This window comes from Hibiscus syriacus, unplaced genomic scaffold (genome assembly GCF_006381635.1).
Source record: "Hibiscus syriacus cultivar Baekdansim isolate YM2019G1 unplaced genomic scaffold, ASM638163v2 tig00111792_pilon, whole genome shotgun sequence".
In the NCBI taxonomy this organism is placed as follows: Eukaryota; Viridiplantae; Streptophyta; class Magnoliopsida; order Malvales; family Malvaceae; genus Hibiscus; species Hibiscus syriacus.
In genome coordinates this window covers 742,941-815,029 of record NW_024063179.1, presented here as the reverse complement: position 1 = coordinate 815,029, position 72,089 = coordinate 742,941, and the positions used below count along the sequence as shown (strand labels likewise).

At 34.5% G+C, this 72,089-nt stretch overlaps 1 protein-coding gene and 2 pseudogenes across 1 annotated transcript; 1 reads left to right on the top strand and 2 right to left on the bottom strand.

Annotated features, from left to right (window-relative positions):
- Positions 1-35,198: 35,198 nt before the first annotated feature.
- On the bottom strand, positions 35,199-36,368 carry LOC120170764. The gene is made up of 2 exons (XM_039178635.1): positions 36,019-36,368; positions 35,199-35,493 (listed from the first exon to the last, which is right to left on the bottom strand). Exons 1-2 carry the CDS (start codon positions 36,366-36,368, stop codon positions 35,199-35,201), a joined length of 645 nt encoding a protein of 214 aa, XP_039034566.1.
- Positions 36,369-38,505: 2,137 nt separating this feature from the next.
- On the top strand, positions 38,506-41,919 carry LOC120170763 (annotated as a pseudogene).
- A 20,019-nt stretch (positions 41,920-61,938) lies between these two features.
- LOC120170748 lies at positions 61,939-63,125 on the bottom strand (annotated as a pseudogene).
- Between the last annotated feature and the right edge of the window lie 8,964 nt (positions 63,126-72,089).

The following is a 72,089-nucleotide window of genomic DNA, read 5'->3' as shown; positions in this document are numbered from 1 at the left end:
TAACTCATTCCCACTTCCACTCAGGAATGGATATCGGTTGTAGTAATCCAAAAGGCACTTGGTGTTCATCTTTCATTTGCTGACATGACAAACATTTTGCAACAAATTCTCTGATACAACTATCTTCATACCAGGCCTCCAATAACGACTCTTTAAATCCTGATACATCTTATTCCTGCCTGGATGCATCTTCAAAGGACTATAGTGTGCCTCATAAAGAATATCTCTCTTCAATTCATCATTATTGGGAATGCGAAGTCTTCCACGATAATATAGACATCCATCGACCCTCATTTCGTAGTATTTGGCCTCTTCTTTTACGACTTGTGCCATTCTCGCCAAAAATTTATCACATCAACCCTGCAGCTCTTTTACCTGATCTAAGATCATCAGCTTTAAATTAAGTTTAGCAATCAAGGCACCATCTTCCTTTAAAGACATACGTGCATCTAAAGCCCCTAAAGCTATAAAAGTCTTTCCAGTTAGTGCATCAGCTACCACATTATCCTTTCATGGATGATAATCAATAATCAAATCATAATTTTTTATTAGTTCAATCCATCTTCTATGTCTCAAATTCAACTCTTTTTGAGTCAGCAAGTACTTTAAACTCTTGTGATCCGTGTAAACATGGCAACGCTCACCATACAGATAATGGTGCCAATTTTTCAAAGCAAACACTACTGCATCCAATTCTAAGTCATACGCCAGGTAATTTCTCTCATGATTCTTCAGCTTTCTTGAGGCATAAGCCACCACTTTACCTTCTTTCATCAGCACACATCTTAACCCATTATGGGTTGTGTGTATCACTTAAAACAACATAATCTTTACCTGACTCAGGTTGCACAAGCACTGGGGCCTCGGTAACTACTTTCTTTAGCATTTCAAAACTTTATTGGCATTTTCCAGTCCAAACCAAAAGGCACATCCTTTCGTAACAACTTAGTTAGCGGCAGAGCTAACATTGATAAATTCTTCACGAACTGCCTATATTAACCAGCAAGCCCTAAGAAACTCTGAACTTCCATAACATTCTTTGGGGTACTCTTATGCCATCCTCAGAGACTATATGACTAAGGAAAGAAATCTCAGCTAACCGAAATTCACATTTGGGTAGTTTCACATACAACTTCTTTTCACGAAGTATCTGAAGAACTACTCGAAGATTAGCATCATGTTCCTTTCTTGACTTGGAGTACACTAATATAATATCTATAAATACGACCAAAAATTGATCCAAGTAAGGTTGGAATACTCTGTTCATCAAGTCCATGAATGCTGTAGGAGCATTAGTCAATCCAAATGACATTACCACAAATTCATAGTGTCCGTACCGAGTCCGAAAACTTGTCTTGGAAATATCCTCATTTTTTGATCAAACACTACTATAGCTTTCAATTGATCAAACAAGTCATCAATTCTCGGAAGATGATACTTGTTCTTTATCATTACTTTATTTAACTAACGATAGTTAATACATAACTGCATAGACCCATCATTCTTTTTCACAAATAGAATCGGTGCTCCCCAAGGAGAAACACTAGGTCTGATAAATCCTTTATCAAGTAGCTCTTGCAACTATGCTTTTAATTCCCTTAACTCTATTGGTGCCATTCGATAAGGAGCCAAAGAAATAGGTTCGTACTAGGGTAAATCTTAATCCTAAATTCTTCTTCACGATCTGGAGGTAACCCGATAATTCTTCTGGAAAAACTCTGGAAACTCCTTAACTGTGGGAATATCATTTAATCTCACTTCCGACACTCGAGTGTCTATCACATTAACTAGAAAAGCTATGCATCATTTTGACATCATTTTCTTTGCAGTTATAGCCGATATCACATTGGGTGGTGATTTCACCTTATCACCTATCACTACAATTTTTGAGCCTTCTACATCCTTTAAGAATAATCGCTTCCGGTGAAAATCTACCTATCAATGATGTGGAGACAACTAATCCATACCCAAAATGATTTCAAACTCATCAAAGGGAAACTTCATCAAGTTTACCGAGAACACAACCCCTCGAATCTTAATTGGACATTTTATACACACCCGAGCTACCCTTGCAGTATGACCCATAGGGTTTATCTCTATCATTTCACTAGAAATTGGTTCTAAAGGAATTTCTCTAGTTCTAACCAACTTTTTACTAATATAAGAGTGCGTAGAACCAGGGTCAACTAGAACAAAAATAGGCTCATCAAAAAAATGGAATGTACCTGTTATGATCGCTGGATCATCCCGATCCTCACTGCCTTTATATTATAAATTCAGGCTACTCCCCGAGTCTCTTGTTGCTGGCTAACCTCAGATTGACCGCCTGATCTTCCTCTTCCTCTACTTGTACTTGATACGGCTACTGATCTCTCAGTTTGTGTTGATCTATCTCTAGACTTCTTTGGACAATTTTGTTCATAGTGACCAGATTCACCACAATAAAAAAAATGCCGAAGAGCAATCTACATGCTCCTCGGTGTGGCCTACCGCATGTCTGACATAAAGGTCTCTCTCTAAAAGCTCTACCCGAGCTAGTAGCAAAAGAATGAGACTGCTTAGTTTTCTGTGAAGCTGAAATATAATAAACTCTGTCAGTATATCGGGAACCTGAGTCCTTGCATCTCTTAGCATAATGTGTAGATGAAGAAATCCCAATCATTTTTCTCGTCTGCATACTCTGCTCTGCTGCTAGAGTCTCCTCTTGAGCTCTTTCAATAGCCTTAGCTCTGTTTATAACTTCTTGCATGCTAGACAATTTTAAGGCCAACATCATCTCTTTCAACTTAGGCCTCAAACCCTCAATAAACCAATCCCATCAAACTTTTTCATTAGAAACTACCTCGGTATCATAACGGCTAAGTTTATTATATTCAACCTCATACTCATGCACTGCTCAATCACCTTGCTTTAGGTTAAGAAATTTCAACAACATTGACCTCATAAACTGCTCCCTGATATACTTGTTCTTGAACTCATCTTGAAAGAATTGCAGTTCACTTGTTTAGGTGATGCATAAATCGTCGTATTTGACTACCATACTGAGGTGATCCTCAGAGTAACGATACAACTCCGCCTAGCTTTTCCTGATCTGAGCACTGTAGACTCTCCAGAATCACCATAATATCGTTCAACCATAAATCAACGTCCATCGAACCTTCACTTTCTTCTTATTGAGTTAATCGATTGACGGAATTGGCCAAGAGGGGGGTGAATTGGCAATTTAAAATTTTGGTGGAAGCTTTTGCAGAAAATTGAAAGTAATTGCACAACGATTTAGAGTGGTTCGACTTTCTCAATCAAAGTCTACGTCCACTACCTTAGCTATCCACACTAAGGATTTTCCAATAAATTCACTAATTTGTTCTTTCTTTTGAGGCCAAAGAGATAACCTTACAACACCCTCAAGAATATACCCCAATTCTTGAGAACACTATTTTCCAAGAGAAGATTACAAATTTGCAAACTTACAAGGAAAACCTCACAAGGTAAGATTTGCACAATTCTAGAACAAGAAAAGAACACTCAAAGATAATTACAAATGAGCAAAATGGTGTTCTTGAAAGCAAAATGAATATTGAAAGGAAAATTGGCTTGATTTGCACAAACTTGGTGTTTGATGCTTTCTCTCTTGTTTCTTTTTGATTTCTTGTTGATCAAGGTCTTCAGAACTTGTTTAAATACACATTGAATCACTTCTGAACGTTGGGGATGATTAGTGAAGATCATATAGCCGTTTTAGTGTGAAAACAATTAATAAAACAGCTTGGAGCATGGGGGAATCGGTTCCTTAAGTGTAAAATTCAAATATTTTGACCGTTGAATAGGGGGAATCAGTACCCCCTATGGGGGATCGGTTCCCTCCGAGCATTATGGAAATCTCGAGCCAAACCGTTCAGGGGGAATCGGTACCCCTTGGGGGGGAATCGGTTCCCTCTGAGCAATCTGGAATTTTTGGAAATGGTTCGAAATACTTTGAAAGATTATTTTGAAATTGATTTAAGATTAAAACTTAATTTTACACTTAATTAAGGATTAAAAATGATTTTTGAATATTTGGAGTAATGTTTTGATATTCGATAATTATATCAAATACTTAGAAAATCATTTGGAAAATCTTAAAATCCATTTAACTTTAATTTGATATATCGAAATATCAAAATTTTTCAACAATCTCCCCCTTTTGATATAACAAAATATTTTAGTAATTTTAAGATTTTGAAATCAAGTTTTGAAATTACTCCCCCTTACTTTAACACTTCCCCATTTATCATTTAAAAATTTTAAAAACACACTCTTCTCCCCTTTTTTGTTAAATCAAAAAGATTCAAGAAACGTGAAAATCATTTAGCCAATTGATTAGGTATATGTATGCATAAGCTTCTAAGATCACAATCAAGAGAAACGTTAGCCATTAGTTCCATAATCAATATTCATAAGCAATGTGATATGGAAAAATTGGTCATATTGCTAATAATGATGTAAATGATGCAATAATGAATAAATCACACCAAACATATAAGTTCACATCATCCATAAATTCAAACAAATTCACAATCCACAAATTCAAACATTCCAAAATATCAAATGTTAAACAATAAGTTTGGTGTTCAAAGCAAAATATAGAATCAATCATCCGTGTGATGATCGGGAGGAGGAAAACGAGCTCGCATAGCGGCCATCTCGTGTGAGAGTGCATCAATACGTTCATTCATTGAAGCTTTGTTTGTTCGCATCTCTCGAGAATTTCTAATTGTTGAGCTCCCATTGTGGATAAATGGGACTCTATAGAAGTAAACGCGAATCCATGGTCGCATATCGAAATCAAATGTCTCCATAAAGGATTGAAATATGGAGGCATTTGAGTCGATTGTTGTCCGTGCTCCTCGGTTGCTCAGGCTCATCTTCGGCTTCATCGATATCCCTCATTAATTGTTCAAACTCTGGATCTTCGTCAGCTTCAAGTGAGCTTGAGAAGAACTAGCTCCAAGAGTAGTTGCAGAAGATCGAACCTATTCACCGGTTCTTATTTTTGACCCATCCCGCTCTTGTTAAAGAAAGAAGATTGATTTGTTTCTTAAGAGGAAAGGAGGCATCTAGACCAACTCGAAGCTCAGGCTTTAGAAAAGAGATTACTAAGGATACAACCGTAAACTAGTGAAGAACAGAGTTTCTTATTGGCACTAGGTTAACGGTTTCAACATCTCAGCAAAGATAATCTCGGAAAGGTTTATTTTTATATTGTGTTCAAAATAATGCAACCACCAAAGATCTAAGCTCTGAGAGTAGAATAACGACCCCTGGATGGTCGAAACCACCAAGTGATCATGAGATAAGAAAACACTCATGAAGATCTAGAACACTGCACTATCATTTCGTTTATATCGTGAGCCTAAAACTTGTTTTTCATTTGATAAAACTTCATTATCCAAGCCTAAGGCATTGGCTATGTAAGCCGGATCAAGATGGAAATATTGACTAGGAGGTAGGAACGTACTCCTATGGTTTTGGTTTTGTCATGATTTTTGATACAAACGGTATTACAATAGAATACGAACAAGTTGATGATAGACAACGGGTTCAAGTTCGAAAAGTTTATCAAATTTCCATTCGTGCAAGATAGGAAGACATTTAAAGTTAATAGCAACCATAGCTTGAAGAGATGGGATACGTTCTTCCTTTTGGAGGTGGATTTGTTTGACGACTAGGACGACTAGATGAAGACCTAGCACGTTTAGGATTGGACATGGTAAAGGAAATCGAAATAGATTGGATAACCTGCAATTTTAAAAACAAATGTATGCAATTCAATTAATCCCAAAACTCAATTGAGTCCTCAATAATTCAAGGTTCGCTAAATCAATCCTATTGGGCAAAGTTTTTGAAAAACTTTTGACAAATATGGTTTTGAGAAACAATATATATATATAGTTTTTATAACAACATAATTTAATCAAAACACAATAATTTGAAAATTAATATTTTTTTTAATTTCGAAAATTTAAAAATTTTTGGAAAATTCTTGTGTTTTTGATGAAATTAGTTGTAACATCTAGTTTCTAATCACTAAACAATCAATGCCCGATCACTATTTCAACCTAGAACTAATTAAAACTAATCCTATGTTCAAAATCAATGAAATAGAGAGTTTAAAAAATTTTCCTTGAAAGATGAAGATTGAGGGGATTTAGATGTTGTTTGCACGATTTTAATGATGATTGCAAGTTTAGGAGATGATATTTGAAGTGAATTCCGATTAAAATCAATGATTTGAGGCAAGAATGGAGATTTGAGTGTTTGAGGGTGAGAAACGACTTGAATATAGAAGAAGGGTTTTGGGAATTTTGGGGTGTTCTGCCCGATTTTAACAGAACCCCAGGGAGGTATCGATTCCCCTGTGGGGGGAATCGGTTCCCCTTCAAAGGGGGAATCGGTTCCCTCATGGGGGGGATCGATTCCCTCTGCACCAAAATGCTAAAATCCGACTTTTAAGCACACAAAATGCTAAATTAATCTTCTCTAGTGGTACAGGCAACTCATATATTGAAAAATAATTATGTGCAAACAATTAAATTAATATTTAATTAATATTTGAACATAAAATTAATTTTTCATCAAGAATCATAAACTCCCCCTAACTAATAGCAATGAATGCAATCAAAAATTACTATTATGAGCATTTTTCAGTATTTATTAAAAGTGCTGAATTATTTTAAACACTAAGTGAAGATAGGTCAGTTAAACCTAATTCTCTCCTAAGTGTCCAAAATCTTTCCTTATCTAAGGGTTTTGTAAAAATATCCGCTAATTGATGCAAAGTATCAACAAATTCTAGAACTACATCTTCCTTAGTGACATGGTCTCTAATGAAGTGATGTCTAATTTCAATGTGTTTAGTTCTAGAGTGTTGGATGGGATTTTTAGTGAGACAAATAGCACTAGTATTGTCACACTTGATAAGAATAGTACCTACTTCAATTCCATAATCAAAAAGTTGTTGTTTCATCCATAAAACTTGTGCACAACAACAACTGGATGAAATATATTCCGCTTTAGTGGTAGATAATGCAACACAATTTTGTTTCTTTGAAAACCAAGAAATCATCATATTTCCAAGGAATTGGCAAGTACCGGAGGTGCTTTTCCTAATTTACATCATCCATAATCCGCATCAGAAAAAGCATGCAAGCTAAATCTAGAGTCTTTAGGATACCAAAGTCCTAAACTAGGAGTGTCCTTAAGGTATCTAAAGATTCTCTTAACAGCTAGTAAATGTGATTCCTTAGGACATGATTGAAATCTAGCACATAAGCAAACACTAAACATAATGTCCGGTCTACTTGCAGTTAGATAAAGCAAAGAGCCAATCATTGACCTATATAATTTAACATCTACACATTTACCTCCTTCATCTAAGTCAAGCTTTGTTGAAGAGCTCATTGGAGTGTCATGAGGTTTTCCCATTTTCCAGTCCAAACTTCTTGAGCATATATTGACGTACTTAGCTTGATTAATGAAGATGCCATCTTTTCTTTGATTTGGAGTCCCAAGAAAAATGAGAGCTCCCCCATCATGCTCATCTCAAACTCACTTTGCATTAGCTTAGAAATTCTTGGCAAAGAACATCATTAGTAGAACCAAATATTATATCATCAACAAAATTTGAACTACTAATAAATCTTACCTTTATTCTTTAAAAACAATGTAGTGTCAACCTTTCTTTTTGAAAAACCTTTTTCAATTAAAAAATTTGACAATCTTTCATACCAAGCTCTAGGAGCTTGTTTTAAACCATAAGAGCTTTTGTCAATTTAAGAACATGATCTGGAAATTTTGAATCTTCAAAACATGAAGGTTGTTCCACATACACTTCTTCTTTTATAAAACCATTTAAAAATGAACTTTTAACATCCATTTGATATAATTTAAATTCATGAAAACATGCAAATGCTAATAACATTCTAATTGCTTCCATCCTAGCTACGGGAGCGTATGTTTCATCATAGTCTATGCCTCTTCTTGAGTATACCCTTGAGCAACAAGTCTAGCCTTGTTTCTCACTATATTACCACTCTCATCAAGCTTATTCCTAAATACCCATTTAGTACCTACAGTAGATTATTACTAGGCCTTTCAACTAATGTTCATACTTTACTTCTCTCAAATTGATTTAATTCTTCTTGCATAGCCATAATCCAATGTTCATCATTTAATGCTTCTTAATATTCTTAGGCTCTATGCATGAAATAAAGCAACATAATTACAAATATTTCTAAGAGAAGATCGAGTTGTTACCCCTTTGGATGGATCACCTATAATCTCACCACCCTTGACATAGTTGTACTCTCTTGGATAAGATACTTCCCTTTCTTCAATGGTTGGATTCTCAAGAGGATCATGAGTTTCCTCATTTTTCGTTCGTTTGATGTTGGTTCTCCAACTTCATGTCTAACATCATTTGTATTTATAACACCTACATCATCATTCACAGAATCCTCCTTGGAAGGGGATTATCATCGAAAACAACATGTATAGACTTCTACAACTAAAGTTCTTTTATTAAATACTCGATAAGCTTTAGAATTTAAGGAGTAACCCAGAAAAATTCCGTCATCACTTTTAGCATCAAATTTGCCAAGGTTTTCTTTACGTTGTTTAAAACAAAACACTTACATCCAAAAGGATGAAAATAGCTAATGTTAGGCTTTTATTTCTGAAAATTTCATATGGAGTTTTATTTAAAATTGGCCTAATCATTACGATTAAACAATAACAAGCAGTATTTGTGGCTTCCGCCCAAAATATTTTGGCAAATTATTTTCACAAAGCATGGTTCTAGCCATTTCTTCTAAAGTTCGATTTTTCCTTTCAACAACTCCATTTTGTTGAGGGGTTCTAGGTGCTGAAAAATTATGACTAATACCATTAGAATTACAAAATTTAATAAATCCAAGATTTTCAAATTCAGTGCCATGATCACTCCTAACACTAGTTATAGTAACCCTTTTCATTTTGGATTATTTTTGAAAATGTGATGAATGTTCTAATGCTGCTTCATCTTTAGTACTTAAAAATAAAACCCAAGTATATCTAGAATAGTCATCTACCAAGACAAATGCATATTGTTTTCCACCCAAGCTAGTAGTCTAGTTGGCCCAAAAAGATGTACATGGATCAATTGTATACTCTACTAGTTGATACGCCATTAATGGATTTAAAAGAAACACGCTTTTTTTTTCCTTTAGCACAAGCATCACAGATTTTATCATTATCAAATTTAAGCTTAGGCAACCCTCGAACTAAATCACCTTGAATTAGCCATTGTAAAACACTCATACTAGCATGTCCTAGTCTCCTATGCCATAACCAACTATCATGTTCATCTTTAGCAACTAGGCATAAATTAGTCATATCAAAGAATTTAATGCACCATGTAAATGTTCCCTATTCTATGACCAACAAGCATAATCCGATTAGATGCAATGTCAATGACTTTACAACCATTAATTTCAAATAAGACATTGAATCCTTTATCGCATAATTGACTAATACTCAATAGATTATGCTTTAATCCATTCACATATAAAACATTCTTAATTTGTATGGAAGAGGTATTACCTATTGTACAAATACCTTCAATGTGACCTTTTGAATTGTCTCCAAAAGTCACTTCTCTTCCATTTTTGGCGTTAAGCTCAATGAACCGGCTTTTGTCTCCGGTCATGTGTCTTGAGCATCCACTATCAAGGTACCATGAATTTGAATTTATTCCCGTGCCTTGTAGCAATGCTCCTTTCCCTACAAACATAGATTAATTTTTGATTTTGGTACCCAAATTCTTTTGGGTCCATATTCATTAGTTTCCAAAATCCTAGTCCCCTTAGGTATCCATTTGTGTAGGATATTTTTATCTTTAGTTGTAATGAGTTCTTTAGGAACCCACATACTTCTAACGATTTTTCCATTAGAGGTTCTTTGGGGACCTCTATGATTGTAGTTTCTAAAACTTTTTCTAACAAAGTTGGATTTTGAATTTCCACCTTTTTCAAAATGTTTTGTTCCAACTTTATCAAAAGAAGTTTTAAGATCATCAATTTTCTTTTGATGATCATCATTGATCTTTGAAAGTAAATTTTACAAATCTAAATTTTTCTTTTCAAACTCTTCTAGCTTGATTTGTAAATCTTTGATTTTACTTTCAAGATCGTTGTTGGTTTTGGATATGAGTTTGTTTTCATTTTTCAATTTTGAAACATCGTTTTTATATTTTAAAAATAATTTCTCATAATCCGAAGCCAACCCATTATATTCCTCTAATAACTCATCATAAGATAAATCATCAAAATCGAATGAGTTAGAGGTTACCTTAGAATCTTCCCCAAATGCCATCAAGCACAAGTTAGCTACTTCTTGTTCCTTCATCGAAACTTTCTTCATCGCTCCATGTAGCCACATGAGCCTTGTGCTTATTCTTGATTGACCCTTTTTCTTCAATTGTGGGCAATCATATTTAACATGCCCTGGCTTTTTGCATTTGTAGCAAATGATTGGGTCCTTCTCTTTCGGTTCATTTTTGAGGCCTTCATTTCGTTTGAATTTTTTTCCTCGATAAGTCTCATCATTTTCTGAACCGTTTGGCAAACAAGCCATTTCCTCGTCATCGTTATTCGAATCACTCTCATCTTTTGTGGATTTGAGAGCAAATCCAATTTTTCTTCTTCTCCTTCCTTCTCCTTTGTTGTCTCGTCAATTTTTCGAGGTCCACCTCATCTTCGAGCATCATTTCATGAGTGAGCAGTGACCCAATTAGCTCTTCAAGAGTTAAGGACGTTAAATCCTTAGACTCGATGATTGCCGTCTTCTTTGATTGCCACGATTTTGGGAGGGAGTAGACTAACTTCCTCACAAGCTTTTCACTTGAAATGATCTCTCCATATGATTTGAGACCATTGACAATCGTTGAAAATCTATCCGTCATAGCTTTGATATCTTCATTTGGTTTCATCCTGAAATTTTCATAGTTATGCGTTAGAATACTAATTTTAGATTTCTTTACCTCATCGGTACCTTTATGAGTGACTTGAAGTTTGTCCCATATTTCTTTGGCGGTTGTACACGATGAAACTCTTCCGTATTCATCTGGTCCAAGAGCACAAAAAAATGATATGGATGGCTTTGGAGTTGAGTTGGAACATTCTTGTCTCTCCTTCACTCCACAACCTTGGATGAGTGAGAGGTTTGATGTATCCTTCTTCTACAGCATTACATGCTCCCATGTCACTTGCTTGAATGAAGTACATCATTCTATTCTTCCAATAGGCTAGTTAGCTCCATTGAAGAAAGGAGGCTTGTTGACGGGCATCGAGTCTAGACCGGAGTCGAAGTTTGAAGCGGAGGCCATTGATGACTTTGATTATCGATATAACTATTCCTGAATCGACTCAAGAGGTGATTAAACCTTCAAATGAGTTAGGCTCTGATGCCAATTGTTGAGTTAATCGATTGACGGAATTGGCCAAGAGGGAGGGTGAATTGGCAATTTAAAAATTTGGTGGAAGCCTTTGCAGAAAATTGAAAGTAATTGCACAGCGATTTAGAGTGGTTCGACTTTCTCAATCAAAGTCTACGTCCACTACCTTAGCTATCCACACTAAGGATTTTCCAACAAATTCACTAATTTGTTCTTCTTTGAGGCCAAAGAGATAACCTTACAACACCCTCAAGAATATACCCCAATTCTTGAGAACACTCTTTTCCAAAGAGAAGATTACAAATTTGCAAACTTACAAGGAAAACCTCACAAGGTAAGATTTTGCACAATTCTAGAACAAGAAAAGAACACTCAAAGATAATTACAATGAGCACAAATGGTGTTCTTGAAAGCAAAATGAATTGAAAGGAAAATTGGCTTGATTTGCACAAACTTGGTGTTTGATGCTTTCTCTCTTGTTTCTTTATGATTTCTTGTTGATCAAGGGCTTCAGACTTGTTTAAATACACCTTGAATCACTTCTGAACGTTGGGGATGATTAGTGAAGATCATATAGCCGTTTTAGTGTGAAAACATTAATAAAACAGCTTGGAGTGTGGGGGGAATCGGTTCCCCCTCATAGGGAATTGGTTCCTTAAGTGTAAATATTTCAACGTAATCGTACCCCCTATGGGGGAATTGGTTCCCTCCGAGCATTCTGGAAATCTCGGAGCCAAACCGTTCAGGGGGAACCGAGGAATCGGTACCCCTTTGGGGGGAATCGATTCCCTCTGAGCAATCTGGAATTTTTGGTTTTGAAATGGTTCAAAATACTTTGAAAGATTATTTTGAAATTGATTTAAGATTAAAACTTAATTTTACACTTAATTAAGGATTAAAATGATTTTTGAATATTTGGAGTAATGTTTTGATAATTCAATAATATATTCGAAAATCATTTTAAAAATTTTGATAAACACACTCTCCTGAAACTCAGGAGCACCCAAAATTCTTAACTCCTTAGGGATTAACATTCGCGGTACTGGAGGAGTAGGGATAGGCGGAAGGGGTTAGAACTTTGTCAAAATATCATCGAGAGCTTGCATAAAAGCTCCAAACTCTGTCATGGGCATACCCTGATGTGTCGGTACGCTGTCATTCTCAGACGGAATTGGATGTTCACTATTTTCTTCATAACTTTCACTACCTAATCCATCTCTATTCTCTCATTCAATCGCTCTTCTCAAATTTGTAGAATCTGACATCTAGTATAACATACAAAAAGATAATACTTAAGTTATTAAGGAGAGACATATGTCATATTCTTCCTATACCCTATCAGTAACATTGACATCTTAGTGGCATGTAAACCTTTTTTACATTAAAATACACTCGATTTCGGCCGAGAATCGGCTAAACCTATAGCTCTTATACAAATAAATGTAACACCCATCTCCCGTATACCCTTCTGTACACGAGATATATATGTCACATCACTTTTAAAATAGTTCCACATTTGAAAACCCATAAAATTTTATTCCTTTTTATAAAACATTTTAATTTAATAATAATAAAACATGCATTAAACTTATGTAGATAAACAAAAGAAATGTTCAAACATTTCATCATTTTACATCATGGTAATTCAAATACTTTTCAGAGCGTTTTTACTAAATCTATTACATGCTAACTAAATACATCAAAAGTAGACATGGATGTCGTATTGTTACTGACGAGGTGACACTTGCTTTGATGTTCGATGGTCTCCATACTCTGTTTGTATTAACACATACGCGTGAAATTAACACACGCTAAGAAATTTATTAGTGAGGCATAAATAATCATAAGCAAAATTTTAAACACAAGTATATCATGCCAATTCTAATGTCCATTAATTTGTTCAATTCATTAAACACTCTATAGTGCCCATACCGTCCTTTTCCAAACATTACTATAATTTACATGGGTTACACACACTACCAATACAGAAATTCATATACTTATTATGAACTTCTTACTTCTTAGTTTTTGCACACAAAGTGCCCATACGGGAATTCATAAACTCATTACGAATTTCTTAGTTTTTGCACACAAAGTGCAATTCATAAACTCATTATGAATTTCTTAGTTTTTGCACACAAAGTGCCCATACAGAAATTCATAAACTCATTATGAATTTCTTAGTTTGCACAAAGTGCCTGTATAGAAATTCATAAACTCGTTATGAATTTCTTAGTTTTTGCACACATATGTGTCATTCAGTAATCACCATACATACATTAAGCAACATACATCTATGACTATCACAACATATAAATACATAATCAATGCACTCACATGGCTTGCCTCGCTATTATATCCAAAACACAACTCTGATTACTCGGCTATTTTGCCTTTGTCTTTTGTTTTGCTTGACTCGGGAGTTTGATTATGATCTACACACACATTTATTAAAGAAATCTACCATACTAAATGTTAGTATATTCCTTAACATTTATACTTTGATAATGTTCATTAGTACTATTATTTACATTTCTATAACAATTTCAGCCCATCTTACAATTTCTGGCTCAATAGTATCGATACCCCTACCATGGTATCGATACTACTGTACTATGGTACTGATACTTTATTACGGTATCGATACCATTTATGTATTCTATTATCAATGGTATCGATGCCTTCCTCATAGAATCGATACCACTCATAGAATCGATACCCCCTATCATTACTACTTCCATAAGTATCGATACTTCACGGCTGATTCTTTTAATTTTAAGCCTATTATATCGGTACTATTCTATCAGTACCAATACCCTAACCTAGATTTTCCATTTTTCTGCCCGATTCTTTCCCAAATTTGGTCAAATTTCCTTATGTTTACACCCAACACTCTATAAAACTCTTCTTTACTTATTCATACTAACTTTCCTTCATTTAGCTTCTTAAAACATCTAACATCTCCCAATAACAGTTTAATATAAGAATCACACCACTTTTTCTAACTTGTTTTTAAACTCATCCAATGTTTCTAATATCTCATTTACCTCTTTGACAAGTCAAATATACTAGTAAACATCAAGAAACACTCATATCTTAACATATCATTTCAAAACCCATTTTCTTAAATCTTACTATTTCCTCCATCTCATAGTTTTAATCTTATATAACCTTTCCCTTAACTTACATATCACTTAAGGTTACAAGAACCAACCATAATTGAAAGGAAACACTAGTTAGATGAAGCTTACCTTAAGCTATGGAGGAGAACACTCAACCACGGGAAGAAGAAGAAGAGGAGTAAAATAACTTAGTATAGTTTTTAACTTTCCCATTTTTCTTAAATCCCTAATTTTAAATGGGTTTTTACTTTATTTCACTTTAAAAAACCAAAATGCCCTTTCATTATTCCATTTCTTACTAATTGGTCTTACTAAAATCATTTCTTATATTTTACCATTTATTCAATTTAGTCTCTTAAATTTTAATTTCTTTTAAAATAGTCATTGACCTACTATTTGGGGTATTTCAAAAGGTAAGATAGTTATCGATACTCTCTAGGTAGTATCGATACTACTAGCTTATTCAAATTCCAGAATGCAAAATAAGTACTGATACCCAAAGGGGTACCGATGCTACTTTACATAGTAGTATCGATACCATGGTCACAGTATCGATACAGTTAGGCCCAACAGATAGTAACGACTAGTTCTATTTAAATTAATAAAGGAAGTACCCATACTCATTAAATGAGTACCGATACTCCCTGTCATGGGCAAATTATTTTTGTAGAAAAAACATCCCCAAACGACTAGAAACAACCACAACCTTATTCCAACTTATAAATACAAGTTAAGACACTTGAAGAAGGTTGGAACACCTATCCAAGCATTGATCATCAAGAAAAAAGCTTTTCACTCTTATTTTTCTCTTTCTTTTAAATAATGTGTTTATTTAAGCTTTAATTTTTTAAACACCCTACCTTGTAGAGGTTTCTTTGTTTACTTTCTCTTTTCCTTTGTAAAGGGATTTTGGTTCTATCTTAGCCAATTAAAAAGATAGGGAGTTTGTAAAAGTTATCTCTTTGACCTTGAAAAAGAAAGAACAAATTAGTGAATTTGTTGGAAAATCCTAACTGAGGAGTTTAGGTAGTGGATGTAGACTTTGGTTGAGAAAGTTGAACCACTATAAATCAGTGTGCAACAATTTTCTATCTCTTTTTACTCCTTACTCCCTAAAATTATCTAAACCTTGGCAATATTTTCAGTTATTCAATCGAGCTTCTTAAATCCCAACAAAATACAATTTCACCTTTTTCCGTCGAGCAAAATAGCGAAGGGTTGATCTTTTTCATGGGAATCAATCTTTTTAAAAAGGGATCGATTCTTTTCAAAACATAAACTTTGGGATCAATCATTTCCCTAAGGGATTGATCATTTTTCTGAAAAACTACAGATTTATCAAGAACATACATATTTCGTTAACTAATCACCTACATGAAAGTAATCATGGAATAGGATCATGCTTGAAAACTATTCAACCACTTCAAAAATGTCAAAAAAATATGTGCTTTGTAACACAAGTCAACACATTAATCAAGAATTTGACACCAGAAGTCAATAATTGGATAAAAGTTCATTTCAACCATAAGTCACCTACTCATTTTTGGCATTAAGGTCGTTTCATGCAACCTAAGAGTCTATCATGTTTAGTTTACCAAGTTACGGATGTGATCACAACCACACAAATGGATCCTTAAGTCATTCCTAAAGGACCTATCACTAGTGCAAGGGCAAAATAATTCAGGGAAGTACTTTCTCATAAGTGCATTCATGCTTTTAAATATTTTAATGAGAAAGAACCGTTAGACAATAGGTTGTTTAATATGTTACATATTGATTATTAAATAACCTATATTACACATCTTTATCATATTCATATATATATATAGTTCATATACTTAACTTATTCTTTATGTTATGTGTGTAGGTACATTCGACTACGACTTGGGAGCTATCTTGGAGCTAAATCGAGAAAGCAAAGGCAAGGAAACTTATATGGGGACGTTTAGGAGAGCATATGGAACATTTGGTGAAAAGCCGGAGACCCCTGAGCTCATAGCTGGATTGAGCTGAAGATTTGAGCTACAAGATGACTTCAATTCAGCTGGAGAGTTGCACCATCATCATCACCACTTAGGATACTTCAAATATATCCAAAGTCAAATTTTGTGAAATCGTACCTTTTCGCGAATAGTTGCCACCTCAAGAAGTACCTTTTTCACAAGGAGCTTTCATAATGTTCATCATGCTACAACTCACCTATGGTCAACTCACCTCCAGCTAATTCACCCTAGACGAGCTCAGGACATGAAAGGTTACCTTCCAATAATTGTGACCTTTTATGAATGATGCTGCCCATGAAGATGTTCTTTCATCAGGGGATGTTGGTGAAGAGATTACACCCATTAGAGGCCTAAATCACCATGAGACATGAGACAAAGCTCCTTGCCTATTCGACCACACCCACATGCCTTGCACATGAGAGATTTGGCACCAATTTGAGGAGACACAACACCATTCGGTCAAAGGAGATTTTTTTGGCACTAAGATGAACAAGCATGACACCAATCAGCCAAGGGAGATGTATCCTCATCCTAACTGAACCAACATGTCTCCTTTGAAGAGGTAGTCGAACCATCACCAAGCCAAGGGAATCATCCTTTCATCTCAAGCATTATGTACTTTCAATAGAGACAAGTATCTAGCCGAAACCTTATGTGACTATTCGGCCAAGCCCTCTCATTTCCTATAAATTGAGAGGCTTGCCATCATTTTTAAACATCTCATTCATATTATAAACAAATCTTTGTAAGTTAATTCCCTCTTCAAAGTTCTTTATGAACTTTATCGATTAAGCAAGTATATTTCTTATACTTGTGGCGTCATTCCTTTCACCTTGATTCTAAAATTCCTAGATTTCTATCTAGTGGATTGAAGACACTATCACCACCCCTCAAGCAAGTTTGTGAAGATCGGGATTGTGCTTTCTAGCATAGTTTTTTTTGGCATGTAAAAGATACAACATCACTACCATCTTCCATTTCAACATCAACACCATTAACCATCTTCCATCAAGGCCACCAACATCTTCATTCCGTAACCATCTCTTTCTTATTTTATTCCATTAATTATTTACTTATCAATATCTATTCCATTTATAATTCCATGTCTTTCTTATCTTTGTTGCAACCATACTTATAACTCAAGGACATCAGTACTTGTTATTCCTAGATCTGGACAACAATAAGGCTATCTACTCACTTCCATTGAAGAGTGTAGATCCAACCTACATCAAGCAGTATTTAGAGCATAGTTGGATTGACAACAAAAGTGTCATTGGTGTGCAACAACAAAAGCAAAAGAAAAGAAGTTAAAAAAAAAAGAAATCAAAAGCTCCTACAACAATAAAAGGAGTTCAAAAACAAAAAGAAAAGAAGAAAAAGAATTTCAATCAAAAAGAAAAGCAAAAGCCAAAGAAAAGTGTTCTACCATTACAAGTACATCAAGGGGGCATATATACACTAGAGAAGATAACCTTATTGTTTCTTGTGAAAATGTGAAGTAAGTGTTGTTTCTTGGGTTGTAAGTCATCTCTTCCTTTTTAGACTTTTTTTCCTTGTCTTCAACATTTTCCTTCTTTTCATTACATTTTGAATCCTTTCTTGTACCTTTCCATTTCTTTTTTCTTTCCTACCTTAACCTATTTTGCAGCCGATACACACAAGAAGAAAAGTAACTTGTTCTAATCTTGAGTAAGTTCTTCAAAGGACTTAGCAAGAGAGATCAAGTGGAAAAAGGCTTATTGAGTGAGTAAGATCAGAAAGGGAATTGTTAAAATCCAAATCAATTCCCGAGAGTAAACAAGAGTGTTGAGTGGAGTGATCTTATCTTTTCTTTGGAGTGAAGCTTGTGAGACTTTGTGAGTGTGTTAGTAAGGTTTACTTTTGTTTTATTTGTTTACTAACAATGTATCAAGTTACAGGACAAGTTTTGGTAGTGAAAAGAGCTTTGAATATTTAATCCATGGAAGATAATCAAAGAGATAACATTTTTCACACTCGTTGTCATGTAAACAACAAAGTTTGTTTCATGATTATCGACGGAGGAAGTTGTACAAATGTTGCAAGCACTTTAATGATGGCTAAACTCGGACTAAAGATGATTAAACACCCACCACCATACAAGTTACAATGGTTAAACGATGGAGGAGAAGTTAAGGTCACCAAACAAGTCAACATTTCCTTTCGAAATACCAAGACCAAGTTCTTTGTGAAGTTGTTCCAATGAATGTGTGCCATATACTCCTAGGGAGACCTTGGCAATTTGATAAGAAGGTTATCCATGATGGTTCCACTAACTGATATTATTTCTATCATAATGAAAAGAAATTTATCTCGACTCCACTTTCACCAAACCAAGTATATGAAGATCAAGAAGCTTTGAAAAAGAGCATTGAAACTTCAAATCCATTAAAGAGGAGGAACTGCCAAATGAACATATACTGGAGGGAAAGACACTAGGAAACATTTGTTATCCTACAAAGCTCTAATTGTACTTAGGTACAAGAAAAGCTTTCTTTTGACTAACATTCCAGAAGGCTTGCCTTCTTCTATTTCATCTTTATTGTAGGAATTCGAAGACTTATTCCAAGAAGACATTCCTAGAGGATTACCACCACTTAGAGGAATAAAGCATCAAATTGACTTCATACCCAGTACATCCATTCCAAACCGACAAGCATATAAAAGTAATCCTGAAGAGACTAAAGAACTTCAAAGACAAGTTGAATAATTGATGGACAAGGGATACATACGAGAATGTTTAAGTCCATGTGCTATTCCGATGTTATTTGTACCCAAAAAGGATGGTTCATGGAGAATGTGTGTAGGCTGTCGTGCTATCAATTAAATTACCATAATGTATCGACATCCTATACCAAGACTTGATGATATGTTGGATGAATTGAGTGGAGCCACTATGTTCTCCAAAATTGATCTAAAAAGTGGATATCATCAAATCAGAATGCGAGAAGGAGATGAATAGAAGACCACATTCAAGGCAAAGCAAGGCTTGTATGAATGGATGGTGATGTCTTTCGGTTTAACCAATGCTCCAAGCACCTTCATGAGGTTAATGAATCATGTACTCCGACCATTCATCGGTAAGTTTTGTGTGGTTTATTTTGATGATATTCTGATTTATAGCCATGACTTGGAAACACATTTGCAACAATTGAGGTATGTTCTTGAAACCCTTCAAAGGGAAAAACTCTATGCTAATATGATGAAATGTGTCTTTTGCACTAACATTTTATCCTTCTTAGGCTTTATTATAAGTTCACAGGGACTTGAAGTTGACCCTAAAAAGATTAAAGCCTTTCAAGAGGGGCCAACGCCCACTTCAATTAGTAAAGTCATAAGTTTTCATGGTCTTGTAAGTTTTTATAGAAGGTTTGTGCCTAATTTTAGTTCTATTGTCGCCCCTTTAACAGGGACCATTTAAAAGAATTCTATCTTTTCATGGAGTAAAGAATAAGAAGATGCCTTCAATGAAATGAAGGGATGTTTAACAAAGGCACTTTTACTTGCACTACCTAACTTTGATAAGACTTTTAAAGTGGAATGTGAAGCTTCTGGAATCAGAATTGGGGCTGTTTTGACTCAAGAAGGACGACCCATTGTATACTTTAGTGAAAAATTGAATGGTTCTTTGCTAAACAAACTATCCAACTTATGACAAAGAGATGTATTCTCTCATAAGGGAGCTTGAAGTTTGGCAGTATTATCTCTTACCAAAGGAATTCGTCATATATACCGACCATGAAGCCTTAAGCATATCAAAGGCCAACACAAGTTGAACAAGCGTCATGCCAAATGGGTAGAGTTTTTGGAGTCATTTCTTTATGTAATTCATTACAAGAAAGGTAAAGACAACATTGTAGCCGATGCTCTCTCCAGAAAGTATGTACTCCTTAACACTCTTTATTCAAAGTTAATTGGTTTTTCATATAATAAAGATTGCTATGCTACTGACCATGACTTTGAAGAAAAGTATAAGGCTTGTGAAAAAGGTGCACAAGATAAGTTTTATAGGCAGGAAGGATATATATTCAAAGAAGGGCACCTATGAATTCCTCAAGGGTCCCTTCGAGAAGTACTTGTTCGATAAGCACATGAAGGAGGTTTCATGGGTCATTTTGGAGTAAGCAAAACCTTGGAACTTTTGAAGCAACACCTCTATTGGCCTAAAATGAAGAGGGACGTTGAAAGAGTGTGTCACTTGTAAAAAAAGGCTAAATCAAAAGTTATGCCTCATGGTCTTTACATGCCTTTACCTATTCCAAAAGAGCCATGGGTTGACATATCAATGGACTTCGTAATGGGACTGCCAAGGAAAAAGAATGGGAGAGACTCAATATTTGTTGTAGTGGACCGTTTTTCCAAAATGGCACATTTCATACCATGCCACAAGACCGACGATGCAACATGTAGCTAATTTGTTTTTTTAAAGTGATCGTGATATTACATGGAATTTCGAGAACTATAGTCTCCGATAGAGATGTCAAATTTCTTAGCCATTTCTGGAGGACATTATGGAGTAAAATTGGAATAAAATTGGAACAAAATTGCTATTCTCCACAACATGTTACCCTCAAACAGATGGGAAAACTGAAGTGGTGAATCGAGTGCTATCAATCTTGATGAGATCTGTCATAAAAAATAACATCAAAGCATGGGAGGAGTGTTTACCACACGTTGAGTTTGCATACAATCAAACTGTCCATTCAACAACCAAGATGTCACCATTTAAGGTAGTTATGGATTTAATCCCTTAACACCTTTAGATCTTCTTCCTTTGCCTCAGGAACACATAGTCAACAAAGATGGCAAGAATAAGGCTGAATTCATTAAAAAGCTTCATCAACAAGTTCGAGACAACATAAAGAAGCGAACAAGGCAATATGAACATCAAACAAATAAGGGACGCAAACATCTAAAGTTAGAGGAAGGTGATTGGGTTTGGGTGCATTTAAGAAAAGAACGGTTTCCTTCACAAAGAAAATCCAAGTTGTTACCAAAAGGAGATGAACCATTCCAAATCATCAAAAAGATCAATGATAATGCATACCAATTGGATCTACCTGGTGAATACAATGTGAGTGTAACTTTTAATGTTTTAGATCTTTCTTCATTTGAAGACAATGACGATTTGAGGACAAATCGCTCAAAAGAAGGGGAGGATGATGTGATCATAACCACACAAATGAATCCTGAAGTCATGCCTAAAGGACCTATCACTTGTGCAAGGGTAAAACAATTCAGGGAAGTACTTTCTCATAATTTCATTCATGCTTTTAAATCTTTTAATGAGAAAGAACCATTAGATAATAGGTTGTTCAATATGTTATACCTATAGTACACATCTTTATCTTATTCATATATATACATATAGTTCATATACTTAACTTATTCTTTATGTTATGTGTGTAGGTACATTCGACCACAACTTGGGAGCTATCTTGAAGCTAAATAGAGAAAGAAAAGGCAAGGAAACTTATATGGGGATGTTTAGGAGAGCATATGGAATATTTGGTGAAAAGTTGTTTGGAGACTCGTGAGCTCATAGCTAGATTGAGCTGAAGATTTGAGCTACAAGATGACTTAACTCAGTTGGGGAGCTGACCATCATCATCACAACTTAGGATACTTCAAATATGTCCTAAGTCAAATTTTTTGAAATCGTACCTTTTCGAGAATAGTTGCCACCTCAAGAACTACCTTTTCACAAGGAGCTATCATAATGTTCATCATGCTACAACTCACCCATGGCCAGCTCACCTCCAGCTCATTCACCATAGACTAGCTCAAACATAAAAGGATATATTCCAACAATTGTGACCTTTCATGAATGATGCTGCCCATGAATATGCCCTTTCATCAAGGAGCACGTTGGTGAAGAGGCTACACCCATTGGAGGCCTAAATCACCAAGATACATGAGACAAAGCTCCATGCCTATTCGACCACACCCACATGCCTTGTACATGAGAGCTTTCGCGCCAATTTGAGGAGACACAACACCATTTGGCCAAAGGAGATGTATTTGGCGCCAAGATAAACAAGCATGACACCAATTATCCAAGGGAGATGTATCTTCATCCTAGTCGAACCATCACCAAGCCAAGGAATTTGTCTTTTCATCTCAAGCATTATGTATTTTCAATAGAGACATGTATCTAGCCGAAACCTTATGTGACTATTCGGCCAAACCCTCTTATTTACTATAAATTGAGAGGCTTGCCATCATTTGTAAACATCTCATTCATATTATAAACAAATCTTTGTGAGTTAATTCTCTCTTCAAATTTATTTGTGAACATTATCGATTAAGCATGTATATTTCTTATAATTGTGGCGTCATTCCTTTCACCTTGATTCTAAAATTCCTAGATTTCTATCTAGTGGGTTGAAGACACTATCACCATCCCTCAAGCAAGTTTGTGAAGATTGGGATTGTGCTTTCTAGCATAGTTTCTTCTTTGGCGTGTTTGAGATACAACATCACCACCATCTTCCATTTCAACATCAACACCATCAACCATCTTCAATCAAGGCGACCAACATTTTTATTCCACAACCATCTCTTTTTTATTTTATTCCATTAATTATTTACTTATCAATATCTATTCCATTTCTAATTCCATCTCTTTCTTATCTTTGTTGTAGCCATACTTATAACTCAAGGACATCAGTACTTGTCATTCCTAGATCGGGACAACAATAAGGCTATCTACTCACTTCCCTTGAAGAGTGTAGATCCAACCTACATCAGTTACACTTTACTAAACACTTCAAACACTTTTTTAAGGGTCTAAATCAATATATGAGTAATCTCATGCTTCAAGAAATAAGTTCATACTTATAAATCCAATGTCACAAATCAAACTAACATCAAATGCCAAACGTAAATCCATTTATTACAAACTAAAATCCAGCATTATAAGTCCAACAAAGTGAATAATAGGTCTAAGTTCCAAACATCCCTAAATTTCCACACAAAATTTTTAGAAACCACATACGCATATCTTTATGCCTTAGCCTTGCTTGATCACATCAATGCCAAGCTCATGACCTCCAAACTCAACTATAATCCTCTAAAAAACATTAACAATGAGTGTAAGCTTATAAAGCCCAGTGAACGACTAACATTCAAAGCAATGCACATAACCAAGATAAAGATCAATCCTATATGCTCAAACATACCTTGTTATTTACACTAAACATATAATTCAACATCTCATACTTGAATGATCAACTAATGTTTTCCAAATCACTTGATTTTTAGATTAAACAAACATTAGGGACTATATAGTTCAAAAATCAATCACAAGCACACATGTACAATTACCTTCATTGGAAAATCACACAATCACACATGTTTTTTCTATTTTAAGATCAACGACTTTTGTTCAAAACACAACTCAATCATTGGATAAACAGACTCCATACAACTCTCATTTTGCTTAAGCTTAAGGACTCACATAAATCCAAAACCATGAATTACGGAGTAAACTCAACGCTCAACCTTACAAAGTATCTTCTCAGAGCAAAGCTCAACGTACCATCCAAACCCATATAATCCCGAATCACACACTAATACAAAAATAATATAGTACTCTTTCCTAGGCATGCCTTTTATATCTAAAGGTTCTATTAAGAACAATAGCCAATTAATCCAATTCACCAAGAGCGATTGACAATGATGTATAATTTTCACATATTGATTCAAATACATTTTGAAACACACTTACAGATTTGATTGTCATGATCAACCACATATTTGGATAGTGAAAAGTTCAGCCCATCCAATTCACATTCAGAATGTATATTGATTTTCAAAAATAGTTCCCAAAATCCTATGCATCATTTGCAACACATCACATTCACAATTCAAATTCTTATTTCCAACATAAGTGGCATTATATGTAAATCAACGTAATTCATATTCCATCATTATAATTAACCAAATAACACAATATATCAAAATTAAAAAATGCAACACTACACAACCCTCAACCTTGAATCATGTTCATTTCCGAAGAATGAAAGCCACTCTCCTTGCTGTCCGAAAACCGAAAATGCTTCCAAGCATTACCTCAACGTTCACCAAACTCAAAGCACGAAGTTTCCTCAACCAACAACACAATAAGAACCTTGCAAAGCAAATTAACACATCAAAATCTAATCTAAAACAAAGCATAATCCTCTGATAGAATCGAAATAACACTGCAAACCTTACAGAAATATCACTCTAGAAGCTACAAACTGAAACACACGAATCTCCACACTAAAAGCTAATAAATAAAACTAGAATCAACATCTAATTTAGCTAGAACCGCACCAATCAACATCTACAAACCTAAATTCCTAGATTCCCAAAAATACCAAAAATCGACATTGTTTTCAAGAAAATAACATCTAAATCATTTGTAATAAAAAACTGATTTAACATGATTATAATCACTCTAAAAATAACTTCATTTAATTAAGAAAACCTTAAAATAAATTCAAGAAATCAACACATTAATTAGCTTTGAAAATCAATTGAAATCTTAAAAATCCTTTCAATTAAATCAACAATTCAATAGAATGATTAACACTTAGTCACTTGCCCTCGAAGCTTGAAATAAAACCAATGAAAAGATCCTTACCTTGCTGGAAAATAGATTGAAATTAAGATTATCAATGAAACTCCATTATGATGAAGCTTTAAAAACAAGAAGAGAAGAGAAACTTGAGAATTAAAATCAAGATTGAGATGAGTGAATTTAGAAATCAAGAAGAAAAAGATAAAGTATTGATTAGCTTGTTTGGGATAAAAAGAGAGAAAATGGAGGAAGTTATAGGAAGAAAATGCAAAAAATGAGAAGGAAATGAGAAGTACTTGAATGAAAACAAGTAAAAAGGAAATGTAATTTAGATTAAAATAAATATAGATGGAAAAATGGTAAAAAGGAAAAATTAAAAACATTTTAATTTAGGAGGGAAAACTCTAAACATAAGCCTTGGTATTATTGCTTCATAGACTTTGGACATTGTAAAAATTTACAAAATGATAACCAAAATTATAATTTCCAATTTCTTCAATTCAGTTACCAAATTATTTAATTAAACTTTCATAATTAAAATTAATCATCTAAAATCACTTAAAACCTTTCCTAAATATTTTTAAAACCAAAATATGAATTTTATAAAATTTTCTTCCTTTTTACCAGAAATACGGAAATCGACTCAAAACCAGCCCTAACTACCAGACTCGACTATAGGACGTTACATTTTACCTACGGAGCCACTCGACGGGGACTCCTACAACTTAAGTATCATTGACACTCTAGGATCATGTAACACTCTATGGTCATCTAACTATGCATTTAGAAAGGAAAGAGAGTTTACTATGGCCATTCCAAAAACTTAAGTATCATTGACACTCTAGGGTCATGTACTCATACAAACGTTTACTGAATATGACCCGCATGTATTAAGAATAGCTAAATATGGACGCTCTGATATCACTAAATGTAACACTCTAATCAAGTTTGACCCAAAGATCAATGGATTATGATGCCACACAGGACTACCGAAATGGTCAATCCAAAATTTCTTTTAAAATATTTGTAAAACATTAAAAATCATTAATCGAAACTTAAATAAAAGTTCATAATCAGAGTTTACAAAATACGGGAGTCTCTTGATACGTTCAAGTACAATCATAGAGTTTAAAATAAAATAGAGTTATGACTCGATCATACAAAAGGTCCATATAAAAACATGCCCTCTAAAATAGACTCAAGACATACTCTGCGAACATCTAATATGGAATGTAGTAGTACGGTAGGCTCCTCGTCGATCCCCTATTGACTTGTACAGGGAAACACATTCCATACGCTGAGCTCGCAAGCTCATTGCCACAAAAATAACTATGCAATACTACATGCATTCATTACATGAACATGTCAGTGTGTATAGTCATAAACATGCAAAACATACAAACAAACATAAGATAGGCCAAGTGATGTGGTCAGTGGAATTTTATGTACATCTCGGACAACATACTAGCCTATCTAGAACGTGATAGCTTCAGGGTAAGAATCGAAATTTACATGCATCGGAACTTATAGAACCTAGTCTATCTCAGATACCCAAGAGGTCAAGGTGAGAACCAAAATTTTATGTGCATCGAAAACTCAAATCCAAAACTTGTTCGAGTATAGGGGTATGATCCATAATTTTATGTGCATCGAATGCATACCAATACAATCTAAAATTTTACGTGCATCAGATACATATCAAGTCAGAGAATATCTGAATATTTCAAAAACAGAGGATGATCGTCATAATTCTAGAGTAACTTGGGTGTCCTAACCGTTTTCTGAGCATCAAACAAAGACAAATCTTATGGTATCCTAACTTGCTTGATTTCTAAGTGATAATTTAGTTAACTTGATTGTTTTCTCTTGTATCGAATACTTGAAGCTTATATAAACTCGAAAAACCCAAGCCCGAACCCCCAAACAAGATGAATCAATTTACCCAAAAATTAGCGATGGTATCAATACTCTGCCAGTAGTATCGATGCTGACCCATGGGTATCGATACTCACCCTGAGTATCGATAGCAAAAATAGCTTTGATGTTTTCAAAAATTACCTCAATATCAGTACTCCTATGGGGAATACTGATACTCTACCCTAGGAGTATCGATACCAATTTTGTACATTAAAATTTGGGTATCGAAACCACTCTCTTAAGTATCGAAACCGGACCCCGAGTATCGATACTACTTGAAGGGGTTTCGATACACACCCTAAAAATTACCTTATTTTTCTCTCATATGAAGAACAATATCGACATTGTTCTATTCGTAATCGTCCCTCGGGTGGGCCCAGAATCAGGCTTCGACTTAAATAAAACATGTTAGAGTCGCCACCGATCATTTATTTTTAGAAAAAATATAGGTTGACCGGACACCTTAATTTATCACCTTACCTGATCTGTGTTTTACCAGAAATGTGTCAGATTTGGGAGTTGATTACAGTTAAGGAATGATTAGCACCCTTGTACTGCCCTTTTGGTACCAATTTAATTTTCGAATTGTCTTAATTTCAAAATTTAAAAGTAAAATTAAAATTTAAAATTTTGATCCGAACTACTTACCCTTGAAGGATTTGAAATTGGCCTAAAAATATAAATCAAATCAGTTTTAATCGTTAAAGTAAAACAAAATTAAATTAAAATATAAAGTAAAAGAAAACTTTAAATTAAAAGGATTTAAATGTAACAAATTTAAAATTAAAGACCAAATTGACTTTATTTAAATGCTACAAGAATAAATAAAAAGTCAGGAGGGATCAATTTGTGAAATATAAGAAAGTTGAACATTGATTAAATTGAATAAATTCAAAATTTATGGGCAAATTTACAACAGGTTACCAAAATGAATTACGCGTCAAAAGTTTATGGACTGTAAAAATAATTTAGCTATTTCATAATTGCAGAATTGCCCTCCCTATAAATAACCCTTAAAACCCAAAATATTATTCATTTTCCAAAATCAAAACCCTCTCATTTCTCTCTAAACTCTCTCCCCACATTCTAACCGTCCCATAGCCGACTGTCCTCCGGTGGAGCTCTACCACCGCCAGCCACCGCCTCCGGTGGCTAAAAAACCTAAAACTACCTAAAATATTGTCCTCTAAGCCCCAAAGCCAAAATTGAATCCAAAATAGTTTAAAAACAACCAGAACGATGTAGATCTAAAAGTAAAACTTTTGGGTCTTTACCTTTCCTGGCTAACATTCCAACTTCCGGCGGTTTCTGCTTTTTCAACGAGGCTCCCACATATTCCCACCGAACTTTGATGAGGCAAAGCTTTTCCTTTGGGTTTTGATTTCGAATATTTATGGCCTAGTTTTTGACGTTTTTGGTTTGGTTGCTTTCGGTTTTAGCCGAGTGTTTCTTGTGTTTGGTGGTTTTTGGTTGTTATGATGATAATGCTTCATTTTTCTTGTTGTGGTTGTTGTTCTTTTTAGTTTTTCTCTGTGATTTTTCTTATATTACTCATATGTTTTTCGATGTTTCGTCAGAGGCTTTTATAGACTTGGATCCTACCGTTGTGGTCCCGAAAATGACAGGATTAATGTGAGTTGTTACTTAGGTTTCATATTTTTTGGGTTGTTCGTGGTTTATGCTTGACTGAGGATCTCAAGATGGTTCAATCCGGGTTACCTGGCATGAAAACTCAGCCGGTTACTGGTGCGTCACCTTCACGCATTGAAAGGTGACTGTTGGGGTCTCCTGCTGTGTTGTAGATCGTTGGATCAATTAATCTGATCCGATGGTTGCCATGCATGCAATGCCGATGCTAAATGTTGAAACCCTAGCCCTTGTTGGGTCAGGAAGATGGGCCTAGGCTATGGGTCTCCACTGGGCTTGCTGGGTTTGGCTTGCTTCTCGGTTGGGCTTTACTCTAAACCCTATTATGGACTTGGGTTTAATTTTGAACTGGACCTAAAGAATAAATCGAAAAATAATATTTATAATAATATAATATAATATAATATAATAAATATAAAATTATAAATAATATTATAAATAATATAATATATATATAATATAATACGTACACTATATTTATTTTAAAAACTATATATTATATTTTCAAAAACTATATTATATGCGTTTTCAAAAACCTTTTTTTTAAAACTATATATTATACGTTTTCAAACCTATACTATATACTTTCAAAAACTATATTTGAAATTATCAAATTTATTATGCTACACAATATAATAAAGACCCAGAAGAAAAATAAATATCTACAGCTGCCCCTCTTTGCCTATTTATCGTGTAACAAGAAATTGGGCAATGATAAAGGGACACAAATTTTGGTTCGAGATTTTCAAGCTAGACTGTTATCGATCTCTGAGTTTAAAATCTGACTCAATGTTACAGTCGACTCTTTGATCGAATATCCTCTATCTCAGAGTTGAAATTCGACATAAAAATAGAAGAATGCCTCATGTTCTTGAGCCGTATTACGGATGACTCCTTTGTCGTACAATTGAGTTGAATATGATATCCTTCATCATAAAGTTGAAATCTAGCTCGATGTCTGGAGTAGGCGATAAGTCCTCATCGTCTCCTTCAAGCCTAATACCCTTCATTGTGAAGTTGGAATTTGACTGAATGATATTAGTTGAGAGATAGTTCTTTGTTGTTGCAGATGACTCATTCGTTGTGGGCACGATATCCTTCATCGTGAAGTTGAAATTATGGGTGACTTGTTCTTCGTGAAGTTGAGTCCAGATTGAATAAATTTTCCTTGGGCCAGATATCCTTCATTGTGAAGTTGAAATCCAACTTGGATAGGCTGCATTATTTTTAATCTTGATTTTTCTTTGAGTTCAATATTCTTCGTCCTGAAGTAGAGATTGATTCTGATAAAAATCTGTAAAATTATACATATATGCGATGCTATGGATTCAATGTTCTTATGTATGTCTAAAATGCATATGTAACATATGTTATTTTAGGGTTTAGAGAGAAATCTCAATCTCCTGATGTCATTCTGGATGATTCTTGATTCTTGAATCTTGAATTTTGATCCTTGATCTTGGACTCTTCAATGGGCTTGGATCTAATATATACTCTGGGAACTGGAAAAATGAAGTTTTACTTCTAGTCTTGATTTAATCAATGCCTTTTTATTTCTCAATGAACTAGGATTCAAGTCATTCTTTCGAGCATGGTGCAAGAACCTTTATTACCTCTCGAACACCTGTATTTTTAGGAAATCTTTGTGCAGTAATACACGATGATCTTTTCCAAAAGTGAATAAATTAATCTTATTTAAATTCAATGGAAGATGCTTAAAAAGAATTAATTTTCATTTCGAGAAACGACAATATTTATTTATGAGGATGAAAATGAATACATGGAAAACATTATGAAAAGTCAAGATATACATGAATACAGGTACATGCCCTAGATCTTGATAATCCAGACGCTTTTGAATTGATGCATCGTTAAGTGACTTTTGAGTGTAGTTTTTTTCAAGGGGACTTCGAAGATGTGACAATGTTTGGAAGAGCACATAGTTACTCCAAAATTACTAAATTCCCTGTAGGCTTGGATGTCGTGATGTTTTATTGCATTGATCTGGGACCTTCCCATACATGAATCCTGGATCGTTATCCAAGCTACCCTTTTCGAGTTTTCAACTTGGATCCTTCATTGGTTTCAAGATGTCCTTTACGAGTTTTCATCTTGGGCCCACCTTATTTTCCCTTTTTCAATTTTAGAGCGCTCTTTCGAGTTTTCACTTTAAACGTTATATATATATATATATATATATATATATATATTTGAAATTTAAATTAGGGCACCCTTTCGGATTTTCACCTTAAGCGAAATACTTCTTGACTGCATCAGAATTAACGGGATTAGGTAGTTTAGGTCCGTCCATTTTAGTCAAGATCAGTACTCTTCCGGAGAAGGTCATTCTTACGACATAAGGCTCTTCCCAATTTGGCATCCACTTTCCTCTGAAGTCTTTTTGGATTGGCCAGATCTTTTTCAGTACAAGATCTCCTTCATGGAATACTCTTGGGTGCACCTTCTTGTTGTGTACTCGGATCATTCGTCTTTGGTAAAGTTGACCATGGTGAATGGCTTTCAACTTTTTTCTTCTATTACGTTCATTTGATCATATCGAGTTTGCACCCATTCTGCATCATCCAGTTTAACTTCTGAAAAAACCCAAAGTGACAGTATTTCCACTTCACTGGGTAATACTGCCTCTATCCCATATGCTACTGAAAATGGGGTTGCCCCAGTTGAAGTTCGTACCGAAGTTCGGTAAGAAAACAAAGCAAAAGGTAATTTCTCGTGCCAATCCTTATATGTCTCAGTCATTTTCTCCACAACTTTCTTGATATTTTTGTTTGCTGCTTCAACTGCTCCATTCATTTTCAGTCTATAAGCAGTAGAGTTATGATGTTTATTTTAAATTGTTCATAAGAAGAATCCATCATCTTGTTGTTCAAGTTTGTTGCATTATCGGTAATGATTATTTCGAGTAAACCATATCGACATATGATATGCTTTTTCAAGAATTTCCAAATAGTGGACTGAGTGACATTGGAATATAATGCAGCTTCCACCCATTTGGTAAAATAGTCAATTTCTACAAGAATGAACTGATGACCATTTGAAGCACCTGGATGCATTTGTCCAATGACATCCTTGCACCACATAGAAAAGGGCACGGTGTCTTCATCGCGTGAAGAGGGTGAGGCGAAACATTTATTTTATTCCCATACATTTGGCACTTATGACATCTTTTAGAATAGTTGATGCAGTCGCCCTCCAATGTGAACCAGAAGTATTAGCATCTCATAACTTATCTTGCCAGCATATGTCTGTTTGTATGAGTTCCACAAACTATGTCATGTACTTCCTCCAATATCATATGTTCTTCTTCTGCATCTACACATCTTAACAAGACTTGATCATGGCTTTTCTTGTATAAGACTTCTACATCAAGAACATATTTGGCCGCCATCATTATGATTGTTCTTTTGTCAGTTTCGGTGGCTTCTTCTGGATAACCTTGATTTTTAATGTATTGAAGAATGTCATGGTACCAAGGTTTGGTGTCTTTTATCCCTTCGATTTGGTAACAATGAGTCGGGTACTCGTATGACTGCATGTCAATTGACATCATGTCAGAATCCTTCTTAGCTTTGAATGTTGCTGCCAAGGTAGTTAATCCATCGACCATTTGGTTTTCTTCTCTAGGCATATAGTGGAAAGTGACTTCGTCAAACTTTTTGAGTAGATCAAATATGAGCTTTCTGTATTCCACCAGCTTGGCATCTTTCGTCTCCCACTCTCCTCGGAGTTGATATATCACTTAATAAGAATATCCATATATCAGCAAAGACTTTTTATTATGTCCAATAGCAGCTCGAATCCCTAAAACACAAGCTTCATACTCTGCCATGTTATTAGTGAAATCAAAACTCAATCTTCTAGTGAACATGTAATGGTTTCCTTCAGTGAAACCAATATAGCCCCAATGTCGTGTCCTAATGCATTTGATGCACCATCGAAATGTATTTTCCAGAAATCAAATGTGGAAGTACATGCTTCTTCTAGAGATATGGCCATCAAGTCTTCATTGGGAAATCAAAGTCCAGTGGCTCGTAATTTTCAGAAGCTCTGTTTGCTAATAAGTCTGATATGAAACTTCCCTTTATAGCCTTTTGGGTCACATATTTAATGTCAAATTCAAATAATAGCATCTGCCATCGAGCTAACCTTACAGAGAGAGCAGGCCCACCTATCATGTATTTTAACAAATGTATTGTCTGAGTCTTCGTGTAGCCCAGACTAAAGCGCAACAAATTTTTTCAATAGGTGGATATCTAACCTCGCAATCGATGAACTTCATGCTTAGGTAGTAAATGGCTCGTTCTTTTCTTCCATACTCATCATGTTGTCCCAAGACACATCCCATTGAATTCTCAAAGATGGAAAAATAGAGAAATAAAAGTTTTCCTGGGATGGGAGACATTAAGACAGAAGTGTGAGACAAATCCTCTTTTATTTTCTCAAATACAGTATGACAGTCCTCATCCTATGTTCTAGAATTGTTCTTTCGAAGAAGATGAAAAATTGGATCACATTTGTCTGTCAACTGTGATATGAACCGCACGATGTAGTTCAGTCTACCCAGAAAACCTATAACTTCTTTCTGTGTTCGTGGGGAGGGTAGATTCTGAATGGCCTTGACTTTGTCTGGGTCAACCCAATATTCTTCCTGCTAACAATGAAGCCTAATAGTCTTCCAGATGTTACTCTAAAGGTATACTTGTTGGGATTTAGTCTCAACTGGAACTTTCTCAATCTTTGGAAGAGTTTTCTCATATTCTCGACATGTTCATCTTCAGTTTGTGCCTTGAAAATCATGTCATCAACATAAACTTCAATCTCCTTATGCATCAGGTCATGAAATAAGGTCATCATAGCTCTTTGGTATGTTACCCCAGCATTCTTTAATCCAAAGGGCATCACCTTGTAACAAAATGTTCCCCATATTGTGATGAATGTGGTTTTCTCAATGTCATCCTGATTCATTTTAATCTGGTTGTATCCTGAGAATTCATGTATGAATGACAATAAAGCATTTCCCACCATGTTGTCCACCAAAGTGTCTATATGCAGTAAGGGGAAGTTATCTTTAGGGCTCGCCTTATTGAGGTCTCGATAGTCGACGTACATGCGTACTTTCAGATCCTTCTTTAGCACTTGGACTATGTTAGCCACTCATTCCTGATACTTGGACACTTGAAGAAAGTCAACATCAAACTACTTCTTAACTTCTTCTTTTATTTTAAGGAGCATTTCAGGCCTCATCCACCTTAGCTTTTGTTGTATGGGTTTGAATTCTGGCTTGATGGAAAGTTTGTGGACTACCATATCCGTGTCTATCCCAGGCATGTCTTCATACGACTATGCAAACACGTCTTTTTACTCCTGAAGTAAGTCTATCAAGTTTTGTCTTATCTCCGATGAAAGTGTCGTGCCAATTTTAACTTCCTTCTTTTCCTCTTATGTGCCCAAATTCAATACCTCGATTTTCTCCTCATGTGACAATATTTATTTGTATTCTTTTTCCACTTTTCTTAATAATTCGGAAGGTAAGTTGAACTCTTTTTCATTGTCACATTCATCAATTTCCCCAAGACACTTTAGCTGTTCAAAATCCACCTCCGGGACATAATCATCATTGTCTGCATTATTAATATCTGAGGACTGAAAGGAAAATGGAGAAGATAAATGTGTATATGTGAGAAAAGGTATCCTACATGGAATGAAAACAAATTAAATATGAAAGAAAGAAAGAAAATGAAGAAGGAATAAATGTTTGCTGGAAAAAATTATATCTTTTATTGAAATATGAATAAAAACAATTTATTAACCCTTACAAAAGATCACATATTGCCCCAGGTTTAGGAAAATAGGGAAAGTCTGAGTATTACTCTGAAAGAGATTTGAGAACCATAGGTAGTTCTTCAGCGGTCTATTGTTAAGAACAAACCCTTGCGGTAACGGATGAATTCCAGATCTATCAGCATCTTCAGTGTTATCCGTTGTTACATCATTGATGCTCAAGTCTTTCAGAGATTCTTATGTATCAGGTAAGGCCATCATTGTTTCTTTCTCAAAAGCATAACCACCAAACCTGAATATGATGTGAAAAGAAGGAAAAGACATCAGCTCTCATTTAATTTCTTCTCCAGTCAATCTTGCCCTTTTTCTATCTTGGCACTTTTGAATCTTTTTTTTCCTCTATTGATGATTGAGTTAAAATCCGAGTTCGAACTGATCTATCTTAGTAATAAGAAAGACAAGTTTGACTCTTTCTTGTAAATAACTACCAAAACCTCTTCCTATCTTCACACCTTTTCTCAAAGTTCCAAAGAGTGGAACGAATAATCTAAGACCGGTCTTATTTCCATCTTGGTGTATTCCGAGAGTTTGGGTTTGGAAATCTTTCTCCTTTCATCCATAAATTTGGCATTAACAAATTCCAAAGAGTGAAACTAACACTCTAAGGCTTCCTCATTTATATGTATGTATGGGATGTTAGTGTTCACACTCGCCACTATATCCTCTTCAACATTAATGATTATCAAAGTTTCGTCAATGAAAAACTTGACTTTCTGGTGCAATGTTGATGGTACTACCCCATCTTGATGGATCCATGGCCTTCCCAGAAGGCAATTGTAAGAAAGCATAATGTTCATCACCAGGAACTCTATATTATAAGTGGCAGGACCATTGAATGCTTGAACCACACTCTGCCATGTTCTCATGTAGGAAATATCCATTGGTAGCCTTTTCAGAGAAACCAAAGGCATCACATTAAAGGCAGAGTAATTGTCAATTAACACACTTGGCAAGGCATGTCCCTTGCAATGAGTGTTGATGTGTAATGCTTTAGCTCAACATCTTCCTCCAGATGGAATCTCATCATCAGAAAATGAGATGAGATTATCAGCTTGGATGTTGTTAACCAATCGATCCATCTTGTTGAATGGTATGCCTTTTGGCACAAATGTCTAATTTAAGACCTTTAGAAGTGCTTCTCTGTGTATCTCCGAACTTAGCAAAATTGCCAACAATGAAATACATGTTGACAGGCTATGTAATTATTCCACGATGTTGTACTCAGTGTGTTATAGAAATTTTAGGAACTCCATAGCCTCTTATTCATTTATTAACTTATTTACTTCTAGCTTGTTTTCTTTAAATGATTCAAGTGGTCTTTGGGGTAAGTTAGACTTTTGGGAGTAGTATTTCCCAATAGTATGCCCCACTTCATTGACATATTCCTTCATAGTGTTCACTTGACATTCATACTTCCAAGGCACTTGTTTATTGTCCTTGTAAGGAAAAGGTCTTGGTGCCACTTTCACCACCTTTACATGTGTTTTATCTGTCGGTTTTACTTTAGGGGTGATTACCAAAGGATAACTTGTGCCATATCCTCTTTCGGATGAATCTCCTATAGCAAAAATATCAGCTTCTGGAGTGTCCTGGACTTCCTTGTAGAATTTCACCTCCTTCATATTCATCATGAGCTGAATCAAAGCTTTAAACTTTGTGCAATCTTGCACATCATGTCCTTCTTCATTGTGGTAACAATAATTATTACCGTCTTCACATTCCGGTGTGTCAGAATATGGTGCAAGAAATCCTGCTTTTACCATCTACCTCCATACCCAGGCTAGTAGAGAAGTTATTTCAGAAACACTTGTTTTGACCCTCTTGCTCCATTCCTCGACAATTGCATTAATTTCACTTTCTTGGTGGTTAGGCAGAGGGTTCTGTACAACGTTTAGTGAGTTTGAATTATTGAAATGGATCCAGTTCCTACTTCGTATCCTTTGCATGATTCTTTTAAAGGTGAGGCAGTTCTCGATGGCATGTCATGGAACTCCACCATGATTTCACAATGTGCATTTCCATCATACCACTCTGGATATGGGAGCTTTAAATGTTCCAATGGATAATGTTACACCACGTGCGTGTCGAAGAGTTATTGATAGAGTTCCTTAGAATTCATGGGAATATGATCAAATTATTCCCTCTATCTTTCTTTCCTTGATTCCCTTAAGTCTTGTATAGAAGTACCTGACGGTACAGCTGCGGTTGATTTTGAATTGAAGATTGTAACACCTTTGCTAGTGTTGAAACCATTGACGTTATTGATCTTTCATTCTCTTTTCTTTATAGTAGGTCTTCTGCTAGACTCACCTCCTTCAATTTTTCCTTGCCTAATGGTCGTTTCCATCATCTCCCCGACCATAACCAAATCAAAGAAGTTTCTAGACATAATGGAAACTAAATGCCCAAAATAAGGGGCCTTCAAGGTATGTATAAGAGCTTCCTTGTCTCTTTTTCATCCAATGACGATGAACTTGCACAGCCAAATCCCTCCATCGTTGTGCATACTGTCGGAAACTTTCGTTAGGCTTCTTTTTCAAGCCATGTAGCATAAACGATCCGGCCTGATATCGTTTACGTGCTTGTATTGTTCCAAAAATGACTTGGTGAGATCTTTCCATATCTGGATGAGTGAGTTGTTCAACTGATTCTAACACTTGATAGTGAGCCTGACAAACTCTCCTAGAAGTCGTGAATCAGGAGTTGGTCATTTCATACGTATCCTGTCATCTTTCGAAAGAACATGGTAATGTGAGCTGAAGGAAAAATGTTGCCATCGAACTTTTCGAAGTCTGGGACTTTAAATTTTGGAGAAATAATCAAATCTGGGACTATACTTAACTCTAAAGCATCAACTCCATAATAGTCGTTGTCTCGTCTTCATCTAGACTTTCAACTGGTTGATTTTTTCTCTATTTTCTTCATCTTTTCATCTTCATCAAAATTCGATACATGGTAGTCATCTGGATTATTCTGAGGATTGGATACAGAAGTCTGTACTTTTACAGCAGGTGAGACTTGTGCTTTCGTAGCGGATGAGTCCCCTTGAAGTTCTGGTAGGATTCCTAGTGAGATAATCACCTGCGGGGTAGGTGACACAGTTACTCCTTCAGATGTCCTTAACCCGGGAGTGTTGCCTGATTCAAGCTGGATAATTTTGGGATGATTTGATCAACCAAAGATTCTTGGCTTTTAGTGGTCGATTCCAAAGTGTTTGATTATTCTAACCTTATTTTTTTCTTCAAGCTCCCTTTGTAACCTCAGCATGTTCTCTTCGAGTTGAGCAATCTAAGCTTTCATTTTATTCTTTTTTGAACGGGTATTATGGGGATGAGTGTGTCCAATGAATGGGGTGGTATGTCTAGTGTTTGTTCCCTTTTTAATGAGACATTTTTCTGTTAATTAAAGTGAATGTAAAGAAATTAAGAGAAAAATAAAAAATGCAATATATGTAAAAATGCATGATGCATGAAATTTTCGAGGAACTTATCCAAAAATGCATCTTTAAGTATAAATAATCTTTATTGGGACAAAAGTGTTATTTCTTAAGAGACTAAAAACTGAAAAGAACATTCTGACTAAGTCCTCTAGACCCCTAACGACTTCTGACAGGTTTACAAGTCTTTTTCTTTCATCTGTCACCGACTGAATACCTTGTCAACACTCCAATTACTCTCGCCAAACCGTGCAAATGATGTGCGCTTTCCTTACTTGCTCTAAAAAGTCTCGAATAACCATATCCCTGGCTTTCACCTTTTGTTGAGCTTTCTCCCAACGAAAACGCCATTGAACTCCTCCATCAAAGGGAGCTATCTGAAGCTCCTATCCCTTCTTCTTGAACTTTTCAACAATGGCCTCCAATTCAGCTATTATTTTACCATCCTATTCTTGTTACCTTTGATGGGACCTTTCCAGGTCAGTAAGCTTGGTCCTCAATGATTTTTTCTTGTGTTGGTTTTCTAACCAACGTCTCTGGGAAGTCTTTAATTTTCTTTCAGTGTCTCCCACCTTTGAACTTCCTTTTCAGTTGTTGGCTTCACCTTTCCAGTATTCAGAAGATCTTTTCAGATTGGAGTTATTCTGAACTTGCTCCGGATACCCCTTGATAACTCTGTAAAAAGACTCAATTTCTGGTCTTTTCACTTAAGTTATTGCTCGTCTAAACAAAGTATGCACGGCATTCACTACAAGAAAATATACCTTTAATGACACACTAACGATGACACACGCTAATTTTTGACTTGCAAAAAATGTGTGTCATAAAAAATGTCATGTTTTTTAAAATCCGAATGATTTATGACTTACAATAATGTGTGTCATATTTAATAGTCATAATCTAAAAATTTTGCAAAAACACGAAGTACACTTTTAATTGTGTGTCATCTGTAAAAGTCGTATTTTAATTTTCCCCATTATTTTCATCATTTCCCACTTCTTCCCCTCGATAACAAAGTTCGCGCTGCATGTTTCCCCCATTTTTCTCTTTTCCCTTTTTCTCTTTACAACCTCCCACTGGCTTGGCCATTTACCACAACGCATACGAGGGATTTAAAATTCAAGGTTTCCACAGGCATTCCCCATTCTCTATTCCACCATTCAATTATAAACCACTTTATTTCGTCCCAAATCACTCACTTGCTAACAGGAAAAAAGAAAAAAGAAAGAAAAATCACCAAGCTCGGTTTCCCTGTTTCCATGGAGATCTAGGGTTTAATTGTTTCCCAGCTAAAAATCGAATTTCCTTGTTCACATTTTCAATTACTTACTATAAGTAAGTTTCTGAGCTCATATATGTTGGTTACATTCTTTTAAAGCTCATTACATTTGATCTGCGCGGAGACTTTTTTTAAGTTGCGTTTGGTTATGCGAAGAAAAGAAGATAGAGTCAGTTGTTGTTGGAGACGTAGCGTGTTTGGATCCGGAGCTATTGCAGCTCTTGGAGATGTCTCCTTTTATTCTCAAATCCAATCCCGAATTCATGCAAAAGCTTTTCGAGAAGTGGCTTTCGCTTCCCGATGCTTACAAGCTGGTACTTTTGCTTATCTAGTTTCGAATCCTCACGCTGTTTAATTTGTTTTGTTTTCTTTATATCTTGAATTGAAAATGATTTATCGTTATTTCCTTTGCATTTTTCTAGTCAATTATTTGCTCGATTATTTGGTGGTAGATCATTTATGAAATAAAAAAAAAAGAAACTTAATTTAAGCGTATGATAATGAAACTATTTGATGACATGTTATTTTGATTCTTCATGGTTTATTCAGTTCATTGTAGATATTTATGTGAACCATATATAAAGACTAAATTTAGGTAGCTTTTGGGAACTTGATTTTAGAATTTGGGTTTCAAAGATATTGTAAATTGAGTGATACAAATACTTGGAAATGTAACATTGATGATTATTTCTCAAATCTATGGATTTGTTAGACGTCTATATAGTAATGACTTTGGAATTACTAATTTATTTTTGGATTTAATCAATCCATATTTTTATACTTTTCATCCATATATTATATTGACTCTTAATTGTCTATCCACAGTATATGCATTTGATTCTTATCATTTACATAGCAAACGAAATCCAAGTCCAAATTTTCAAATTCTATTTCCAAATGGATTGGAGGATTAGGTAAATTTAGTGGATTACCTTGATGTGAAAGGAATATTTGACTGGCGATTGTTGATTTTCCATATATCTTTGTTCAGTAATACTATGTGCAAATTGATTATATGTTGGAGGCTTAACAGTTGTAACAATATTCTAGAATTTTTTTGTATATTCTTGAATGAGAGAAAGCCAATTGTCTCTTTTGTATTTATATATGGAATGTTTACCCTATCTTTGAAGCAAAATATTTGAATTCATATGATTTATTAAAATGTCCTCTGAGCCTAGGAGAGGAGTTGATTTTGTTTAATTTTTTACTTTGCAAGGTGACATCATTGGTTAATGATGCTAAGGCATGTAATCCCTTGACTGTTCCTGATAATGTTTCCTCTGGAAGTACATCAATAAGCAATGCTCTACCTTCCTTATTTCCTACTGGCAGTGCTCCTCCCCTTTCACCAAGAAGTGTATCTAGTTCTCCTCGAGTAACAAAACAAAGGACGGTCCTTCAAACTTAGGTTCTCCACTAAAAGTAGTTAGCAAGCCTGTGAAAGAGTTCAACCTCAGGTTTGGATCTTGTTTATTTGATATTATATTTTTCTTTTCTTGGTTTCTTGGTTGTGTTTTATCTGCTTTATTTTCCTTTCTATTCCGAAATCAGCTATAACTTGTTACATTTGTACTTGAGAGCACCTCCAGTTTTACTTCAAAAATGGCATCCGCCTCCAAATGATCTAAAAGAACAATGCATGTTTCGAATCAGTCAGTTTTTCTATGGACATCCAGATGGGTTGCAGCTGCTTGGTAAGATAAATGCATGTACTTTAACACATATTTCTGGAACTCGTAGTATATTCGTTTTCTACTTTCTATACATTTCAAATTCAAACTAGTGACCAAAGAAATCTGCAAACTGCCTACATTTTTATCCCGATCACTTTCAGAAAAAATTGATGTTAATAGCACTGGTGTGGTTACAAGGTATAATTTCTTGTTCATGGAAGTGGAACTACTATATTTATATCTCAGATGAATCATTTTATTTTAACTACTAAGATATTTATTTGAAAATTATGAGAATTTGGTGTTCTCCTTGTTGAGCCTTTTAAAAGTATTGTGTGCTCTAAATATAAAATTGTCATTTTAGAATCTGACTCCTAATTCGGTATTGCTTCTCCTTCTAATTGCTTTTCAGCTATGTATTATTTTCTTCCATTTGTACTGTAGCTTTTACTGAATTTTTCTCTAAACTGCTTGTAGAGATACATTTATTGATTATTGGGTCAATGGAAATATGATGACCATGGATATAACAACCCAAGTATATACAATATTAAAGTAACCAGATCTCAAATGCCTCACTCGGGTTTTTATGCATTTTTGAGAGCTTAAATAACAACATTATTTTTCTATAGTCTAATAGTATATGTTTAAACTTAATTTCTTATGTACTTTCCAATTTGACAGGATGACTTCAAACCTGTCCTCCGTGAACTATTGGCAACTCATCCAAGGTTGAATTCTTACAGAGTACACTTGAGTTTCAGGAAAGATATGGTTTGTTTTTTATCTGTTTGATACCTTCGGCTGTTGTCTCATTTTATTTTTTGTTTTTGGGTGCTTTTTCACTTTTTTGATATTTACCCCTCCTTTTACAATATCCAAGGTATTTGAACATTGTATGAATTGCTTCCAAACTAACGCCAAACTAACATTGTATGTCACATTTGCAGGATGAGAGCTATGTCACATTGCATGATCTGAAAGGCTCTAAACTTTCTGGAAGTGTTTTCAATATCCTTTTTAATCTTAACAAATTTATGGCCTTTGAGACTCGTGATCCATTCCTAATTCGTCAGGTAAATGTGTTACATTAGCTCCTTTAATAATACCATTACCAGAAATTGTAAATCATCATACTTCTATGCAAGTTTTGGATAACAACATTGTTTGTATCGAAACAAACAGAGCGTGAGAACCCTACAATGACAGAGTGGGATTGATTTGCACATAGAGAATATATTAGACTTTCAATGGAAGATGATGTCGAAGATGCCTCTAATGGAAGTGTAGATGTTTGGAATGAATCAGTTGAGGCTCCCTTCTAAGTTGAATAAGGTAAGCTTGTCCAGTTCACATTGTGTTGTTTTGTTTTGTTCTGGCTTTTACCGAAATGAAAAAAAAAAAACAATAGTCATTTTATATCATACATACACATTAGTCATACAACTATCATATTATATGTGGCAATAAGAATGTAAGAAACTTTTCTGATACACATCTGTCATATCATGCATACACATTAGTCATATCGTGATAATGTATATAATTTATATGGGAAGTTTTACTAATTAAATGTGTAAAATTTATTTTTACATATGATTCAAAGAATACATATGTAAAATTAGTCATTCTAGTACCTGCTACACGTATTGTTTTATCTTTTATTTTGTTTCTTAAACTTGAACTAAGGTTAAGGGGGTTTCACGGAGTGGTCAAATTGCCTTCTCTGTATAATGAAGTTTCTTAATTAAGCAGGATCCTAATTTGTTAAATTATTGCCATTTGTCTTGCTCTGTTTTCATATCTTAATGCCTTGCCCTGAAACTGGTTCTGACAGCACTAAATTGTTTTTCTTATACTTTTAATGAAAATTAAATTTTAAATGCATTTAAGTTGTTGAGTTGCCAAAAGGTTTATGCTATAGGCTGTAAATTGCTTATACGATATGGAGCTTATTATGTACTGGCTGTGCAAAATTTTGACATCTTTGTTTTATTTTGATTACCTTTTGTTGATATTGTTTTTGCATATTCTAAGCATCCTCATTTTTGTTGTTGCCAATTCAGGTTTGGCAACACTGCCTATTTGCACATATTGTGGCTTTTATCCAGATGCTCAAAGCTCTAAGTATGTGGAAACAAAGTGCATTATTTGATTACATCCTATAAAATCACTCTATAATTGTAATGACTGTCTATTTATGTTTGCAATATTACAGTGCCAGTGGCAATATTTTTCATGGGTGTCATGTGTACAAATGGATTGCTTATATATAATATGATATATATATTTAGTATTATGAGGCATTAAATGTGATTTAGTTTGATTATTTGTCAATCTACAATATATATATATAATTTACGAAATACAATCACAACACACGAATGTAAGTCATACATACATGTCATAAATTTATGACATACAAATGTGTGTCATCTTCATTTATGACGGGGGCTTCAATGATGCTCAATGCGCGTCATAAATGCGCGTCATAAATGTGAGTCATAAATGCGTGTCATAAATGCGCGTCATGGATTTATGACACACAATTACGTCATCTGATATTTATGTCGGTGGATTCAATGACGCGAATTTCTGTGTCATTTGTACCCATAGATGACGCGCAATACGCATCATTAAAGGGGTTTTTTCTAGTAGTGATTTTAGTTGCATTTAGGCTATATTTGCTTGTGGTAGATAAGTTTAGCTTCGGCAATATTTATTTGGTTTAACTGATACTGCTGAGGAGAAAGGGTTTGTGTGGATTGTGTATGTGCAGGAAACTTACAGAGGAAGAATATTTTAGTCGAGACAACATAATTTGCAAGGGCCAATGGAACAGAGAAGAACATGATGAGCAGATTTATCTCGCTAAGGCAAGGTTTATCTGAAGAGTCTGAACGGATATGACGAAACTGCCTATGCCACATGCCAGTTGGATGACCTCCTTCACGTGTAAGTAAGCCTTAAATATTCTAACATCCGCCAGCCGTCTTTCCTTTTTTGGATGGACAACATGGCAACGATTATTTAAGGAATCTCCAATCATGTGAAACCCTAGGAGATTCCTCCCTATAAATATCCAGTCGTAACCGCCAAAGAAAGGAGGAAAGGAAGAATAGAGAATAGCTTTACTTAAGGAAAAAGTGAACAACTGCAGTGCTTTCCCACCATTTACCAACCAACCTTCCTTGGTGTCATCCATAGCCAGACTGTAACAGAGCGGTGATCAGGTCTTGAGAGAGGCTTATCACCAAGGCAGGCACGGTGCTGATCAGAATTGTCACGACAGAGCCCGGTTTTGGGGGTCGTTCTTCTTTTATTCTTAATTTCTTTACATATTTAGGGTTGTATTAAACGATGATATTTGGATGACATTTTGATAGCACTATGATTGTCTTACTTGGTGTTAATCTTTGTTTTGCCTAGGCAATTATTTTATATTTTATGAATGATGCATTATGTTTTTGCTCATACTGTTTTGTTCATTGTTTGAATATTTTACTTTGACACTGTAAGAGCATCGAGAGATCGCCTGGGGTTTTGGTAAAACATTTCCTGGCAATGTAAGAGCATCGAGAGATCGCCTTTTCTCTAGATAGTGATTCTTAGATTCGAGAGGATTAAGATAGATCTACATGAACAATGGAATGGATCTGGGATGGTGAAGTTCTAACTTGTCTACCTTAGAGATAAAGAGTGGGTTTCAATCGACTAAAAGGGATAGACACTAGAGTAGGATAGAGAACGCCTATAGTTCACGCTGTAAGGTATTGCTACAACAATAGTCTGAAAAAACTAAGGGTTGTAATTAATGATGAGTAGTATTGCGATAGCAACCGTCTAAGAATACTTAGTAATATTGTCGGCCAGCTTAAGCAAGTCATAATAATTCAGTCTAAACTTAGAGTAATCGTTGTCAATACAAAATATTAGCATAAGTGCTCTGTGGTAAGTATGAATGTGTGAGGTTGTTTGAATTATATTTAAATCTTTGTTTTTTTGTTTTAGTAGTCTGCATCTTTATTTTGCTTCGACCAAACTTTTTTGCATTCATACATTATAATATTTCCTTGTTTTATTAAAATTAGCTTTTTAGTTTGACAAGATAGTAGGAATTAGCTCGTGACCACTAGTTCTAGGTATGGTGAAGATAAATTTATAGACCAATCCTGGAGGAGATGATACTCACTTACCCTATATTACTTGATTCGATTGTGTATACTTGCAAAATTTGTTGTCTTAGCATATACATTTACAAGCGATCAAGTTTTTGGTGTCGTTGCCGGGGATTGGCATCTGACGGAATTTTTATTCGCCATAACAAGTTTTTCTTGTCACCTTATATTTATCTAGTCTAACGTAGTTTACTATTTTCTTTTGTAGGTTTTTATTATTGCATGACCATGAGATCTGCTGGTAAACCTTTGAACCATCCAACCCTGAAGTTGACAATCATTCAGACAAAGGCTACGTGCCCAAAGAACCAGAGAACATTTAAACCAACTTTAAATGCAAGACAACATGGGAGATCTAGGAGACCCTGATATAGTAATTAATCTTCAAGTTGTAGGACCAAGAGCGATACGAGATCATTTAAACCCATTCTCGATGATCTCAACCCAGGTATAGTGGCACCTAAAATAAAAGCAACTCATTTTAAACTTAAATCAGTGATGTTTAATATGTTAAACTCTATTGGCCAATTTGGTGGTTCATCCAATGAGGATGCTAGACAGCATATTCGTTCTTTCCTTGAAGTTTGTGACTCGTTTCGACAACAAGGAGTACATGAAGACATGCTTAAACTGAAACTCTTCCCTTATTCCCTAGACGATAGAGCGATAGCCTAGATCAGCGGAGTTCCTTCCGGTTCAATGGAGTAATGGGCAGATTTATGTAAGAGTTTCCTACTTCGATATAATCAGCCCAATATGAATACACAGCTTCGCAATGACATTGCAAGTTTTCACCAAGGAGATGATGAATCAATGTACGAATGTTGGGATAGGTACAAAAGCCTACTTCGCAAATGTGACAACCATGGATTTACAACAAGTTAATGCACCAACTCGAACAATGTTAAATGCCTCAACAAATGACACCTTACTGGACAAATCACTCGAGGAAGCCTTTGACATCCTCGACAGGATAGCAAATAATTATTATCAATTCCCAAATAAAGATTGGGAACTGGCAGAAAAATAACTGGAGCATATGAATTAGAGGGTAAGGATTCGGTAGCTGCTCAACTTTCTGCCATAACTAATATGTTGAAAAATTTGCAACGTCCTAATGAGGTAAGAGAAGTCAAAGTGACCAATAACGTATGCATATTTTTTCACGGTAACCATCATGAGAGTGAATGTCCGGAAAACCATGAGTCAACCAATTTTGTGGGCAATTATAACCGGAGCAATAATAACCCTATTCAAATACGTACAATCCTAGTTGGAGACAACACCCGAATTTTTCATGGAGCAATCAAGGGAACAGTAACAGTCAAGCATAAATTACAGGCCACAGCAGAATAATTCAGACCATCAACATTTTCAAAATCAACATCATCAGCAGGCCTGGCAAAACAATAAAGGTATAGCTTCTTCCTCTAATACTAATTATAATACTAATTCCTTGGAGTTATCATTGCAGGAATTTATGGCCTCGACAAAAGATTTCATGGCCTCAACAAAGACCTTGATGCACGAGAATTCTGCAACAATAAAAAAATAAAGAAAATTTGCTACAAAGCCAAACCACACTTTTGCAAAGCCATAGTTCATCTCTAAAAGCATTAGAGAATCAAGTGGGCCAAATTGTAGTGTACTTACACTAAGGAGTGGAACACAGGTAAACCAAAATGACAAGTTTGGGGGAAAACACTTAAACACTCCTCACAATGGCAAAACACAACCAGAGGATCGAGCTGAAAATGAAGAACGAGATGAATCACCTGAAGAGAAGGAAAGGAGTAAAGGATCAGAAAAACATTGTCAAAATAATGAGAAATTCATGGCCAAGGCCAAAGATTCCTCAACACCAACAACAGATAATGTGCGGCCTCCACCACCGTTCCCTCAACGATTGAAGTAGCATAATGATGACATCCAGTTCAAGAAATTCATTGATGTTCTGGATTTGTTGTATATCAATGTGCCCTTACTTGAAGCCATCGAGAAAATGCCTTCCTATGCCAAGTTTCTTAAGGACATCGTTACAAAGAAAATGAAGGTAGAACGTGTTGCCACGGTAACAGAAATCTGTTCTGTAGTAAGCAAACTCCCATCAAAACAAAAAGACCCTGACAGCTTTATAATACCATGCTCAATTGGTAATGACTTTTTAGGACGAGCTCTTGTTGATTTGGGATCAAGTGTAAACTTGATACCAAAGTCCATATTTATGAAACTCGAAGGATATCATGCTTGTCGAACCACAATCATCCTACAGCTGGCCGATAGATCTTATGTACGGCCTGAGGGTAGAATAGATGATGTCATATTAAATGTGGACAAATTCGTATTCCCAAATGATTTTCTCATCTTGGACTGCGACGCTGATGAAAACGCACTGATCATTCTGGGACGACCCTTCTTAGCCACTGGAAGAATCCTAATAGATTGTGAAAAGGGAGAATTCACAATGTGAGTAGAAGAGCAAAGCATCATCATCAATGTATTCAACTCTATGAAATATGTGGACGACTCAGAGGAATGCCAATGCATTAGAAAAGTAGAGGAAAAGACAATCCTTGGACTCAGTGAATCTCTAAGGCTCGACGAATACAACGCTTTGAACCATGACCCTACAACTGAGATGCATGAACAAGAAAACTTTGGCTGAGGTGAATTATTTTCAGAAGACGATTCTGAAAATTATAGCCTAACAACATAAATCTGAACAAAGCACACAATGAGTGCCCTGAAAATAACACCAATGCAGGATACGAAGGAAAGACCAAGGATCAATTGAGGCTTCTTCATATAAATCAGGTATGAAATTTGAACCATTAGATCATGATGAGGTTAATTCTCCAGAATCATCTTTACAACATGCACCGAAATTGGAGCTTAAAACTTTTCCAACACATTTGAAGTATGCATACTAAGGAATTAATTAAACTTTACTAGTAATAATCTCTGCCAATTAACCTCCAAACAAGAGAATAGTTTGTTGAATGCTTTGTCACAACACAAAAAGGCTCTAGGATGGACAATGGCAGACTTGAAAGGAATTAGCCCTGCCATATATATGCATAAGATCAATTTAGAAGATAGCCATAGTACCTCGGTGGAACCCCAAAGAAGGCTCAATCTAATCATGAATAAGGTAGTCATGAAGGAAATTATAAAATGGCTGCATGCGGAGTGATTTATCCTATATCAAATAGTTCATGGGTCAGCCCGGTGTAGTGTGTGCCAAAGAAGGGAGGTGTGACCGTGGTTAAAAGAGAACATGACGAGCCCTTCACCACTAGAACAGTCACGGGTTGGCGCATATGTATTTATTACAGGAAGCTTAATAAAGTGACAAAGAAAGACCATTTTCTCTTGCCTTTTATCGGCCAAATACTTGATAGGTTAACGGGAAAAGTATTTTATTGCTTTCTTGATGGATACTCAGGATATAATCAAATAACCATAGCACCGGAGGATCAAGAGAAAACCACTTTCACATGCTCATATGGTACCTACGCATTTAGACGAATGTCGTTTGGGCTATGTAATGCTCCAGCTACCTTCCACATATGCATAATGGCAACTTTTCAGATATGGTGGAAGAATGTATGGAAATATTTATGGATGACTTCTCCGTCTCAGGTGACGATTTTGACTGATGTCTTGATAATTTATCCAAGGTACTGAAACGATATGAAGAAGCCAACCTAGTACAAATTAGGAGAAATGCCAATTTATGGTAACCCAGAGAATAGTGTTGGGTCACAAAATTTCATTCCGAGGCATTGAAGTCGACAAAGCCAAGTTGAAGTAATTGTAAACCTTCCCCCACCCACTAACATGAGAGGTGTACGCAGTTTTCGTACACATACAGGCTTCTACATGCAATTCATAAAAGATTTTTCTCATATCTCTAAACCCTTGTGCCTTTTACTTCAACAAAATCATCCATTTGAATTTACTAATGATTGTTTGAATGCCTTTATAGATCTGAAGAAGAAACTCTCGGCAGCACCAATCGTTATCCCACCGGACTGGAACGAACTTTTTAAGCATGTGCGATGCTAGTGACTATGCAATCAGAGCAGTACTAGGGCAATGAAAAAGTAAAATCTTTCATGTTGTCTACTATGCGAGTCGTACTCTTAATGATGCACAAGTAAACTATAACACCACTGAAAAAGAACTCTTAGCAGTAGTATTTGCATTTGATAAGTTTAGGTCATATCTAATAGGCACTAAGGTAATTGTGCATACGGATCATTCTGCCATTAAATATTTGATCAATAAAAAATATGCCAAGCCTAGGCTAATTCTATAGATATTATTACTACGAGAGTTTAATTTAGAGATCAATTATAGAAAGGGTACATAAAATCAAGTGGTAGACCATTTGTCTAGGCTAGATAACAAATCTGATTATCATGACATAATAAATTCAAGATGATTTCCCTGATGAGAAAATATTATTTGTCACGGCTGCACCGTGGTATGCTGACATAGTTAACTTTCTTGTTAGTGATATTGTCCCTCCTGAATTATCTAGCCAGGGCAGGAAAAAGTTTCGACATGATGTGAAACTATTATTGGGATGAACCTTTCTATTCAAACAATGTGGATACCAAATATGAAGATGCGTTCTAGAAGAAGAGCAGAAAGATATTCTACACCAATGTCACTCGTCATCGTTTGGAGGGCACTTTGGTGGAATAAGAACAGCGGCAAAAGTACTTCAGTCTGGATTCTATTGGCCAACCTTGTTCAAAGATCTGCATGAATTCTATAAGTCATGTGATAGATGCCAACGAATAGGGAACATATCAAAATGGCAAAATATTATGGAGATTTGTACATTCTCTTGGCAGTGGATTATGTATCCAAATGGGTCCGAGGCCATTGTAACACCTAAAAATAATTCCAAGACGGTGTTAAAATTTTTGCACAAAAATATATTCACATGATTTAAACACCAAGAGCTATCATTAGTGATGAGGGCACACGGTTTGACAACAAATTGATTGTCAAGGCACTGAAACGATATGGAGTGCGACATAGGATCGTTATGGCATATCACCCTCAAACTAATGGACAAGCAGAAGTTTCTAATCGAGAAATCAAATAGATCCTTAAGAAGGTGGTCAACCCAAGTCGAAAGGACTGGTCACCGAAGCTAGATGAAGCACTATGGGCTTATTGCACAACATTTAAGACACCGCTGGGAATGTCCCCGTTCAAACTGGTCTACAGAAAAGAATGCCATCTACCTGTGGAACTTGAACATAAAACTCACTGGGCCATCAAAAAGTTAAACATGGATGCTCAGCTTGCTAGAGAAAGAAGACTCTTGGAACTCAACGAGATGGATGAATTCAGAGCACACGCATACGAAAATGCCCGTCTGTACAAAAAGAAAACAAAACGATGGCATGACAGAAAAATATTGACTAGGCAATTTTATTCTGGACAACAAGTACTGCTCTACAATTCATGTCTTAAGTTATTCCCAGGCAAGCTAAAATCACTATAGTCAAGACAGTTCATCGTATATCAAGTCCACAACAATGGAGCAATAGAAATCCATAACCAAGACGATGGTTCCATCTTTAAGGTGAACGGGTAGAGGCTAAAGGAGTACAAAAGAGCCCTATTCATGTGCAACAAATCGGTATCAATGGCACATGATGCCCAAGAGTTTGCCTTGCTTACTTGAACAAAATTTGTTACCTCAGCAACGAAAATTTAAATTCTATACATAAATAAATTAAATTATTTTGTTCTTTCATTATCCGTTTTATTTTCGTTCTTCATTTATTGTAGGCATGCAGAGTACACGTGGCTGCATGGGGAGATAGAGTATGCATGAAAAGAAAAGAAACCCTAGGGTAAGAGGTTTATACGGTAGAATTAAAGAGGGAAATCAGTATTTTCCCCAACTTTACGTCCAATCAAATATCCCACATTTAATGCCAAATCTTTTCCCCTCGTGTAAGGACTAATTTACCCCGAAACCACCCATTACTTTCCAGAAGAAGAAAAAAACCGCCCAACTCTTTCTTCTTCATCGTGCCTCACTTTCTCTCTACCAAGCAAGAATATTTTTCTTCCTATCAAGAAAATCTCTCATCGCCGCCGCTAACTTCACTGCACCAACCAAGTATCATGGCCAGATCAAGGAAAACCCCAGCCCCAACATCGAGTTTTGAGCATTTCCAAACAGCCGAAGCACTCTTCAAAATCATCCAAAAATGATAAGTGTATTTGAAAGATGGGTTCATTTTTCCAGTAGAGGATGAAGAGCCATTTGGATCGGAGGTAATGGACGTAATTAAGAAGCAAAACTGGGAGAAGTTCTCGCCATCCCAAAGATGTAGTACCAGCGATGGTGAGGGAGTTTACGCCCATCTCGAAGACCCATTCAACCACACATTGTATGTCCGAGGAAAGCTCCTTCAGTTTTCCCTTCAGCACTCAACATATACTTCAAGTTGGGGAAAGTAGAGGAGTAGCACAAGAAATTTGTGGCTGAGGTAGACCAGAAAACATACAGCGGAGTTCTTGAAGATCTATGCTTCGGGTGGGCCAAGTTCGAAGGGAATGCACCAAAGAGGAAGAGAGTCAATCGTCGAGCCCTTAAACCGATCGTTAAGTTGTGGAACCATTTTCTCAAAGGTAAGCTTATGCCAACATCTCACAACACAACTATGCTCATGAAAAGATTGATGCTCTTCCACTCGATAATATACGAGAGAATGATCGATGTTGGAGAACTCATCTTCGAGTAAATCCATGAGTGTGCCAAAAGAAACCAGGGTAATTTATTGTTTCCTAACTTGATAACCGCTCTGTGTAGGAAAAAGAAGGTCCCCAAGGATCCCTTTGAGGATTTCAATAAATCCAAGGAGGGTATCACCAAGAAGAAAGTACCCGAGCTGATGAGTTTCGATGACAACGCCCCGTATGAAGGTTTGGGGAGGGGAGCAAAATATGTTACCGCGGCCAGAATGGCCGCAGTGGTTACGCACACGCGAGAAACGCGTGAGAAGATAGGGCACCTAGAGGATCACATGGAGATCTTTTTCGAGTATGTAAAGCCAAGGGACGCATAACTCAACGCCTTTTTCAAGAAGTTGCTCCTGATCACAACCGCCAATTTGCCGCCTTTCCTCAGCGTCATCCTCAAATATAATACTAGCGGTAGCACATTCTATGCTCGACATCAAATATCCCTATAAAAGCCCCCCAGAAGTACCCACAGACGTACCACTACTGGTAACCCATGTCTCACTTGTACCAGAAGAAAGCCATGGTGACACAAAAGAGTTCCTCAGCTCCTCATCTTTCTCAACCTCCGAGAGTAGTCAAGGGACCCCACCAAACTTCTTCTCTGATGAAGATTTCACCCCAGCCCCGAAGTAACTCGAGCGAGGTCCTATACAGTCCCCTGCCCGTCAAGCAACACCAGTCCTAGTAGCAGCTCAAAGTCCAGCACCAGTTCATGCACAACCGACTCCTACTACTGAGCAACCAACTCCAGCACGAGCCTCGACCAGAAAAAAGCGCACGGTAAGCGTATCCTTCGACCATCACCTTCGATGATAGCAGCAGTAGACTTGGGATCAGAGAGTCCCTCTCCTCCCAAACGAGGGCGTCCAGTCAAGTCACACCACCACAGTAAGCTTGCATTTTAATTTTTTATTTTATTTTTGCATTGGCATATAGATTCATGTAGTTTTAGTTCTCGTGCATTGAGGATAATACATCCCTCAAGTTTGGGGGAGGTATTGTGCTATATTTTTCCATACTTTGTTAAAAAACAATTGACAATAATTGGTTGAAAATTTTAGTTGTCATGACATAAGCATGTTAATATTATTGTTTGGAATGAATTAGAGATGCCCGATGATGAATGCAAAATTTGATTGCCTAGGCCAGAATTATTGTTAAGACTGTCTAAGGAAGAGAACCAACACTAGGCCTGATTCTTTGAAATTTATAAACACGATTATAGGATGTCCCTGCTTAAGGTAATCTGTATACTTTTTAGGAAAGAACTTTCTGCTTGCCGAGACTTCAAAAATATTTTAGGTTAAGGTGGAAACTCCCTAGTGTTTAAAACTTGAAAAATAAAAGGGACACTCCTCTATGCAAAGGCATAAACAGAAAAACTCCATAAAAATTTAAGAGTTGTTGAGGTATATGAGTGAATGAAAGTAGTCACAGGATGACTCTTCCCGACTAGATTAGGGGTGGAAGGTATGATCCCTTTCACCTAGAGTGTGAGACGGTAGGTGTGATGAGCTGACTCCCTATTAAATAAAAGTTGATAAATAACTATGAGTATAAACTAAGCCTGACAAATAATTGGATGTCTTGACAAACCAGAAGCACTTACTTTAAGTTTTCTAATTACCTTTATGCATAGACTGATTACAATCACTCACACACAATAGTAAGGAATCCTAACTAGGGAAAGGACTTGACTGATATGACTGTCGAACATATTGAGGCCAACTATTTTTGCTGAGGGATGAAATCTCAAACCATATGATTTTCTTAACACTGCTTTGCCACGACAATTTTAATTTTCTTCTAGCTATTGTACATTGCTTGAGGAAAAGCATAGCTTAAGTTTGGGGTGTGATAACTCCGTAAAAATACTCAATTTCTGGTCTTTTCACTTAAGTTATTGCTTGTTTAAACAAAGTTTGCACAGCATTTTAGTTGCATTTAGGTTATATTTGCTTGTGATAGATAAGTTTTGCTTCGGTAAGATTTATTTGGTTTAACTGATACTGTTGAGGAGAAAGGGTTTCTGTGGATTGTGTATGTGCAGAAACTTACAGAGGAAAAACATTTTAGTCGTGACAACATAATTTGCAAGGGCCAATGGAACAGAGAAGAACGTGAGGAGCATATTTATCTTACCAAGGCAAGGTTTATCTGAAGAGTCTGAAGTGGATATGATGAAACCGCCTATGTCATATGACAGCTGGATGACCTCCTTCAAGTGCAAGCAAGACTTAAATATTCTGACAGCCACCAACCGCCACCAACCGCCTTTCCTTTTTTGGCTAGACAAAATAGCAACAGTTATTTAAGGAATCTCCAATCATGTGAAACCCTAGGAGATTCCTCCCTATAAATATACAGTCGTAGCCACCAAAGAAAGAAGGAAATGAATAACATAGAAGAGCTTTACTTAAGGCGTGAGCGAACAACTACAGTGCTTTCCCACCATTTACCAATCGACCTTCCTTGGTTCCTCCATAGCCAGACTGTAGAAGAGCGATGATCAGGTCTCGAGAGAGGCTGATCACCAAGGCAAGCGCGGTGCTGATCAGAATTGTCACGATAGAGACCCCGGTTTTGGGAGTCATTCTTCCTTTGTTTTAATTTCTTTACATATTTGGGGTTGTATTAAACGATGATACTTGGATGACTTTTTTATAGCACCATGATTGTCTTACTTGGTGTTAATCTTTGTTTTGCCTAGACAATTATTTTTTGTTTTATGAATGATGAATTATGTTTTTGCTCATGACTGTTTTCTTCATTGTTTGAATATTTTACCTTGGCACTGTAAGAGCATCAAGAGATTGCCTTTTGTCTAGATAGTGATTCTTAGATTCGAGAGGATTAAGATAAATCTACGTGAACAATGGAATGGATTCGGAATGGTGAAGTTCTAACTTGTCTACCTTAGAGATAAAGAGTGGGTTTCAATCGACTAAAAGGGATAGACGTGAGAGTATGATAGAAAACGCCTATAGTTCACGCTGAGAGGTATTGCTATAACAATAGTCTGACAAACTAAGGGTTGTAATTAACGCTGAGTAGTATTGCCATAGCAACCATCTAAGAATACTTAGTAATCCTGTCGGGGCAGCTTAAGCAAGTCATAATAATTCATTCTAAACATAGAGTAATCGTTGTCAATACAAAATATTAGCATAAGTGCTCTGTGGTAAGTCTGAATATGTGAGGTTGTTTGAATTATATTTAAATCAACACTTAATCTTTGTTTTGTTTTAGTAGTCTGCATCTTTATTTTGCCTCGACCAAACTTTTCTGCAATCATACATTATAATATTTCCTTGTTTTATTAATATTAGTTTTTTAGTTTGACAAGATAGTAGGAATTAGCTCGTGACCACTAGTTCTAGTTGTGTTAAAGATAAATTTCTAGACCAATCCCTGAGGAGACGATACTCACTTACCCTATATTACTTGATTCGATTGTGTATACTTGAACAGAATTGCTTATCTTAGTATATACATTTATAAGCGATCACCCCTTTCTCAAATCTTCCAACTCAAAACAGACTTTCTTTTGTTCCTTTTCTAGCCTGTCTGCTCGATCCTTTTGAGTATCGACATCTGACTTCCATTGGAATCTTTCAACCTCAAGTTCTCTTAGCCTTTGTTTTAGCTCCTTTATTTTAGCTTCAAATTTTTTCTTTGCTATATCCAATTCGGAGGGAACTGGTTTAAGATGCTCTTCCATGGTCCAAGTATCTTCATGATCTGGTACGAGAATGGTGTCATTCTTCCTTAACTTCTGTCATTCCAAATAATATAGAGTAAGCATGTCTTTAGCAGCAACAACATCCATATGTAATATCTTCTTCTTTGACTCAGCTACGTCTTTGACCTTCTTCTTGTAGTTTTCCTCATGGTATGCGGATTATTATCCAAATATTCCATGTGTAGTTGGGACAAACTGACGTGCCCCATACTATCGAAGTGCAAAAAGCAGAGAATACCTGACTCCTCCTCATAATCCAAGTAACATTATGATTCATGAGTCTCCACATCGATAAAGGATGTCACTATGGGTTAACCAAGGGGCTCTCCAAACAATGTCCTTATCTTGAAGTTGCGTGAACATTTTTACCCATTTTTCTTTCGGGATGTCTTCTTACCACTTTAGTGTAAGGAATTTCCCCAAAGAAGAGTAAGTGGTGCTGAATCGGTGGTAAGAAATCTCGTCAATCTTCTAGAAGTGACTATGGATCCAGACCTGAAGAAGCTATGTGCACGCTATAAATCTTTGTCCCCCAGTCTTTTTGGAATGGTTTAGTGAACAAAAAGTTTCTGCTAATATTGTTGGCGCAGGGTTCACTCGTTTCGGTAGTTGTTCGAACAATTCCACCACAGTCACCTCGATGTATCCAAAAGTTTTTGGGAAAATAACCAAGCCGTAGAGACCTAGTGCGAAAATGTCAATCACCTTTCATTCATCTGGATGATTCTTCATTAATTGCTTGATATGGGTCCAAGTAATTCCCTCTCATTTACCTTTGTATTAAATCAGTTAGTTACCCACTTTTCATCTACCCCTGCAACCTTTGCCAACCCATTCTTGAAAGGTGGTTTTTTATGTACTTGGTGTAAACTCGGTCCATTCTGATTCCTTCACAATGTAGTAAAGTAGTATACTCTTCAATTATGGGCATCATGTCTTCTTGATTGAATGTAAAACGGATGTACCCTTTATTCCAGAATTGCACCAAGGCTCGAATTAGGGGCACATTTATCTTGACATAGAGTAGAAGCGCGATATCACCATATCGCTGGCAGAATTTATGTTTTTGGTCGTTTTTCCAGCTGTCCTAAATACTCTATAATTCTTGGACATGGTTTTGTTTAAGGCTGACAAAAGCATAACCAACCAGATCTGACACATTGTTACCTTACAGATTGTCTCCCTTTTCCTTCTGAGTCTTCTCTGACCATAGTCGGACCTCTACGTTTTTCACCTCTTGCATTACAACACCTTTGTCTATTAATGCAAATTATTTGTGTTTAACGAACACTTTTTATGGATCAACACCTCTTTTAATGATGCAAATGAAGAAAACAACAAATGAGAAGGAAACAAGTTAGTAAGATAATAATAATAATAATAATAATAATGAAAATGAAAATAAAAATTCCTATCCCACATGATATCTACCCCACATGCTTTTATTCTTACCCGGACATGATTTTTATCCCGCATGTTAATTTTCAAGCATCCTAAGTTTTGAAATGGAATTTTGGGGTGGCCTCTAATTCCTTACAATCTCCCGGTTTAGATTCTAAAAAAGGTACCCAAGTTCTCCTTGCCGGTACCCCTTGGGCTTGCTAAACCCTCAATCCTAAGCCCATTACAAGCTTATGTGGACCAAGTTAAACTCGAGAAGAAATATTCCCTTATGTATGTACAGAGAATAAATTCACACGAAGACATAAGGTATATGCATCCCGAAGGTAACTTGCTAGGCTCGTACGAAGAATAAATTTCCACGAAGGCGTCGCTTTCACCTCCACTTACGAAAAGGTTTGGTGCTCGGGTATAGAGCATGAGAGAAATTTTGAAAGCTAAAATCATTAAAAACACATCAGTACAACTATTTATTTGAAAAGAAATAATCAAGGATAAATAATAAGGATTAAATAGATAAATTAAATTTTAAACTCACAATTTTCGCTTAAGATGACAACTGAAAATTAATTTGGACTAACCCACTTACCTGTCCCCAGAGGAGTCACCAAGCTGTCGTAATTGTCCCTCGGATGGGCCTGAAATCGGGCTTCGACTTAAATAAAACATGTTGGAGCCGCCACCGATCATTTATTTTTTAGAAAAAATTTAGGTTAACAGGACACTCTAATTTATCACCTTACCTGATATGTGTTTTACCATAAATATATCAGATTCGGGAGTCGATTACAGTCAATGAAGGATTAGCACCCTTGCACTGCCCTTTCGGTACCAATTTAATTTTTCAGTTGTCTTAATTGCAAAAATTAAAAGTTAAATTAAAATTTAAAAGTTCGATGCGAACTACTTACTCTTGAAGGATTTGAAATTGACCTAAAATTATAAATCAAATCAGTTTTAATCATTAAAGTAAAAAAAATAAATTAAAATATATAAAGTAAAAGAAAACTTTAAATTAAAAGGATTTAAATGTAAAAAATTAAAATTAAGGACCAAATTGACATTATTTGAATGTTGTAATAAAAAAATAAAAAGTCAGGAGGGGTCAATTTGCGAAATATAAGAAAGTTGAACAAGGATTAAATTAAATAAATTCAAAATTCATAGGCAAATTTACAACAGGTGACCAAAACGAATTATGCAACAAAAGTTTAGGGACTACGAAAATAATTTAACTATTTCATAACTGCACAATGGCCCTCCCTATAAATAGCCCTTAAAACCCAAAATATCATTCATTTCCTAAAATTAAAACCCTCTCATTCTCTCTAAAATCTCTCCCCACTTCTCAATCGGCCTATGGTCGGCCGGCCTCTGGTGGACCTCTACCGCTGCCAGCCGTCGTGCCGACCACCACCTCCGGTGGTCGAAAAACCTAAAACTACCCAAAATATTCTTCTCTAAGCCCAAAACCCAAAATCGAGGCCAAAATAGCTTAAAAACCACAACAACGTAGATCTAAAAGTAAAACTTTCAGGTCTTTACCTTTCCCGGTGAACTTTCCAACTTTCAATGGCTTTTTCTTTTCCGACGAGGCTCCCACATATTCTCGCCAACCTTTGATGAGGCAAACCTATGCCTTTTGGTTTTGGTTTCGAACGTTTATGGCCTTGTTTTTTGACCTTTTTGGGTTGGTTGCTTTCAGTTTCAGCCGAATATTGCTTTTGTTTGGTGGTTTTTGGTTGTTATGATGATAATGCTTCCTTTTCCTTATTGTGGTTGTTGTTCTTTTCAGTTTTTCTATGGGATTTTTCTTGTATTACTCGTATGTTCTTCGACGTTTTGCCGGAGGCTTTTATAGCCTTGGATACGGTCGTTGTGGTCCCGAAAATGATGGGATTCATGTGGGTTGTTGCTCTGGATTCATGATTTTTTGGGCTATTCGTGGTTTGTGTTTGATCAGGGATCTCAGGATGGTTCAGTCCCAGGTTGCCTAGCCGAAACACTCGACCGGTTATTGGTGTGTGACCTCTATGCTTTGAACGGTGACCGTTGGGGTCTCCTGTTGTGTTGTGGATCGTTGGATCAATTGATCCGATCCAACGGTTTCCATGCATGCGGCCCCTTTGCTAAATGTTGAAACCCTAGCCCTTTTTGGGTCAGGCAGACTAGCCTAGGCTATTGGGTATCCACCGGGCTTGCTGGGTCAGGCTTGCTTCTCGGTTTGCCTTCACTCTGGATCCTATTCTAGACTTGGATTTAATTTGGAACTGGTCCTAAAAAATAAATCAAAAAATAATATTAATAATATTATAATATAATAAATATAAAATAATAAATAATACTATAAAGAATATATATATATAATATAATACGTACATTATATTTATTTTAAAAACTATATATTATATTTTCAAAAACTATATTATATATCTTTTCAAAAACCCATTTTTTTAAAAACAACTATATATTATACGTTTTCAAAATCATTTTAAAAAATTGTATATTACACGTTTTCAGAAAACATTTTTTTTAAAACTATACATTATATGTTTTCAAAACCGCTTTAAAAAACTATATATTTTATATTTTCAAAAAATATGTTTTCAAAACCTATACTATATACTTTCAAAAACTATATTTGAAATTATTATATATATTATGCTATACAATATAATAAACACCCCGGACGAAAATAAGTGTCTACAATTCTTGCAGTATCGATATCGACGGCCTAAAGTACCCTGTTTTAGGCATGAAAATGCATCTAAGTGTCTGTTTGTTTGGAGGAAAACATTTTATGAAAAATGTGGATTTAGTTGGGGTTTAAGAAACCAAGTGTTTCCAGCTCATTTTTAGTGGATTTAGGTTTTAAAAAGTGTCATTAACTTCAATTCAAGCTCCTAGATGAGTTAGTAACTCATTTACTTTGCCTCTAATTAGTGAAAGAAGTAGGAGAAAGCTCCAAGGCTAGAGGAAAGGAGAAATTGACCCTTGGGTAATTGGAGGTAGCTAAGAAATTAAGGTAACACATTAACAACTCCATACCATTTGTGAGTCATTAGAATTTATCTAGCTAGAGAGATGAGTTATAAAGCATGAATGAGCATCCATGGTAAATTCTAGCTTTTGGTGTTTTTCAACATGCTTGAAGGCTTTTTTATGACCCCTTATATCATACATAAGATTTAATAATGGTTGGGAACCTCAGTAGGACGCTTTGGGTAGTTTAGAGAGTTATTTTTGTGCCCAAATAGGGTATTTCTAGGTTTAGGGTATGTCTTTAAACATCATTTTATAAATGGTTTTAAAGAAAAAATTTGGGTAGCCACTTTGGTGGTCCTGTGTGACATTCTAATCGGTCAACCACGAGTTGTATCGGATTAAGGTGTTACATAATGATTTGAATTAGGGTTCTAATGTGGGAATTATGATACTCAATTTGGGAATTAAGGTTATATAATTGGTATAATTAGGGTTTAGGGTTTAGGTTTGAGAAATAAAGGATTAGGGGAAGCAAAATTAGATGGTGACCGTCGTACACGGGTAGTCGCGACCACTGTCGATGAATTACGCTGACATCCGTTGAGGCGTCACCGTTGATGACGGTTTAGACGACCGCCCAAGTTTGAAACAAAATACACAAAAAGAAAGCTTAACTTATCGGATTGGTTGCGCGAGCGGTGGTGAACGACGATCGGGCTCGAACAGCGACCACGTAGTGATACACAAACGGTGGGAACTATAATGCCAATGGAAGATGCTAACAGCGGCAGGGACTTTAAATCAATGGATAAATATTTAGGGTTTTAAAATTTAGGGGTTGGTATTCGATCTAATTATTATTAAAAATAAGATTATAAAAAACAATGTAAATATTTTTAAAATTTAAATAATTTACATTTTAGATTTTTAACTAATTTATAATTATACGTTGAGTATTTTATAATTTTAAAGTTTTATAAATTAATGGTGTTTATCAGTGTTCGTCTAGCATTGCAAAATTTTCCTTTTTATTAGGTAAATTAAGGATCTAATTGGAAAATAATATAGAGATAGATATTATTATAAATACCCCTAAATATATCATGAATGATTATAATATTATTTTAGGTCAGATTTTTTTTCACCCTAAATTTATATCTAAACTATTCTAATTTTCAAAAAAATCCCAATTAAAAAATAGTTAAATCATGAGAGAATCCGTGGAACTTGAATCAATTAATCCTTCCCCACTATGGCGTTAAAATCAATGCTAATTTATTCTTTTGGTTTAATAATCAATCTTCCATTATCACTTTCATTATAATCCATTCTAATTTCCTTTTTCATGTATTTGATAGCCATAATAATTTCGATTAAATTCGAAACCAAATCGAATCAAAACTTTTTCTGAAAAATAAAATATTTAACCTCATCTTTCGCCGCCCATAAATAATTTTACATATATGCAGTTTCAGAACCACAACTTCCATATCTTGAACCAAAAACAACAGGTCAAAGCATAGAAATTGCCCAGGAATTTCGGCAGTGCTGGGTTTTGATCTACTTGCTTCATTATTTATTGCTACTTGGTTAGTCTTGAAGTTATCATCTTAAACAAAGCCAAGTCAAACAAACCTTAGTTTATTAGGATTAGCTAAGAACCTGATCCATTTTTTATTAAAACATTATTTTTATATGATTAAGATTAAAGAAACCAACTGCAAAACTCACCATGTTCAGTCATCAAAACTGAAAATTTCTGCACCAGATCTTTGTCTGAAAATTTCTGCACCAGATCTTTGAACATCATACATTCAAACAAAATCATGAACATGTAAGACAAAAGAACAAAATTCTGACAAGAACATTCATTTCTTGATCCTATATCATTATTTATCCATAAAACGAAACCTCGTATGAAATTAACACATCAAACTATCAGTCTTCATCATCTATACAACCTCGAGTGCTATACAACGCACGCTGGATAACTTTCCGAGCAAATCTTCGTTCAACATCGACGCTCTCGGCTTCGTCAACCGGATGCCGGTACTTCCCACCGGCAAGGACTGCGTCGACGTGTTCCTTTCGCAAGATTTTAGCCACTTGGCGTGCATGTATCTTTGTTTCCTCCATGGCCCCATGTGCATTTTCTTTTCCTTCATGCATTTCTTGGCAGCCGTGCACAAGATTTTGATCACATTGTTTAATCTCTCTACTTTACCTACGAAAACTTCCGGTAATCTTTGGACTAAATGATTGTAATCTTCACTTGCTCTTGCGATCTCGAACTCTGCTCTGAAATTCAACTCGATTATCACCCTTACTTCACCTTTTCTTGAATTTTCTATCACATCCAGAAACTTATGCTCCCCTGCAAAAAATATTAAACCATAAACCCAGTTAAAACCCGACAAGATGAATCAGTGTAATAGATTTTCTTATTTACATATACAAAGATGTGTATACCTGAAGGGATATATGGGAGCTTCTCCAATTAGTCCGGCAAACGGCGCTGTTGAAACCGGCGTTTTGGAGCCGACTAGAAACCTCTCTCATGAGGCAATTCTGGCAGTTTTCTGCAGTTGATAATTTCCGGCATACACAAACGGTTCTTTCCGTCTGAATATCTTTCAGAGCTTCCTTTGTAACGTTCCTAATTCTCAATTCTATATAGCTAGTCCTATACAAAGTTTGCTGTAAAGCCTGGTGTTGGCTCTGCCAGAAACTCTTGCTATTTTCATCCCTACCTCCATCGTTTTCTTTTTCATCATCATCGTTGTCGTCACCTTCTACAATCCCATCGTCGTTACCGCGAAATTTATCACCGTCGCAGTTTCCCAAGATTCCCTGATCACTCTCTTCGAGAAACTCGAACTCCATATCGGATCCAAACGAATCGGGCTGCTCCGGAAAGTTGAATTCGGGGCAACCGTACGCTAAATTCTGGTGATTCAATGAGAATCTAGTTGAAATGGCGGCCATCTTACTGTTCTCTCTCTCTCTCTTTTTGGGGTAAACTGGGCGAGTTTAGTTGTTGATCATGGGGTTGGTTTTATAGTAATGTCTAGGGAATGGCAGGACCCGGAACCGGCGTTGGCGAACGAGCCGCCGCGCACATGAGATGTGAGAGAGAGAAGCTTGGTTCGCACGTGGCGTTAAGTAATAGGATTATCTCAGTCAAGTATTTTTGGACCAGACAGCGAGGGTCCACGTCAAGCGACTGCAATAATTTTGATCATCTCATCTTTTCTAGATATACTCCCGAATAATCACGTCCCACACATTTCATTATTTTCTCAAAATCATTTTTTTAAATATTAATTTTTAGAGATTTTATATTCTAACAGTTATATTTCTATAGTATATATAATTTTTAATAATTAAAAAATTATCAGAGAAATATTATTTTATAATCAACTCATATTATTAAAATAGATTACAAATTAAAAAATTTTATGGTGTAACCTAATAGGGTGGTGATCTAATTTGATATGATGATTTTTTTTATAAATTTAATATCATTTTGATCTCAAATAATTTAAAATATAATCTTACATATAAATTAGCTTAGATTATTATAAAATATGTGCGATAATTAATTATTTTACGCCTTGCATAATCAATGAAGATGACAACTTAATAGATATAAAAGTATTAAAGGATTGGTGTTCTTGTTCAAATTTAAAGAGAGGGGTATTTTGAAACTCTAATGTCAAACTATTCAAAATATTTATAATTATCGAAGATGTGTTAATCAGGATAATAAAAATCATATATGTTATATCATTATTTTAGATATTAGATGTCAATAAATATAATACTTTTAAAATGTGTAAATAAAATCATAAATTCGTCTACAATTATTATATGGACAAGTTAAATTAATTCAAAATTCAATGCAATTAATCCAATTTTTTATCACACGCATTCAATATTTGAATTACTTATTTATCAACGTGAAAAGCATTTTTTCCTGAAAATTTTTAATAATTTAAATTCAAAAAAAATAGATCTTAAATTAAAATCATGTTTAACTTAAGATATACAATCATGGATTTGAAACAATAAAAAGACGCATTTTGCCTATTTTATATTCAGAAAATATTATTTATTGTCTATAGTATTTATTTTTATAAAATAAAAATAAGGGTGTAAGTGATTGATTACTTGATCCCTATCTCGATCTCAAAATGGTGGGGTCAGATACCATCTGGAAGAGACAAGAGTGACGTGATTTGTGTGTTCATTATGATCAAACGTGGCAAAATCAAGGACGTTAGATGTTGAGGTTTATCCGAAATAGAGTGGTCCCTCTTTTGCAACTCTTTTTTTCTTTTCTTTTTTTACTTTCACCAACAATAATTATTATTGGAGCCTTCATCTTTTAGGGGGGAAAATCATTACAACATAATTCACTGTAGCTTTAAGGGAAATAATAGGTAAAGGGGATTATTTTGGGAAAAAATATTTCCCACGTGCATTATCTAAGTATTTTTGCCCTTCCATCGCTAATTAGAGATGAACATAGGTTGAATTGAATCATAATTTTAGTCTATAAAAACTTGATCTAAGTATTATACTCTCTACCTATCATCTTATTTGACTTGAGATTGTCAAGGCTCCAATTAATTTGATATCCAATATAATTCTTGGAGATAAATCTCACATCAACTCAACATATATATATATATATATATATATATATATATATACCTAAAAAGTTACACTATTATCTTATTTCAAATCAAAATACCCAATTTCAAATTCCAACCAAAAAAAAATCCAATCTTATAATTGATCAAAACTTGTCGTCTAAATGTCATATCCGTTCTCACCTCCCTCCAAACACCAATGCAGCTTCATTTCCAGTTTATAATATTTTGATGTATTATATTGTTAGTGTTAGTGTTAGTATTAGTATTTATAAATAAATAAAAAGAAAAATACCAACAATCAATTCGTGCAATAGGATGAGACACTAAATCCTTTAAGTAAGTTTAGGAGTTCAAATTCTGGTGATTGTAAATGGGACACTCTGGGTTGGGAGGGTCATCTTTATCTCTGCAATACCTGATTCAAATTAGTCTATTAATAGATTATATAAGTGAATATAAAAAATAAAAAGAAAGATTATTGTAAAGAAAAACGCGGCGTCTTGCCAATGGTTTTGCTAACCATTCGTTGACATCTAAGAGAAGATTCCTCTAATAATAATGTCTTAAATTTTCTATACGACAAGAGAGTATAGTTGCTTTGCCATTTCGATTAATGCAATAATTGGAATAAATATAATTAAAAATCAGTAAAAAAAAGTACTGAATTCATCGTTAAAATATATTCAGATCTAATCAATAAATAGTAAATTTAATGTTAAAGTATATTGTTCCATTTATTTTCCTCCAATCATCCCAAGTATTCCAAGTATGATTCCCTACACTCCTATTTCTGTTTTATTTATTTTTCTCAAATCATATAATAATATATATGTCATAATTTCATTGGAGAATTAGATTTATTAAATTAAATTAAAATTAAGACTAAATTAATATAATATGCAAGTAATATGAACCAGTTTTATACTTGTATCAATTTTCTTAATTTTATATCACATTCTCCGTTAAATGTAAATGGTTAATAATTTGATTGATATTATTTAAATAATTAAATAGTTTGATTGATAAAATTTAAAGATCCATTGTTAAAATTTATAGTTAAGTAGTTATGGGGTAGTTTACCCTTAATTTTTTAGGAGGTGCATTTTATGACGATTGAGTTTTTCACCTTCTTTTTATGAAAAAATTAAAAAAATTAATTAATTAGATTGTGATGTAACCTATGTGTTAAATAAAAGTATGTTTTGAGTATAAATATTAATTTAACCAATAGTAACATGTATTTATAAAACAATTAAGTACGTTTTACTTTAAAAACAAAAGTTAAAACTTTATATATAAAAAATGGAATTATTTCTAAAAAGCGATCGAGATATAGCATTTTTTAATATCAACCACTAGATTATGTTAACTCATCATTATTTGTCCTGTTGACACTTTCCTTAACCTAATCAAGTTCTTAATAATTTAATATTTTCTATTGGGGATAAACATGTTTTATCATAGTTTAAACAATATTTTAAAGGTTGAATTGAATTAATCGAGCTTATCTTGTTCTCGGTTTAAATAATCACTAATTAATTATATAAAATAAGATTAATTAAATTTAATGGTAACTTAGATTAATATATACAATGATCTCGAATGAGATGATTATATGGGATATTTGGTGGTTGGCGTGATTATCATTATCATCATCAATTAGTCAACATCCAAGGAAAATTAAACGAGATACCTATTCGGACCATATACATCAAAATTGTCTATGTGACCATTTTTGTAACTTTTAATTGTTGAGAGATTCAACGAAATAATACTTTGTTATCGGAGGACCATTTTGTAACGTTTAATAATCGGAAGACTTAATAAAGTAATATCCAATTTGTGTACTTTATCCATAATTATCTTTAGCATTAAACATATGGTATTGGTTGGTAGAGTTTGTCTACACCTTGACAATTCCAAGTGGTAGCGGAAACTTCATGATGAGTGGTGAAACACATTATTTAGCGTTAAACAGATGGTTTGGTTTTGATATTCGAGAGAATTCATGAACCTTAGAACTTCGAACTAATTGTTGTGTTAGGCAGAACATTGTACAGCGTTGTTTTGATTTTGACATGCACCATTTGTCTTAAACGTCTCTGTCCCTTTAATTAAACTGAGGTTTTTACCGTGCCGTAAAAAGATATGGTAATGCTTGCTATATACGTCTACTCAAATACAAGTGTCAATTTCGACACCTTATACATGACCTCGTACGAAAATTGCAAATTCTTGGTGAAAACTTGGTGGACGATGGAGGATGCATTTGGCAAATTTCTAGCATTTCAGTACAATCTTATTTATGATGAAATTAGATTTGGTGGATGATGGATTTTACATTAATAAATTTTCTTTTCATAGTGCCACCTTGATTAATTTTTTTATATTCAATTATGGATGGAAGATGGTGAGTAAAGACAATTACCCTAAGAATGACGATTCTTATATGTTTCATATATTTTCTTATATTTTTAGGATAAACTACATATTTAATACCTAACCTATCAATTTTGTTCTATTTTAGTACCTAAATTTTCAATTTTCTCAAAATCATACTTAATCATTGGTTTTCATTTCATTTTAGTACTCAGCAGTTAAAAAACTTAACGCGTTTAGTACCTAAACTATCAATTTGATCCGTTTTACTACCTACTTTTTTAAAAAAAAATCAAAACTTAACGTTAAATTTTGAATGGAAGTACTAAAATAAAACAAAAAAATAAAGTTTTTAACGCCGGGACAATAAAATAAAGGGTAAACTACATAAATGACCACATAACTATGGGTCAGATCATGAAATGACCACCATTTTAAAAATTGTGATAAATATAACATTGAACTATTTAAATAGGTTCAAAATGACCACATGACGTTAACATTTAACAGAGATGTCTACGTGGTAGTTAAAAAATTAGTATAATTAGGGCACGAGTCCTTGTAAAATTAAGTATTTGCAGCGCTGGCACCCTTATTTGTTTTCTTCCATTTTTGTCACTATTTCTACATGATTTGTTTCCTTGGTTTTACATTTAATCCAATTTGATCCTGATTTTATTTTTAATTTATCTAATGCCTTAATTTGAGCATTAACTTTAAAATCTTTTATTCTAGTCATGTATTAAATTTTTAGATTAAATCCCCTAGATTTTATAATTAATCAATTTTATCAATAAGATTAACTTTAATTCGTAATTTTTAATTAGGTCATATTTCAATTTAATTTAATAAATTTATTTCTCCAATCAAATTGTGACACATGTCACATCTTATGATTATAATTTGAATATTAACTATATATATATATTTCATAATTATAATATAATATATATTATAATTTGAATATTAAATTATTTTTAATGATTTCATATATATTGTTGAAAACATTTTGATGTTTCGATATAACAAATTAAGTTAAATGAATTTTAAGATTTTACAAATGATTTTATAAGTATATTCGACTCAATTATTCGAATATCAAATCAATTACTCCAAGTCTTTTCAAGATCAAATTCAAACCTTACTAAATGTGTAAAATTGTGTTTTATACTTAATATATTTTTGAAACAATTTTCACAAAGTATTTTGAACCAAAATCAAGCCTAAAATCAATTTTTCAAAGTGATGCACCGATGCACCAATCCATGCATCGATGCACAATGGAATAAATTGAACATCGAATGCATTTCATGCATCGATGAACATACTATGCATCGATGCACTCAGAGTTTTATGAAAACGTCGAATGCATTTGATGCATCGATGTACCAGACATGCATCAATGCACTCTGGCTATTTTGAAACATCGAATGCATTTCATGCATCGATGCATTCTTAGTGCACCGATGCACTAAGGGTCCAATAGTCAAAATATTTGAATTTTACACTTGATGCACCGATGCACTTTGGGTATGCATCGATGCAGTGATGCTCCCAACTGATTTAATTAATTGTTTTCACACTTAAACAACTCTATTGACTCCACTAAATCATCCCCAACGTTCAGAATCATTTGAAGGTGTATTTAAACAAGCTTAGAAGCCATTGATCAATAACAAGAAAACACAAGAAACAAGAATCAAGAGAGAATCAAAGAGAAAGCATCAAACCTCAAGTTTCAGCATTTCAAGCCTATTTTTCATTCAATATTCATTTTGCTTTCAAGAACACTACTTGTACTCAATTGTATTCATTTTTTAGTGTTCTTTTCTTTGTTCTAGAATTGTGCAAACAATCTAGCTTGTAAGGATTTCCTTGTAAGTTTGCAAATTTGTGTATTTCTCTTTGAAAAAGAGTGTGCTCAAGAATTGGGATATAATTCTTAAGGGAGTTGTAAGGTTACTCTTTGTCCTCAAAAGAAAGAACAAATTAGTGAATTTGTTGGAAAATCCTTAGTGTGGATAGCTAAGGTAGTGGACGTAGACTTTGGTTGAGAAAGTCGAACCACTCTAAATCGTTGTGCAACTTCTTTCAATTTTCTGCAAAAAGCTTCCACCAATTTTTAAATTGCCAATTCACCCCCTCTTGGCCGATTCCATCGATCGATTAACTCAACATATATAATCATTAAAAATAAATATGAAAATAGTAAATTTAGTTTAAAAATATTAAAATCATAAATCAATTATAAATAAGGTATTAAATTTATTTTAATTATTTAAGTGTTATCATATTCTCAATTAACTTAATAATATGAAACATTAATTATATCATATTATTTATTAACTATATTATGTCAATTATATGTCCCTGACATCACAATAATTTCATAATTAATAAAAATTATCTGACTTCACCACGAGCACTCCCCAGCATAAGCCGCGAACTCATGTATATCACTGTCCGCATAGGAGAGGAAGAAGATTTATTGTGAAAGTATGTTTGAATACATATTTTATTCGCTTGACAAATGACATATTTTCTCACATTTAGGTCATTATCTTTTGTACGTTTTACAGTTTAGTCACTCTCTTTACTCCTTCAAAGTCCTACCACTAGGGGTGTTCAAAATCGGGTACCCGTGTTTTCGGGTATCAAAATTTTGGCCCATATCTCAGCCCATTACATCCGAGTACTCGTATTTTCAGGTCAGGTACCCATTTTATAATTTTTTATTTTTTAGAATTATATTATTTTAAAAAAATATATATATAAAAATTTTAAATTTTAAAATTTAAAGGTCTATATATATAATTCAAACATAAAGTTTAAAAAATAAATTACATAATTGAAAAAATATTAAATTAAAACAAAAATTATAATTAAATTTCAAATGTTTTAAGTTAAAATAAATATTTTAAAAAATAATTTAGAATATTAATGTGAAATAATTTAAGAAATTAAGAATTTAGAATGTTATGGTGGCAAAATTTAAGAAATTAGGAATTTAGAATGTTAGAGTGAAATAATTTGAGAATTATAAATAAAAATTAATATAAAATAAAAAATATGTGTATCCGATTTGTTATATTAAATTGAAATTAGTTCCTAACTAAAAATTAATAATTAAAGTTAATCTTGGTGATCAAATTGATTAATTCTAAAATCTAGGAGATTTAATCTACATGACTAGAACTAAAGATTTTAAAGTTAATGCTCAAATTAAGGCATTAGATAAATTAAAAACAAAATCAAGATCAAATTGGATTAATGAAATTCAAGGAAACAAATCATATACAAGTAGTGACCAAAATGGAAGAAAACAAAAAAGGGTACCAACGCCGCAAATACGTAACTTTACAAGGACCCATGCCCTAATTATACCAATTTTTTAACTGCCACGTAATCACCTCCTTTAAATGTTAACGTCGTGTGACCATTTTGAACCCATTTAAATATTTCAGTAGTATATTTGTCACAATTTTGAAAATTGTGGTCATTTCACGACCTGTCCCATAGTTATGTGGTCATTTATGTAGTTTATCCTAAAATGAAATAAAAAACTAAATTTTAAGTATGGTTTTGAACAATTTGAAAATTTAAGTACTAAAACAGACAAAAACAAATAGTTTAGATGCTAAACGTGAAATCTACTCTATTTTTTTTATTAACAATCTATTTTCATCTCTTAAAATTTTATATATTTAGTGTGATAATGTATAATTTTATTCCATTTAAACAAGTATAAGATAAGTACTTAAATGTTAATGGTTTAAAAATTAAAAATTACCATTAATCAATTGAGCCAAGGCCATATTTTCTTTCTTATTATGCCTTGTTTCCAACGTTCTTTTAATTGTTTTTCGTATAAATAATATATATCATATTTTAATTTTTTAATTAAGGGTAAACTACATAAATGACCACCCAACTATGGGTTTGGTCTCAAAATGATCACTATTTTCAAATTTATATCAATATGACCACTGAACTATTTAAATAGTTTCAATATAGACACTTTTCGTTAATATTTAACAGAGGTGTTTACGTAGAAGTTAACAAAACTGGTATAATTAGAGTGTGGGTCCTTGTAAAGTTATGTATTCGCGGAGCTAACACCCTTCTTTGTTTTCTTCCATTTTGGTCACTACTTGTATTATTTTGTTTCCTTGGATTTTCATTTATGCAATTTAATCCTGATTATGTTTTTAATTAGCCTATTGTTTAAGATTGTGCTTGGTTACTATCTGATCTTAAGTTCAAATGCAATTAAGTTTTTTAGTTTTATTTTTCTACCTAAACATGAACAAGTTATATAACATATGTATTATCTTGATAGCAAGTGTGAGAATTTGCTCAGTGATTAATTCTAAAATCTAGGGGGTTTAATCTATAAATTTAATACATGACTAGAATAAAAAAATATTAAACTTAATGCTCAAATTAAGGCATTAGACAAAATCTCATATTTAGGAATCAATTAAAATATTTTATATATTATATATTATAGTTAATGATAGAAATAAAATAGAAATTGAGGAGTTAAATCTAGACCAATGAGAATATGATAACACTTAAATTTCTAAAAAAAATATAATATATTATTTATAATTAATTTAAGATTTTAATATTTTAAATTAAATTTATTTATTTTATATTTATAATTATTATATATATGAAATTATATTTAAAATTAAATTAAAATTATTTTACATACCCGAACTCACGAGCACAACTTAAAATCAAAGATAAATTATAAATTGAATCTTAAATATTTCTTATGGTTATAATTTGAATATTAAATTATGTTAAGATTTCATAAATAATCATTAAAAATAAACAGAAAATAAATTTAGTATAAAATATTAAAATCTTAATCATTATAAATAAACTATTAGATTTGTTTTTGTGACTTTAGTGTTGTCATATTCTTAATTGGCCTGGATGTAACTTCTCACTTATATGTT

What these genes read in the sequence shown, in the direction of transcription:
- LOC120170764 (XM_039178635.1), bottom strand. Translation starts at nt 36,368, where the DNA reads ATGGTAAAAGCAGGATTTCTTGCACCATATTCTGACACACCGGAATGT. An exon ending in AATAAACAAGTGCCTTGGAA is followed by an intron (nt 35,494 to 36,018) that starts GTATGAATGTCA and finishes TTCTCTGAAAAG; the next exon opens with GCTACCAATGGATATTTCCT.